The sequence below is a fragment of the Agelaius phoeniceus genome (genome assembly GCF_051311805.1).
Source record: "Agelaius phoeniceus isolate bAgePho1 chromosome W unlocalized genomic scaffold, bAgePho1.hap1 SUPER_W_unloc_2, whole genome shotgun sequence".
Classification (NCBI taxonomy): domain Eukaryota; kingdom Metazoa; phylum Chordata; class Aves; order Passeriformes; family Icteridae; genus Agelaius; species Agelaius phoeniceus.
Genome location: NW_027509867.1, coordinates 8175351 through 8245990, shown reverse-complemented (window position 1 = coordinate 8245990; position 70640 = coordinate 8175351). Strand labels below are relative to the sequence as shown.

At 52.1% G+C, this 70640-nt stretch overlaps 2 protein-coding genes across 2 annotated transcripts; one reads left to right on the top strand and one right to left on the bottom strand.

Moving 5' to 3' along the window:
* Positions 1 to 43580: 43580 nt before the first annotated feature.
* On the bottom strand, positions 43581 to 44566 carry LOC143692738 (olfactory receptor 14A16-like). The gene has a single exon (XM_077172981.1). It carries the CDS (start codon positions 44511 to 44513, stop codon positions 43581 to 43583), a length of 933 nt encoding a protein of 310 aa, XP_077029096.1. The 5' UTR covers positions 44514 to 44566.
* Positions 44567 to 63831: 19265 nt separating this feature from the next.
* Positions 63832 to 64764, top strand: LOC143692757 (olfactory receptor 14J1-like). The gene has a single exon (XM_077172998.1). It carries the CDS (start codon positions 63832 to 63834, stop codon positions 64762 to 64764), a length of 933 nt encoding a protein of 310 aa, XP_077029113.1.
* Positions 64765 to 70640: the final 5876 nt, after the last annotated feature.

Below are 70640 nucleotides of genomic sequence, written 5' to 3'. Positions count from 1 at the left end.
GTATCTTTTATGTCTTTCTTTCCTTCTGTGTGTTCTTCTTCTGTTTCTGTGCTACTGCGAATTTTGATTAACATTAAATTGAACAAGCTTAGAGTTTGTGAAGTTGAATGGGCCAAGTCAATGCTTTGAAAAGTGTTTTATGTTGATTGAATGTCTGTCATTGTTTGACATGAGAAGAATTTTAAAAAGTAATACAAAACTTCTTTTTGTGTTACTGACAATCTGTTAAACCACTGAGATACTGAACACGCCTCTGTTAAACACATATGTTAAAGATGAAAAAACCCAGGAACCTCCTCTTTCTTTACAGTCAACAAAGAAGTAGCGTCCCTGGCCCTGGCCCCATCTCAACCAAACCAAACCAAACCAAACCAAACCAAACCAAACCAAACCAAACCAAACCAAACCAAGCAACCCTGCCATGGGCTGAGCCCCTTCCCCCCTCCCCAGGCTGCCCCCCCACCCCCATCAGCCCCATTCTGACCAAACCAAACCTCAACAACTCCCAAACAGGAAAACAAAAGAGGCTACAAAACCCCAACCAGAACAAAGCCAGCCACAGCTATTAAAATCTTACCATCAAGTCCCCTCTCCCAACACAACTAAAACCAAAAACCCCTACAACCCATACAAAATAACCCTACAACTAAAAACTTAAACATAAAAAAAGCCAAAAACCAACCATAAAACCAATCCTAACACAACCCCACCACAACTTCCACCACAAGTTACCAGCAGGTCAGTTGTTAACCCTTTCAATACTTCAATCCTCCCTCGAGTAAAAGAAAAAAACACAATACAAACATATAAAAGAAACCATAAAACCATCAAAGACAGTAAAGAAGAAGTTAAATCCCAAATTAAAAAAAAACCCCTTAATCTTAAAACTAAAATCCTCTTATAAACTATAAAGAAAAAACTCTTTTTTTATAACATCTAAAACTATTAAAAATTTTAAATATTAAAAATAATATCAAACCAAAAGCTCTATACTAAAATAAACAAATGTTCAAATAACTGCAATTTCATCCAAATTTTAAACAGAAGCAAAAAAAGTAATCCAGTATCCCCAAGAGAAGATATCTATTCCCAGAGATAAAAATAATTCTAAAAGTAAACAATAAAAACTTTTACCTTTAAACAACTCATCTTTAAAACAATACCCCGTAAGTTGACATGGACCATCAACAAAGTTCCTCAGGCATTTGTTATCCATGACAAAATTAAAAACCACAAAAAAATATTATTTCCTATTGTAAAAAATCTCCATAACCTTAACAACAAAAGCAACTTTCCATAAGTAAATTAAAGAAAGACTACACTAGAAATAGTAAACTAACCAGAAATTTTAAGTTTAATTTCTTTACATTGTCAGTAAAAAAAAGGTCGTAAAAGAAAAAAAAGTGTTCTAAAGAGTTTATTTTAATTCTTACTTCATTTTTTCTTTTATTTACTTTTAATAAAATTTTCTTTATACTGTTTTAAAATTTTACACCATCTTTACCTTTCTCCTAAACCTATCTCACAATAAAATAAATACATAAATAATTAACCAATACTAAAACCCACCACATTCATCAATCCATTAATTAAGAAATCTCAAGATTAGAAAAATCTTAAATTAACAAAACAAAACCACTACAATGTCATAAAAAATCTTTTGCCAAAGTTTCTCTGATTTTCTAAAGTTGCAAGTAAAGGCTGTTTGGTTGTTTTGAGCTCCTGAGAATGTCTTGTACTGGTATTTCTCCAGGGAGTCCAATTCCGAGTACACAAACAATTGTAATTCCTTTTAAATGTCTCCTTGAGAGAGTTGTTTCCGGGATGGGAGTCAGGGCTTGTCTGTGCTGCTTGGCCCAGCCCAGGCAGGGCTTTCCCAGCCACATTCCACACTCCATTGCCCAGCTGGAGCCGCTGGTGCCTCTGAGTTGTGCTGCCCCAGCCCCAGGGACGCTCTCCTTGTCTGCCCATTCCCCCACGGTCTCTGGGCAGGGATGGCCTCACTGGGGGCTGCTGACATCCTCAGCAACTTGGAGGCTGCTGCTGAATTTCACTGCTCCAGAGGCTTGTTCAGCCTTCAGCTCTTCAGTGCAGGAATTCAGTGTCCCAGGGCTCATGAACATTCAGAACACCTGAACAAGCCAAGCCTCTGGGAATCATTTGATTTTAATTTTCAAATCTTTTGTGGTTAAGTAGATCTCAGTAGTGCATTGAAACTGAATACATGATATTTAAAAAGACAGCGAGAAAACATTTTTTAGGTCCTATTTAGTTTTGTTTTCCTGTTAATTCATTGATATGTGCAATCTCCAATTGACACTGAATCCAGGTACCTCCTCATGCAGTTTGAATAGATATGGAAATCAAGACCCTTCATGGCTGACAATCAATCAGACTCTGTCCCTACCCCCAGCCCACCATTTCCCCCATCCAAGCCCTGGCACTCAGAGCAGCCTTGTGCAAATCTGAGCTCCCTCCAGCCCAGGCTGCACCTGCAGCTTTCAGCTCCTTGGCTCCAACTCCCACCTGCTTTCCTTGGAGAAGGAGCTGCCCGAGACACAGAGGGATGTTCATTTCTTGTCAGCCAACAAAGCCAAGGGAAGGCACAACTCCATCAAATGCCAAAGTCATTCTTCTCCCTGGCTTTGCTCCTGATCCCCACAGCCTTTCCTGTTTCCATCATCCCTGCATTGCCAGGGACTCTCTGGGACAAGAGAGCTCTGCTCTGGCTATGGAGGGAGGTGCAAGTGCCACCACTGGAGTGGGAACCACAGCTCATCAGGTTTGTGTCCTTTGGGGGTCGGGAACTGGTGAGACTCAGAGGCACAGAAAGTTTCTCTTCATGGCCAACAGACCATGGTTGAACAGGAATTTAATAACAATCTCGCTCTTCCCTGAGCTATGTACAACATCCCAGCAGTGAGTCCACCATCCACAAGGGATTTCCATCCTAAAAGTATTTTTAGACAAGCATGGTTCTGTGATAGATATAAACACAATCAACTTCTTGTATCAGGATGCTCATCCTGGAGTTGGGGCAAAACAGCTCCAACAATTCCTGATTTGCAAAGCTGTCAGTGGTGGATGGAGAAGGGAGGTCAGGCTGCTCTTGGTGTTGAGGAAATGCTGAAACCAGCCTGGCCTGAAACCATCTCCTCCTGTCCTGGCTGATCTCCCCTCTTTCCCCTCCCACCCATTGGCTTTTGTCTCCCACCAGGCCCCCGGTGAAGAGCCTGGCTCTGTGTTCTCCATCCCCTCCTCGCTGGCACTGCCAGGCTGGGATGAGGAGCCCCTCAGCCTTCCCTGCTCTGGGCTGGACAAGCCCAGCTCCCTCAGCCTCTGCTCACAGCCCAAGGGCTCCAGCCCCACCTTGGAGGCCCTTCCCAGACCCTGCTCCAGCTGCCAGACATCTTTCCTGCCCTGGGGCAGCCAACCCAGGCCACAGTGACCTGGAGAATCCCCGTCCTTGATGTCCTGGTCACACAGCCCTGGCCCCTTGTCCCCATGTCAGGCTCTGGGGTGGATCCTGTGGAACATCCTTTGGTGGAGGCTGTGGCTCCAGGTGGGCCGGGGGGATCCCGGGGGACAGGGACCCCGCTGGGCATGGACAGCATTGGACTTGTTGGGAGAAACTGTGAGGGGGAGCTGGGGCAGAGTGACCAACCCAGTGACCTGACACAGCCCTGCTGGGATGTCACACAGCCCCTCTGGGATGTCACACAGCCCCTCTGGGATGGCACAGCCCATTCTCTAATGTCACACAGCTGGCCTCTGATGTCACAGCCAACTCTGTGATGTCATCATCTGCTCTATGATGTCAGAGTTCTGCCGTGTGGCATCACAGATATGGCCTATGATGTCATAGCTTCTCTATGATCTCACATTACCCACTCTGTGATGTCATAGCCCACTCTGTGACCTCATGTTACCAGATGATCAATTGTCTACACCAGGTGAGCTCACACCTGGAGCTTGTTCTCCACATCCCCAGGCCTATGGAAGCCACACAAGGCCCATTGTATGAGAAGGGGAACTGGAAGTTCAGCAGCCTCAGCAGTGTCCTGCCAGCTCAGCCAGGCCCACTGGAACATTGGGGTCCACGACCACCAGGGACCACCAGAGAGACCCCCCAGGACAGAAGAACACATGGGTAAAGGGGCGAGGAAATATGCTAATGATTTTGGGGAAATGATTATCATATGTGTGTTTAGTCCAAGACAATCAATGAATATGTGTGCAAAATACAGAATATAAACAGAAACTTTCCTGTACTCAGCATGCACAGCTTTGGGAGGAGCTCTCCCCCGTGCATCCAGCTGAATAAAGAATGCTGCTTCTTAATGCTACACTGGGGCTAAAAAGAGTTTTCTCTTTCACTGAATTTTTGGTAACACTCCCACTGCCAAGGAAAGCTCTGTCTGCTGCTGTTCACAGACAGAGAAGGGCTGGGGGCAGATGTGGGGCTCAGAGGCTGCCTGGGGCACAGTGACCATGAAATAATCAAGTTTTCAATGTTCTGTGAAAGAAGGAGGGGCAGCAACAAAACTACACGGAATTAGGCAGGGCAGACTTTGGCCTATTTAGGATGCTGATTTGGGGAGTACTGAATCAGGTACTGATTTTTTAAAGAGAAGGAGCCCTTAAAATCAAAGGGGTCCAGGAAGGATGGACACATTTCAAGAAAGTAATTTTAAGGGGAAGGAGCAGCCTGTCCCAGTGTGGCAAAAGATGAGCTGGTGAGGAAAAGGACTGGCCTGGCTCCACATGGAGCTTTTGTGGGAAGTTAAGGGAAAAAAGAGGATGCATCATTTTGAAAAGAGAAACAGGCAACTCAGGAAGTGTTTAAGGATGTTGCTAGGTTATGCACAAAGAAGAGGAAAGAGGTGAAAGCCCAGTTAGAGCTTAATCTGGCCACTTGTGTGAGAAATAATAGGAAATGTTTCTATAAATAAATTAGTAGCAAAACACCAGATAAAGAGAACCTCTACTCTTTATTGGATGCAGTGGAGAATAGAGTAACTAAAGAAACATCTGAACAGTTTAACACGTTGTTTGTCTCCATTTTCAATATTAGGGCAGGTTGTCCTCAGGACAAGTGTTCTCCTGAGCTGGTAGATAGGCACAGGGAGCAGAACAGCCCCCTGGAATCCAGGAGGAAGCAGCTGCTGACCTGCTGAGCCACTCAGATGCTCACAGGTGTATGGGATCAGATGGGATCCATCCCAGGGGGATGAGGGAGCTGTGGATGAGCTCCCCAAGCTGCTCTCCATCATTTACCATCAGTCCTGGCTCAGCAGGGAGGGCCCAGAGCACTGGAGGTGCCAGTGTGAGCCCATGCCCAGGAAGGGCTGGAAGGAGGAGCTGGGGAACTCCAGGCCTGTCAGCCTGACCTGGGTGCCCGGCAAGGTTATGGAACAGATCACCTTGAGTGCCATCACAGGGCAGCCACAGGATGGCCCAGGGATCAGAGCCAGCCTGCGTGGATTTCAATACCTGCACTGATGATCTGCATGAGGGGATTGAGTCCATCATCATCAGCAAATTTGCAGATGACACCAAGCTGGGTGTGAGTGTGGATCTGCTGGAGGGTAGGAGGGCTCTGCACAGGGCCCTGGACAGGCTGGATCCAGGGCCCAAATCCAACAAGATGAGGTTTAACAAGTCCATGTGCCAGGCCCTGCACTTTGGCTACAACAACCCCTGCAGCACTACAGGCTGGGGACAGAGTGGCTGGAGAGCAGCCAGGCAGAAAGGGACCTGCAGGGACTGATGGACAGCAGGCTGGACATGAGGCAGCAGTGTGCCCAGGTGGCCAAGAAGGCCAATGGCTCCTGGCCTGGATCAGGAATGGTGTGGCCAGCAGGAGCAGGGCAGGGATTCTTCTCCTGTGCTTGGCACTGGTTGGCCAGCACCTCGAGTGCTGTGTCCAGTTCTGGGGCCCCCAATTTAGGAAGGACATGGAGGGGCTGGAGCATGTCCAGAGAATGGCAACAAGGCTGGGGAGGGGTCTGGAGCACAAGTCCTGTGAGGAGTGGCTGAGGGAGCTGGGGTTGTTTATCCTGGAGAAGAGGAGGCTCAGGGCAGACAAGGCAGTGTCAGGGCACAGGTTGGACTTGGTGATCTCCAAGGTCTTTTCCAGCCTTGCAGATTTTGGGATTCTCTGAAGCCACCCTTGGAGCAGCTGCAGGATGAGCCCTGGGCCTCCTCTTCAGCAGCTCCAGCAGCCCAGGTCCCTCAGCTTCTCCTGCCAGCCCCAAAGCCCATCCTGTCAGTCCTGCAGAGCCTCTGCAGCTCCTCCTCATTGCCCAGAACAGGGAGCCCCAGATGCAGACACAGCAGCCCAGATGTGCCCCCCTGGCCTGGGGTGCCTCTGGCAAGGGAGCAGCAGCAGGCACTGCAGGAGCCTGCAGACAATTCCTGCAGCACTTGTAGGATGATCCTGCTGCCCAAGGGACGTTCCCATGGGGCCAAGTCAGGAACTGCAATGGGGAGTGGGGCCAGAGAGGAAAGGGCAAACAGGGATGGGCTGTTTGCAGGGGAGGGAAAAGGGGTGGGCAAGAAGAAGAAATTCGAAGCAGGAGGAATGGAGAAAGCAAAGGTGGAGCAGAAGAAATGGTCAGGGCAGTTTGGGGGTGGCTGCCAGGCAGCCCTGGCTCTGAGCAACAGCGTCTGCAGTGGCACAGGAAACTCCCAGCTGATGGGAACAAACTTTCTGGCTGAGTGCAGAGGCCAGGACAAAGCTGAGTGGTTTCCCTGGTGTCCTGCAGGCCTTCCTGGCCCCAGGGGCTGATGGCATTTGTGCTCCCTCAGGTTCATGTCCCCACAGCAACAGCATGGGGGTGCTGGCCCTGCTGTGTGCAATGCAAACAGGGGCTGCTGAGGCAGTGCTGCCGTGTCTGTGCCTGCAAGGATGGGGCACCTGTGTGAGCTGGGGGAGAGGCCAGGGCTGCAGAGGGGGGATGTTGTTGGCAGCTGCATGAGGACGCTCTGGGACGCTGCCCTGGGCTGTGCAGCGCACTGGGCATGGATCAGCCCCTGCTCTGCTGCTCCTTCCCGTCTGCCCCAGGGCCCTTGCAGAGCCCCAGCCATGCTGTTTGCCCCCAGCCTGCCCACGGCCAGCCTGGGGCTGCTGACGGGGGTTTCTGTGCTGAGCATTGGCCTGGCCGTGTTCTTGAGAGAGCCTGGGCAAGGAGCCTGGAGCCCCCAGGGCCTGGCCTGAGGCGTCAGCGCTGCCCCAGCAGTGCCCATGGCCTGTCCCTGCTGCAGCCCCGGCACTGCCACCCCCAGGGCTGTGCCCGGCCCCGAGAGCACTCAGGCCCTGCAGCAACACCAGGGCCACCAGGGCAGCGGGGCAGGGCCACGGCAGCAGCACTGGCAACACCAAGTGCTGCTGCTGCTGCTGCTGCTGGGCACAGCTGCTGGGCCAGCACTGATCTGCCCCAGCTCTGCACACAGACATTGCTGCTGCAGCTCCAGAGAAGGCAACACAAGGGCATCTCTGCAGAAAACTCTGCTGGGACATCCTTTAGTTCATTTAAAGACACCAACAGCATAGACCCTCATTGACACAGTGTGCGGCCACAGGGAAAGTGGAGAGAAACAAAATGAGAAATGAAACAATGACCTTCATTTGTGGACAAGATTAAAAGACTAAAATACAAAGTACTTTCCAAATGAAACAAACAAGAAGTATCGAAGATAACTTTTATTACAAGTGATATGCAGTATTTTTCCAGCAGTTTAATGTTTCCAAAACCATCCAGTCATCAATCTCCACACTGCAGCCTTGAGCTCCTGGTTCCTCAGGCTGTAGATGAGGGGGTTCAGGGCTGGAGGCACCACCGAGTACAGAACTGACAGGGCCAGATCCAGGGATGGGGAGGACATGGAGGGGGGCTTCAGGTGAGCAAAGATAATAGTGCTGACTAACAGAGACAGCACAACCAGGTGAGGGAGGCAGGTGGAAAAGGCTTTGTGCCGTCCCTGCTCAGAGGGGATCCTCAGCACAGCCCTGAAGATCTGCACATAGGAGAAAACAATGAACACAAAACAACACAATGCTAAACACACACTAACAGCAAGAAGCCCAAGTTCCCTGAGGTTTGAGTGTGAGCAGGAAAGGTTGAGGATCTGAGGGATTTCACAGAAGAACTGGCCCAGGGCATTGCCATGGCACAGGGGCAGGGAAAATGTATTGGCCGTGTGCATGAGAGCATTGAGAAAGGCACTGGCCCAGGCAGCTGCTGCCATGTGGGCACAAGCTCTGCTGCCCAGGAGGGTCCCGTAGTGCAGGGGTTTGCAGATGGACACGTAGCGGTCGTAGCACATCACGGTCAGGATGCAAAAGGCTACTGAAAAAAAAAAGACAAAACAAAAGAGCTGAGCAGCACATCCAGTGTAGGAGATGTTGCTGGTGTCCCAGAGGGAATTGTGCATGGCTTTGGGGACAGTGGTGCAGATGGAGCCCAGGTCAGCGAGGGCCAGGTTGAGCAGGAAGAAGAACATGGGCGTGTGCAGGTGGTGGCCGCAGGCTACGGCGCTGATGATGAGGCCGTTGCCCAGGAGGGCAGCCAGGGAGATGCCCAGCAAGAGGCAGAAGTGCAGGAGCTGCAGCTGCCGCGTGTCTGCCAATGCCAGCAGCAGGAAGTGCCTGATGCAGCTGCTGTTGGACATTTGCGGGTGCTTTGGCATGGGGATCTGTAAGAAAAGTAATCATGGAATAGTTGGGATTGGGGAGGACTTGAAATATCCCAGCACAGCCTGGGGGCACTTTCCCCCCACTGCCTGCCCAGGGCTCTGCTGCCTGGAGCTGTCCCTGCCAGCAGCTGCTTCCCTGTGCCCAGGGCTGGGCCCTGCCAGTGCTGCCAGAGCCCAGCCCAGCCCTGGGGGCTCAGCTCTGCCCTGCAGAGCCCTCCCAGCTCAGGCACTGCCCAGGGGCAGCTCTGGCTCTGCAGGCTCTGATGGCAACGTCAGAGGAACCTTGAGGAGGCTGGAAAAGCAACACTGATGCCTCTAAGGGGCCACGTGCTGATTTCTGTCACTGCTTGGTTTATTAAGATCTGAGATAAAAAAAACTTATTTTTCTCGACCTCAACTGAGAGATGAACATCTATGTACATATCCTACCCAGGAAACCCAGAGCAGTACATTAAAAAGCAGAATTTTCACTTTTATGCACCCCCTGCCTTGCTGTGCTCCCTTTATAATCTACTTGGAAATGTTCTGCAGTTAAATGCCATGCTGGGAGCAGTCCTGAACAATGCAGCATCCTCCCCACACAAGGAGAACACTTCCAAGCCTCACCAGCTGTCTCCTGCCACCCAGATCTTGTCCCCCAGTGCTGGGAGCAGCTGCCAGGGCTGGCTGAGAGCTGTCCCTGGCAGGCAGCAGAGTCCCTGCCCCAGCACAGCGCCCTGGGCTGCAGGACCCTGCTCTGCAGGACAGCCCTGGGCACCCCTGGCTGCTCTGCACAAGAGACAAGCAGAGAATGTACTCACAGGCTCTGCAGGCATTGGCATGTTCCAGCTTGAGGAGATGGCTCCAGGAGCTGCAGCTGCATTGTCCTGCAGCCAGAGGTTCCTGTGCCAAGGGCTGGCAGTGATTGTGCCCCAGGCACTTCTCAGCCCCTTCCCAGCCCTGACTGATTGAAGCTCTCTGTGCCTCTGGGCTGTGCCCGCGCTGGCTGCAGGCAGTGCCCCAGCCCTGCTGGGCTGGCACAAGAGCTGCTCATCCAGAGAAATGTGCTTTTGAAGCTCTTCTTGGTCACCAGGAGCTGCCTCTGTGCCAGGAGCCCAGCCCAGCTCAGCAGCACAGACACAGCACCAGGACTTTAATCAGCCTCTGGGGCTTTGTGCTCAGGCCCTGGACATCAGTCCCTGAGAGGGAGCTGAAGAAACCTCTCCAGAACTCCAAGGCAGAATCCAACTCCAAACTTTCTTGGACTTTTAATGGGTCCCAGTGAGGGACACAACTGAGCAAGTGTCCCCAGGCCCCAGGCAGAGCAGAGAACTGCAGGCAGTGATGACAGGTGGGGATAAAGAGAAGCCAAGTCTTGGTGCCCTGGGGCACAGCAGGGTCTGTGCCAGCAAGGGCTGGGAGGAGACACCTTGTCCTGAGGCCCTGGGGCCTCCTGGCACAGCCCCAGCCAGGCTGGGCACTGTCAGCCCCTTGTGCTGCCCTCAGCATCCCCCCCTAGCCCACATCCCAGTGGCCTCAAGGATCTGCTGCAAGGAGTCCCTGGGGAGCCTTGCTCAGCAATGGCCCTGGGGGCTCCTTCATGCTCCCTGCAGGGACTGCAGGTTTTTCAAAGGACTTTGGCTTTGGCTTTTGCCTTGCAGTCTCTGAGAGGTTTGTGCAATCATGGCCTCCAATTATCTGCTCTAATTAGTCCCTGGAGAGGCTTTGTCAGTAACAACACTCAGTGGGGCTCATTAATGCTTCAGGGTACTTCAGATATTTGAAGGTACTTGGTGTTTCCCTTTTTGATACAGACTCTGTGAGAGGTTTGTGCAATCATGGCCCCAATTATCTGCTTTAACGAGTCCCTGGAGAGCTTTGTACTGACACTCAGTGGGGCTCAGTAATGCTTTGAGATACTCAAGGTTTTTAAGGTACTTTGGATTTTCCTTTCCTCTCTGAATCTCTGAGAATTTTTTTGTGCCATCCTGGCCTCCAATTGTCTCCACTTTGCTCTGCCAGTGGGCACACCCAAAAAGCATCTTTTAGGTCTATCATGCTAAACCACTGGTGTGCTGGGGGGATATTACTCAGTAGTGTATAGGGGCTAGGCACTACTGGGTAAGGATTCACTGTTCTTTTGTTCACTTCTCTCAAATCTTGGACAAGCCTGTAAGTCCCATCTGACTTCTTTACTGGTAATATGGGTGTATTATGGGGGGACATACATGGTTCTAAGGTCCCATCCTCAAGTAGGTTCTGGATCAGTGGCTGCAGTCCTCGTCTCCCTTCCAGGGAGAGTGGATATTGCCGTACCCGAACTGGATGGTTCTCATTAACTATTTTTATTACTATAGGTTTCATGTTCAATTTACCTTGGTTTTTTGGTTTTGCCCACACCATCTCATGAATTTTCTCCTCATCTTCTTCCCTTAATTGGAGAAACTTAACTATCATTTTCCCTTACTCTAGAAGCACTCCAATGTCAAACTGCACCTGTAAATCCTGTCCTAATAAATTTCACCCTGCATCTGGAACTAATAGAATGTCCCTCCTTCCTATTTTCTTTGTTCCTTCAAACTTTATTTGCTTTACAACTGAGGCTTTGAACCCTTTCCCTTTAGCACCTACTACTTGCACAGTATCTTGACTCTTTCTGCACCCCTTTGGGATTCTACAAACACAAGTTCTTTCAGTCCCTGTGCCTACTTAGAATTCAAATTCTTCCTCCTGGGGATCTATTTTTAAAGTTATCAAGGGCTCCTGATGGTATTCTGTCCCCAGGAGGTAGAGCCCCTGACACCCCTAGTCTTCCACTTCTCCTTTTTGCTCATTCTCATAGACCCTCAGATCCTTTTCCTTCTGGGGGCAATTCTTTCTTATATGCCCACTCTCTTTACAGGAAAAGCAAACTGGTCCTGGGTTCCCTTGTTTCCTAAACTCTCCTTTTTGTGTGGAGGCCCAGGGGCCTGCATCCTCCCTCCACCTATCTTCCCGCACTTGGAATCTCCCTCCCTTACCTGAGTTGTTCTTTGCATGCTGGTTTCCTTCCCTAATGGCAGTTACCATTACCTTTGATTTTGCCTTGGCCTTCCCTTCATCCCTTTTTACATACACCTTCTGTGCTTCCCTTAAAAGGTCTTCTAACCTCCTTTCTTGCCAACCATCTAACTTTTCTAACTTTCTCTGTATATCTGGCCAGACGTGAGTGACAAAATTTATCTTTAGTAAGATCTGTCCAGCCACCGTGTAATGGTCAACCCCTGAATACTGCCTTATATATTTCCTCAACCTTTCTAAACACTCTGTGGGGGTTTCTTTGCTCTTTTGCTGCTCATTGAAAGCCTCATAGGCATTTTGGTGAAGTGGAGCTGCTTCTTTGATGCCTTTTATAATCAATGTTCTATATTCCTCTATGTCTTGCCTCCCCCCAGTGCTGCTGTGGCCCTGGTGGAGCGCACTATGGGCATTTTCAGATCCCCAGGAGGTCCTTGCACATGCTCCTTTCCCATATTTGTATCCCAGCCGCTCGGATCATGTGTCTTTCTTCTGGTGTGAACAACATAATCATTAATGATTGCATTTCCTCCCATGTATAAATATTGTGCCCCAGAAACTGGTCTAACTGCTCTGTGGCTGTCGTGTGTTTTAAAATGTTTATATGAGTTCAGTTGTAAAGTTGTTTATCCCTTCTATAAGTTAGAAATATGGTTTGGCCCTCGGTTCCCCCCATGTACTTCCCTCATAATGGGTTCTCCCTAAGTTGGTTACCCCTTGTTTTCTTCCAATGACTTTGTCCCTCAAGGTGACTGATCCCTTGATCCTTCCCTTTATTCCCTTATAAGTTTATTTCCTCCCTCCTGGTGCTGCCCACTTCCCCTGCCTATCATTGTAACCACCACTCTTTATTTTGAGAACCTTCCGTGTCAATCATCCCTTCCTCAATGTATGATTTGCCTCCAGAGGCTCTTCCCTCCCTTATGTAATCCTTATTGGTCCCGCTGTGTCCCACGCTCCTCCCCTGGTCTTCGTTTATTGGTCACCTTGAGTCTCCTCCGGTCACGCTCATTCCCTTTATCAGTGCCTCCCTAAGCCGTCCTCCTCTGACACCCATCACTGGTCCTGCCTGGGAAATAAAGCACCTTGGCATCCACACGAGTGTGCACTCTCTCCTTCCTTTATCTCGGGACTTGGTAGCCTGCGCCCCCCATGCCACAGACAGCGCCACTACCCGAGGGTTTTCGAGGAGAACCCAGGAGTGGCAGATCTTGTGCTCTCCTCCAGCCACACATCGGGAACAGCTGGCCAGCATTTGTCCAGCTCCCGTGGCCGCAGAGCAGGCTACAGGGAAAAACCTTTTCCTGAGATCCAAGCTGAGCCTGCCCCGACTCAGCTGCAGCCGCTCCCTCCACTCCTGTCCCTGGGCACCAGAGGGAAGAGGTTCCCACAGCCCCAGCCAGGGACCCGCTCCCAAGGCTGCTGCCATGGCCACCAGGGCTGCCACCAGCTGGGATGCTCGGTTTCCACAGGCCGGGCTTCAGCAATGGGATTCCCCAATTTCCTGCTCCCGCTAAAACCGCGCTGCCCTCGCTGCCCTCCCGCCTCCCATGGAAAGCACAAAAGACAAAGATCCCGGGCTGGGAGAAGAACAATTTACTGGGAACAGCAACGAGATAGGAACAAACAGGAACAGAAACAATATTGATAACAGAAGGGAAAAATAAAACTGTTTACAGGGAAAACTAAAACACAACAGACTCTTCCTGGCCACAATTTCCTCTGTCTGGAAAGGACACACTTCTCAGGCAGAGAGAGAGAGAGTCCCTTTCCTACCCCTGGCAATGACCTGAGGTGGGAGTGAATGTAATGACAGGGCCATGGCCACACCCTCATTTTCTTCAATCCCACATCATGTCATTGGAAGAGGCAGGAAAAGGTACAGGTGTCTTCCCAGCATGGATCACAGGGAACATGGATCTCCAGGGCTTTTCCCAATATAGATCCTCCAATGGGGGATGAAGCTGGAGCAGTACATGAAGCTCCTCCTGCCCTTGGGGCATTTGTAGGACTTCCCTTACTGGTGTCTCTGTTGGTGTTTGGTCAGGTCAGAGCTCTGGGTGAAGCTCTTCCCACACTGGGACACTCGTAGGGCCTCTCCCCAGTGTGGATGCGCCGGTGCCTGATAAGGGTGAAGTTGCTGTTGAAGCCCTTCCCACAGTGAGGGCAGAGGAAGGGCCTCTGCTCCGTGTAAATGCGCTCATGCAGGCGGAGATTTGAGCTGGTCTGAAACCTCTTCCCACACTGGGGACACTATTAGGGTCTGTCCCCAGTGTGGATGCGCTGGTGCCTGATGAGGTGGGACTTGCGCTTGAAGCCCTTCCCGCAATCAGGGCAGCGGAAGGGCCTCTCCTCTGAGTGAATCTCCTGGTGCCTGGCGAGATCAGAGCTGGTCTGAAACCTCTTCTGGCACTCAGGACACTTGTAGGGCCTCTCCCCAGTGTGGATGCGTTGGTGGATGATGAGGGCAGAGCTGCAGCTGAAGCCCTTCCCACACTCCCCACACTCGTAGGGCCCTTCCCCAGTGTGGATCATCTGGTGGCTGATCAGGGTGCTGCTCTGCCTGAAGCTCTTCCCACACTCCAAGCACTTCTGGGGCTTCTCCCCATCATGAAACTGCCCATGGACCACCAGCTCTGAGCTCTGGCTGAAGCTCTGTCCACCTTCCTGGCTCAGGGTGGGTCTTTCCTCCTCAGAGCACACTGGGCTGGGTTTGAAACCACTTCTCCTGTGGGATCTCTGGGTCTTGTCCTCCCTGTTTGAATTCTGCAGCGTGGAGCCACTCAAAATGGCCTCTTCCATGAGGTTCTGCTGTGGGGTTTTGTCTTCCCTGGTCTCCATCCTCAGCTCCTTGTTTGGGGGAGGAAGGAAAAGGAGTGGATGGGATTTGCCTCCGTGCCAGAGGGAAGGGGAAGGAGATCCCCCCAGTGCATCCCCGGCAGGACGGGGTTGGCAGCAGGGTTGTCCTGCAGCCGGGGGCTGTGCTGGGCTGGGAGATGGAGCAGAGGAGAGGGGGAAAGGGGCACTGACTTCCTCCTCACCTGCCTGGGGCTCCTGGGCCATCTTCCTTTTTTGTGCAGCCTCCTCCTCCATCCAATCGAGATTTGGGAATGGGAAATTCTGTTTCGGGGACCAAACAAAGGGTGCACACATTGTCGTCTTTTCTGGTTTGAAGGAAACCTGGGGGAGAGTCTAAACCAGAATTACAATTTCATAAGAAAATGAAGATCAAGGCAATGATACAGAAACACTGCCTTAAACTGACAGAGTCAGGATATAACCTGACACCCTGCTGGTCAGGCTGGTGGCAGCAGTCCCATTAAATGGTGGCTGCAGTCCTGTGGGAGTGATGAACGTGATTCTGTCCAAGCAGTGGTCCTGTAGAAGGGTCTGGTCTTCCTCTGGAGCTCCAGTGGTGGTTCTGGAGCTCTTGTCCTCTGGGAATCCAGTAGGCAAGCTGCTCCTGGTGCTGCAAGGCTCAGTTTATATCCAGGTAGGAATGCTTGGATCCTCCTCCTGGGCGGAGCATCCCACAATGGGATGATGGATTTTGATCAGTCCTGCAGTGACACTCAATGGCCCATTCACAGAAGATATCTCCCCTGGAGGGCATTATCAGGGCTGAGTCATGGAAGAGATCAAGAACACTGCCCCACCTGTTTATAGCAGTTGATGAAGATGGGCATTGAAAACATGCATTTGGTTCCATCTTACACTGCAACCTGAAACAGTGGGGGAATCCCTGCTCAGGGGGTGAACACCACCCCCCTTACCCAAACTGGCTCAGGTGTAAAACCCCCACCCCGGGAAGGCCACACACACAGGGGACAATGTCACACTTGCCCTGCTCCAGGGGAGGTCTCTGTCCCTGTCACTCCCTTGCTGTCCCTCCCTTTTCTCTTTCTTTCCAACTCTCTCTCTACCTCACATTTACTGCTTAATTACTGCTTAAATCCGACCTTGGATTTGGTCTCATTAGCACCTTAATTTGGGCAAAGGAATCTCTCTTATGATTTTCTTAACCAGATTGCAACATTATTCTGGCACAGTGAGTTTAGGAACTGTTCTCTGACCCCAAGTGCCTTTGACAACAGCATGGTTCCCTCCTCTGAGGAGGTTGTGGTTCCCTCTGGAGGAACTCTTGGAAACTTGGACGCAGCTTCCTCTGAGCGATTTATGTGAGAACTGATGAGGAAAATGGCTGTTGTGGGTGGCCAGTGTAAAGAAAATATTTTGTTATCCCTCCTTGAAAAGTCTGAAAATATCATTGGAGGAAAGGGGGCAAATGCTACCAGCGAGACTGACAAGGTTCATTCACTCCAAGTTGAGGAACACAAGGCTGCTAAAAGTCGTACGAGAAGCCCAACTCCAGTAGCTAAATTCCCAAACAACTCCCAAATTTCCAAGCTTGCCTTCTTTGCCAAATGTGAGAATCATTTTTCTCTTCATACCAGTCACTTTTGTGACAGCTACACAGAGCTTTCCCTTCCTTTTAACAATATCCATATGGGGCCAAATTTCCACTTTTCTTTTATTGGAACCTGCCAGCAGCTGAGCTGGAGCTCTGCAGGAACTGATGAAACTTGGAATTTCCACATCTGTGCTTGGATTGTCAGTTTATTCATGTTTGGGAGTTGTTTGTGCTTTCATCACAAGTTACTTGTGGGAAGAGCAAATATTCTTCAAAGTTATTTATGCAGACTTAAGTTTGATTTCTGCCAAGTTTATTTTGTCCAGTGCCCAGGGCATGCTCGGGGCTCTCTGTCCCCTGGCCCTGGGGGATGCTCGGGGGGTCTCCATCCCTCTGGCCTCAGGCAATGCCTGTGCAGGGCTGGGCACCAGGGGCTCTGTGTCCCTCTCACCGCTGAGGCTGCTTGGGGCTGGGGGGGCTCTGCCACCTTCTCACCCCTGGGGAGGCCGGGGGGGTCTCTGTCCCTCTCAGCCCTGCTGGGACCCCACCCAAACATCATCGGGGTCACAGGGACAGAGACACCCCCAAAGCCCCAGAAGGGCTGAGCCTGGGATTTGGTTTGGGGCTGAGGATTTAGGAAGGGGCTGGAATTGGGGCTGGGCTTGGAGGCTTGGAGTTGGGGCTGAGATTTGGATTAGAGCTGGGATTGGGGTTAAGGCTAGACATGGGATTGGCTTTAGGGCTGGGGTTGGGATTGGGTCTGGGGCTAGATGAGTCTGGGACTGGGATGGTATTCAGATCTGTGAGTGTGTCTAAACGTGGAGTGAGATTGAGACCAGGATCAGGGTCAGGTTTGGGACTGAGCTCACCCAGAGCGGGACAGGGTGGATGTCACTGTAGGAAGGTTTGGGGAAAATACTGATTTGGGGAGAAACAAGGTGTGAATGCTTTCTTTAGGGGATTCCTCCCACCCAAGTCCATCTCTAGAAGTCACCTGATGTCCATAAAAACCTCCAAAAATCAAGAGTGAATAAAAAAAAGCCACCAGGAGTGTCCCATTTCCAGTCTCATCCCTCTGGGGTTCTGGTGGTCCCCCGTCTCAGGGCTTTTGGGGATCCCATGGGTCCTGGGGATCCCCCCGTCTACAGGGTCCTTCTTGGGGATGCTGGGGGATTTTGGGGTCCTAGGGTCTCCCTCTCCAGGCTCCCCTCAATCCAGCCACTTGGGCTTCCCCTCTCTTCCCACCACCCTGCCCTGTGGTTTAGGGCAAATTTGGCTGAAAAGCTCCAAAAGGAATTTCCTCTAGAATGCAGATTCAGCAGCCCCACCCTCAGCCAGTTCAGGAAAATATTTCCTTGGAGAAAACTGGAAAAAAACTTTATTTACCAGGCAAAGCATTCACCAGCACAAAAATTGAACAATATTAGGTAATAAACCTCCAGCTGCTCCAAAATAGATGGGAAACTCCAAAAGTCTTTCCTTGGGCTGTAGCTCGGCTCACTCAGTGTCTTATCAGTCTCTTATCAGTCTCTTATCAGTCCCTCCAGCGCTGGAAATGCCACTTCCAGCGGCCCAGGCTTGGCCAGGTGGGCCACAGGTGGGAGCTGCCGGTGGTGTTCTGGGTGTTCAGTCCAGAGCAGGTGTAAACAGCTCCAAAGAAAAAGAAAAACCACAGTCCAGGGAACTTCTCTGCCTCAGAGAGCTAAAAACTAACTAAAAGCAAAGGAGAGCTCTGTCCCGCCCTCTGTCCATCCAGGAGCCGGAATGTGGAGGAGTGAGTGCAGTGTCTGAAAACAAACTGCAGCTTCTTCCTCCTCCCCTTGGCTCTCAGAACCAGCCTTAAAGGTGCAGAACTCATTTCTGGGCTAAACGGACCGATGGGGCACGAGCATCATGAAGTCACCCCAGGACGCGCCCCTGTCAGGGTCAGGGGGCCCCGTCCCCGCCTCATCTCCGGGCTGCCGGGGGTGCCCCAGCTCCGGTATCGCCCCTTCCCCTCTCCCCGCCCCGGGGGTCCCCCGTTCCACAGCCCCGGCTCTCACGGGGATCCCCAAAACCAATGTCCCGCCCCGTCGGTACCGGGCCATCCCCACGTGGACCCCCGGGACCCTCCCGAGGGGCGACCGCGGCTCCTCTGCCCCCGAAAAAGCTCCTCTTAGGGAGCCCGGAGATACCCGGGGCTCGAGTCCGGGATCTGCCGGCTCCGAACACGCTCCAAAAAAATCCTCCCGGACACCCCTGGCTGGAGCCGGGGCGAGCTCGGCCTCGCCCTCACCTGCGGCTCGGGGCTGGGGGCGATGCTGCCGGGGCAGGGGCTGCTGCAGGCTCAGCGTGCGGGCGCTGCGAGCGCCGGGATTCTCCCGCTCCCGCTTCTGCTCCTCCTCTCCCTCCTCTTCCTCCCGCATTTCCTCCGCTGCCAGCCCGGACCCCCCTTTCCCACCCCTCTGCCCCGCGGCCCCGCAGCCCCGGCTGCTGGGTGGGGGAGCCCCCGATCGGCCCCAGGGCTGGGCAGGGGGCTCGGGGACCCCCCCGGGGCGGATCCGTGCCCCCGGCCCGAGCCCCAAACTCCGCTCCGGGGCCGCTGGGCTCTGCGGGTCCGCCTGGCAACCGGTGAGTCATCAGCGAGAAAAGCTCTGGTTGGCTGGAAATTGTTCAGCGCCTCCTCTGATTGGCTGGAATTGTGAAAGGCGCTGCGCCCTGCGGGTGGCCCCGGGAGCTGCGGAGTCCGGGCCGGAGCCTTTTCCTCTTTCTTTCTCCCCCTCTGAGAACTCTTTCCTATTTCTTTCTTTCTCTGAGATCTCTTCCCGATTTCTTTCTCTCCCTCTCTCTTCCCCATATCTTGTTCAGTTCAATCCAAGTTCGAGCAGATCCACAGGTTGCGTTCCCATGGTCTCATTCGCACCTTCCCTGGGGCAGAGGCGTCTCTCCCTCGCGAGGACCCATGGGCAGGGTCCTTTCCCAGCCCAATCCTTCCAAGATTTTGTCGGGGACTCGCTTCCATTTCCTCCCTCCCTCTGCTTCCAGCGGGGAAGGTGCTGGGAAATGTCCATCAAAGCCACCTTTGCTGTGTGCTCTGGGAGCCCACAGAGCTGCTGGACCTTGTCCCCTGGCCCTGCACAGCTCCTTGGGAGGCACGGCAGGAGCAGCACCCCGGCAGCCTCGGGAATGCCCCTCTGGGATCCATGGCACACACTGCCAGGGGCTGGAATTCCAGTTCCCAGACAGGAAAAGATGTTCCTGCCCTGGAAGGCAAAGCTCTCAAGAAGGAGCCAAAAGCCAAGTGGAGCAAGATCTTACAGTGACATTTCACTGCTGGCCTTCATAACTTCACCCATGGTTGTTGTAGCTCCTGGATTGGGAATTAAATCAGGGCAGGGTCTTTGGTGGGAGCTGCCCTGGGTCAAGGGAGACACTGAGAGAGAAACAGAGCAGGCAAAGAGAGGCAGGAGAGAAATGGGGACACAAACACAATCAGCTGAGAAGGTGGCACTCTGAAAAACAGAACTGGAACTGACTGAAAATTAATGGGACAGAAAGAAATAATTTTGTAACTTGTATTTACTATTAAAATACAATTTCATCCCTTTGTCACAAACCTCTTCTTAGTGTCATTCAGCAGGGCTGTCAGAAAGTTTTTCATTCTGGGTGGATGTTCCAGGCTGTATTCACAAGCAAACAGGGAATGGGGATTTTCCTGCTCCTGGTGAGTTTGACATCCTCAGCTGAGGAGAGGAGGAGGCACCAGAAGAAAAGGACAGCTGGGCTTCGTCCTCCCACATGGAAGAGGTGGGGGATAAAAATCTCCCATGCTGCTTGCAGCTGCTCCCACAGGGATGTGAGGGCTGATCCCAGAGCCCCAAGGGTCACAGTCAGGGCTGCCCTCAGGGAATGCTCACCTGGTATTGAGGGGCAGTGTGGGAGCACCTGGATCTTGGGGCACCCAGCTGCCCCCCCTGTTTGGAGGTGCCTGAAGAGGGCTGGGACAATGCCAGGGACATCCCGCAGTGACATCCCCTGTCCTGCTGTCCTGCTCTGGGTGAGCTCAGTCCCAAACCTGACCCTGATCCTGGTCTCAATCTCACTCCATGTTCAGACACACTCACAGTTCTGTATTTAATCTCATCCCAGTGCCGGACTCGTCTAGCCCCAGACCCAATCCCAAGCCCAGCCCTAAAGCCAATCCCATGTCTAGCCTTAACCCCAATCCCAGCTCTAATCCAAATCTCAGCCCCAACTCCAAGCCTCCAAGCCCAGCCCCAATTCCAGCCCCTTCCTAAATCCTCAGCCCCAAACCAAATCCCAGGCTCAGCCCTTCTGGGGCTTTGGGGGTGTCTCTGTCCCTGTGACCCCGATGATGTTTGGGTGGGGTCCCAGCAGGGCTGAGAGGGACAGAGACCCCCCCGGCCTCCCCAGGGGTGAGAAGGTGGCAGAGCCCCCCCAGCCCCGAGCAGCCTCAGCGGTGAGAGGGACACAGAGCCCCTGGTGCCCAGCCCTGCACAGGCATTGCCTGAGGCCAGAGGGATGGAGACCCCCCGAGCATCCCCCAGGGCCAGGGGACAGAGAGCCCCGAGCATGCCCTGGGCTGAGAGGGACAGAGACTGCCCCGAGCACCCCCTGGCACAGGGGAGAGAGGGAGGGAGACCCCCCAGGCATTCCCTGGGTGAGAATGATGGAGACCCCTGGGGAATGGCCTGGGGTGACAGGGACAGGCACACCCCTGGGGAATGGCCTGGGGTGACAGGGACAGGGACAACCCCCCCAAGGCCCTCCCAAGCATCCCCCAGTGTGAGAGGCTCAGTGACCCCTTGAGCATCCCCTGGGCACCGGACAAAGTAAAGTTGTTTCTTGACAAAAATCAAACTTAACCCTACAGAAAATGCCTTGAATTTGCTCTTCCCACAAGTCACTTGTGGTGAAAACCCAAACAAATCCCAAAATTTAATAAACTGACAGTAGAAGCAATTCTGTGGCAATTCCAAAATCCATTGGTCCTGCCCAGCTCCAGCTCAGCTGCTGGCACATTCTGATAAAAGAAAAGTGGAAATTCGGCCCAACACATTGCAATACCTCTGTTATGAAAATGAAGGGAAAGCTCTGTGTAGCTGTCACAAAGGTGACAGGGAAAGAGAAAAAACTTATTCTTAGATTTGGCAAAGCCCCCGGCCTGTGAAAGAGAAAAGGGGGGAGAGCCACAGAGTGACAGGGACAGAGACCTCCCCTGGGGCAGGGCAAGTGTGACATTGTCCCCTGTGTGTGTGGCCTTCCCGGGGTGGGGGTTTTACACCTGAGCCAGTTTGGGTAAGGGGGGTGGTGTTCACCCCCTGAGCAGGGATTCCCCCACTGTTTCAGGCTGCAGTGTAAGATGGAACCAAATGCATGTTTTCAATGCCCATCTTCATCAACTGCTATAAACAGGTGGGGCAGTGTTCTTGATCTCTTCCATGACTCAGTCCTGATAACGCCCTCCAGGGGAGATATCTTCTGGGAATGGGCCATTGAGTGTCACTGCAGGACTGATCAAATTCCATCCTCCCATTGTGGGATGCTCCACCCAGGGGGAGGATCCAAGCATTCCTACCTGGATATAAGCTGAGCCTTGCAACACCAGGAGCAGCTTGCCTACTGGATTCCCAGAGGACAAGAGCTCCAGAACCACCACTGGACCTTCAGAGGAAGACCAGACCCTTCTACAGGATCACTGCTTGGACAGAATCACGTTCATCACTCCAACAGGACTGCAGCCACCATTTAATGGGACTGCTGCCACCACCCTGACAAGCAACAGGGTGTCAGGTTATATCCTGACTCTGTCAGTTTAGGGCAGTGTTTCTGTAGCATTGCCTTGATCTTCATTATCTTATTAAACTCTAATTCTGATTTAGACTCTCCCCCAGGTTTCCCTTAAATCCTGTAAAAAGACGATGTCTGCGCCCTTTGTTTGGTTCCCAGAACAGGATTTCCTATACCCAAACCTTGAGTGGATGGAGGAAAAGGTTGCGAGGAAGAGGAAGGAGCCCTGGGATACCCAGGCAGGTGAGGAGGACGTCAATGCCCCTTTCCCCCTCTCTCCTGCTCCATCTCCCAGCCCAGCACAGCCCCCGGCTGCAGGACAACCCTGCTGCCAACCCCATCCTGCTGGGGATGCACTGGGGGGATCTCCTTCCCCTTCCCTGTGGCACGGAGGCAAATCCCATCCTCTCCTTGGCCTTCCTCGCCCAGGGAAGAAACTGAGGATGGAGACCGGGGAGGATAAATCTCTGTGGCAGAACCTCATGCAAGAGGCCATTTTGAGTGACTCCTGGGCACAGGAATCCAACAGGGAGGAAAATTCATGGAGATCCCACAGAAGGAGGGGCTGCAAACCCAGCCCAGTGTGCTCTGAGGAGGAAAGACCCACCCTGAGCCAGGAAGGTGGACAGAGCTTCAGCCAGAGCTCAGAGCTGGTGGTCCATGAGCAGCTTCATGATGCGGAGAAGCCCCACAAGTGCTTGGAGTGTGGGAAGAGCTTCAGGCAGAGCAGCACCCTGATCAGCCACCAGATGATCCACACTGGGGAATGGCCCTACGAGTGTGGGGAGTGTGGGAAGGGCTTCAGCTGCAGCTCTGCCCTCATCACCCACCAATGCATCCACACTGGGGAGAGGCCCTACGAGTGTCCCCAGTGTGGGAAGAGCTTCACCCAGAGTTCTCACTTGACCAGTCACCAACGGAGCCAGCAGTAAGGGAAGGCCTGCAAATGCCTTGATTGCAGGAACAGCTTCATGCCCACTCCAGTTTCATTCCCCATGGGAGAACCCACATTGGGAAGAGTCCTGGTGATCCATGTTCCCTGTGATCCATGCTGGGAAGACACCTGTCCCTTTTCCTGCCCTAGCAGTGACATGATGTGGTATTGAAAAATATGAGGATCTGGCTGGCATTGAAGAATATGAGGGTCTGGCCATGGCCCTGTCATTACATTCACTCCCACCTCAGGTCATTGCCAGGGGCAGGAAAGGGACTCTCTCTCTCTCTCTCTCCCCTGAGGAGAAGGGTGTCCTTTCCAGGCAGGAGGAAATACATTACCAGGAAGAGCCAGTTGTTGATGTTGTAGTTTTCTCTGTAAATAGTTTTACTTATCCCTTCTGTTATCAATATCGTTTCTGTTCCATTTGTTCCTTATCTCATTGCTGTTCCCAATAAATTGTTCTCATCCCAGCCTGGGATCTTTGCCTTTTGTGCTTTCCATGGGAGGTGGGAGGGCAGCGAGGGCAGCGCGGTTTTAGGGGGAGCAGGGAATTGGGGAATCCCATTCCTGAAGCCCGGCCCGTGGAAAGCGAGCATCCCAGCTGGTGGCAGCCCTGGTGGCCACGGCAGCAGCCTTGGGAGCGGGTCCCTGGCTGGGGCTGTGGGAACCTCTTCCCTCTGGTGCCCAGGGACAGGAGTGGAGGGAGCGGCTGCAGCTGAGTCGGGGCAGGCTCAGGTTGGATGTCAGGAAAAGGTTTTTGCCCAGAGGCTGCTGGGGCCCTGCTGGGTCTGGGAAGGGCCTCCAAGGTGGGGCTGGAGCCCTTGGGCTGTGAGCAGAGGCTGAGGGAGCTGGGCTTGTCCAGCCCAGAGCAGGGAAGGCTGAGGGGCTCCTCATCCCAGCCTGGCAGTGCCAGCGAGGAGGGGATGGAGAACACAGAGCCAGGCTCTTCACCGGGGGCCTGGTGGGAGACAAAAGCCAATGGGTGGAAGGGGAAAGAGGGGAGATCAGCCAGGACAGGAGGAGATGAAATGAGTCAGGCTGGTTTCAGCATTTCCTCAGCACCAAGAGCAGCCTGACCTCCCTTCTCCACCCACCACTGACAGCTTTGCAAATCAGGAATTGTTGGAGCTGTTTTGCCCCCACTCCAGGATGAGCATCCTGATACAATAACTTAATTGTGTTTATATCGATCACAGAACCACATTTGTGTGAAATTAATTTTAGTATGGAAATCACTCGTGGATGGTGGACTCATCAGATGCTGCTGGGACATTGCACATGGCTCAGGGAAGAATGAGATTGTTATTAAATTTTGTCCTGTTCAACTGTGGTCTCTAGGCCATGAGGAGAAACTTTCTGTACCCTTGAGTCTCACCAGTTCCTGACTCCCAAAGGACACAAACCTGATGAGTTGTGGTTCCCACTCCAGTGGTGGCACTTGCACCTCCCTCCATCCCCAGAGCAGAGCTCCCTTGTGCCAGAGAGAGCCGGACAATGCAGGGAAGAAGGAAACAGGACAGGCTGGGGGGATCAGGGGCAGGGCAGAGCCAGGGAAAGAATGACTTTTGCATTTGCTGGAGCTGTGCCTTCCCTTGGCTTTGTTGGCTGACAAGAAATGAACATCCCTCTGTGTCTCGGGCAGCTCCTTCTGCAAGGAAAGCAGGTGGGAGTTGGAGCCAAGGAGCTGAAAGCTGCAGGTGCAGCCTGGGCTGGAGGGAGCTCAGATTTGCACAAGGCTGCTCTGAGTGCCAGGGCTTGGATGGGGGAAATGGTGGGGTGCGGGTAGGGACAGAGTCTGATTGATTGTCAGCCATGAAGGGTCTTGATTTTCATATCTATTCAAACTGCATGAGGCGGTGCCTGGATTCAGTGTGAATCAGAGATTGCACGTCTCAATGAATTAACTGGAAAACAAAACTAAACAGGACCTACAAAATCTTGTCTCGCTGTCTTTTTAAATATCATGTATTCAGTTTAAATACACTACTGAGATCTACTTAACCACAAAGGATTTGAAAATTAAAATCAAATGATTCCCAGAGGCTTGGCTTGTTCAGGTGTTCTGAATGTTCATGAGCCCTGGGACACTGAATTCCTGCACTGAAGAGCTGAAGGCTGAACAAGCCTCTGGAGCAGGAAAATTCAGCAGCAGCCTCCAAGTTGCTGAGGATGTCAGCAGCCCCCAGTGAGGCCATCCCTGCCCAGAGACCGTGGGGGAATGGGCAGACAAGGAGAGCGTCCCTGGGGCTGGGGCAGCACAACTCAGAGGCACCAGCGGCTCCAGCTGGGCAATGGAGTGTGGAATGTGGCTGGGAAAGCCCTGCCTGGGCTGGGCCAAGCAGCACACACAAGCCCTGACTTCCATTCACTAAAAAACTCTCTCAATGAGACATTTAAAAGGAAATACAGTTATTTGTGTCATCTGAGTTGGATGTGCTGGAGAAATAACCACAAGAGATTCCCAGGAGCTCAAAACAACAAAACCGCCTTTACTGGGTACTTTATAAAATCAGAGAATCTTTGGCAAAAGGTTTAAAATTATGCTCAATCAACAAAAAACACTTTTCAAAGCATTCATTCGGCCATTCAAGGTCACAACTCTAAGCCTGTTCAATTTAATGTTAATCAAAATTTGCAAGAGGACAGAATTAGAAGAAGTAGACAGAGAGAGAGGAAGACAAAAAAGATACAGAGAAGCACACACACACAGCTACCAACTCCTGGATTCCAGCATTGTTCAGATGGAAATTCCAAGAGGAGGTAGGGTCAAGATGTGTGCTTGCCTTGTGGTCAGCCTTCAATACCCCTTGGTCTCCCTGGGCCCTTCCCCCAGGTGGGGCTTGGGCTCATTTGGTCCCTCAGGAGCTGGGCTGGGGCTGCAGAGGTGGCTGTGGAGCATTGCCTGTGCTGTGCCAGGGACTGGCAGCCACTGCTGGGCTGGGATAGAGGCTCTGGGGGGATTGGGGTTCCAGGGCAGGGCACAGCTGGACCTTCCTCCCCCAGAGACAAAATCCTTTCAGCCACAATCTCCTTCAGTCTGTCACAACAGAGAATGTTGGAGATGAAATCCCAATTCTGGCCATGGGCACCTGGACAAGAAGGGCAGCTCTTTTCCATAGGAAGGAAAGCACAGAACTCCAGTGCTTGGAAGGCAGGTGAAAGCCTCACTAGGCTAAGGCCATCCAGACTTGTCAGCAATGGCAGATTTTGTCTGGGAGCAGTCTTTGGATTTAAGGAATTTTGGAGGTGGAACCACAATCTCAACCATGGGCAGCTGCAGAAGCAGGACATTTCTTTTCCATAGGAAGCAGAGCATGGAGCCTTCCACAGGGTTTTGGGGACGGGTGAGACCTGACCCTTGTGAAACCATTTCCAGGCAGACTTGTCCTGGCAATATTCCTATTGGAACTATCCTTGGATATAAGGAAATTTGGAGATGAAATCCCAATTCTGGCCATGGGTACCTGGAGGAGAAGGACAGTTCTTTTCCATTGGGAAGGAAAGCACGGAGCCCCAGTGTTTCAGCAGCTGATGAGAAGAGACCCTCAACATGCAATGGTCAGCTGGACCAGTCAGGCAGTCAACGGGAGGCCAGACCAGCCAGATCTGTTCTGTGTTCACTTGCTTTTATGAGGTCCTGCACTATCACCATGGACCCCTTGGTTCCATGGGGCCCTGCAGTGTCCCAGTGGTGCTTTGATTCCATGGGGTCCAGCAGTGTCACAATGGACCCTTGGTTCAATGGGGTCCCAGAGTGTTACAATGGCCCCTAGGTTCCAGAAGGCCCTGCAGTGTCACAATGGTCCCAAGGATTCCATGAGGCCTTGCAGTGTCACAATGGTCTCCATGGTTCCACAGGCCCCACAATGTCACGGGACTCTGTTCCATGAGCCCTGCAATGTCACAATGGACCTTTGGACCCTGGGGTTCTGCAGTGTCACAATGGTCTCCTTTGGCTCCACAGTGTCACAATGGACCATTGATGACTGGAGGCCCCTCTGTGTCACCCTGGAGCTTTGGTTCCATGCAGCCCTGCAGTGTCACAAAGGCCTCTTGGTTTCACCAGGCCCCACAGTATCACAATGGTCCTCTTGATTCTGTGGGGACTCCCAGGGCCACAATGGTCTCACTGGTTCCATGAGGCCCCACAGTGTCACAATGCTTGGCTTATTCCATGGGCCCTCATAGTGTCACAACGGTCTCCATGATCCCATGAGTCCCCTCAGTGTCACAATGGCCCCTTGTTTCCATGAGGCTGTCAAGTGTCTTAGTGGTCTCTCCATTGCTTCATGAGGCCTTGAAATGTCACAATGAACCTTTGGCTCCATGGGGTTTTCACAGTGTCACAATGGCCCCTTGGTTCCATGACACCCCAAAGTGTCACAATGTTCTCCACAGTTCCATGAGGCCCTGTGGTGTCACAATGGACCCTTGGTTCAATGGGGCCTCTCAGTGTCACAATGATTCCTGAATTCCATGGAGCCACCCATTGTCAGTATGGTCCCCTTGATTCCATGAGGCCCCACAGTGTCACAATGGTCCCTTGGTCTCACATGGCCCCACAGTGACACAATGGTCCCTTTGTTCCATGGTGCCCCACAGTGTCACAATGCTCCCTTGGTTCCGTGGGCCCTGTGCTGCTGCATTCCCCCCTCCCCTTCTCAGGCCACCCTGCCAGCTGAGAAATGCTCCTTGGGGCTCGGCCTTGGCCAACAGCCCCTGGGCTCAGCTCCTCTGCAGCTCATCACAAACACTGTCTGCTCCAGGCACTGCTGCTGCCCAACCAGCTCCTGCTTTCTGGAGGAGCAGCCCTGGGAACTGGTTTTGTTCCCTCAGGGGCACAACATCCCTGTTCTCACACTGCCAAAGAAAGCTGTTGGTGCCAAGTGCGGCCAGGATGAACCATTGCTGGGACTGAAGCCCCTCTCTTGGGGCCCTGCAAACAGCGCTCCAAAAGGAGCCCTTGGAGCTCTCCTGGGCCAGCCACTCCCTCTGAGTGGGGCCTCTCCCAGCTGGGAACTCTCCCGTTTGCTGCACTCAGGGATCCCCAACAACGATGGAGCCTGGGCCGATCCCCCCACTCCGCCAGGCTCAACCCTTCACCCGCTGGGGAGATGCCAAAGGATCCACAGGGAGCATTTCCTGCCCTCAGGGGAATTTCTCCCAGGTGCCTTGCACTGACTCTTTGTGTCTGTGTGCACACAGGAGTGCCTGTGCTGGGGAAATGTGGCAGAAATGCTGCTCTCTGAGGGGTTTGAGTGCCTTGGATAGCTGAGTCAGTCAGATATCCAAACATCAGTAAGTAAGGATAAAACACAAGGTCTAAACTAAGTTAAATGCTCCTAAGAGTTGTTCTTTTTCTAAGTTGTTAAGTTTAATTTAAATTATTATTTAAGTTTATTAGGTTTTTTTAATTGCAATGTGATAGGTTATAAGTTAGGTTAAATACTCTTAAGTGCTGTTCTTTTGCTAAATTATGAAGTAGATGGTATCAGTTAGGGTTAAGGTTTAACTTAAGTCCTGTTAAGATTGAGCTCTGTTTAAGCTTGTGGGCTGTATTCCTTTTATCCTTGCTCTCACTGTCCTTGTGTCACACACACACACACAGGGACAGTTCTCAGTTCATTTCTGGTTTCCTTGCCTGGATTTGGTTTGGTTTTGTTGTTGCTTTGTTTCCCTGCTGTGCCTGAAGTGTCCAGTCAGGAGCAGAGTGACTCCTGCCAAGGAACTTTGTGCTGCTGTCCCTTAATATTAGATCTGTTTTTTGCTGATCCCTTGCTGGGGATTTTTTCAGCGCTCTCAAGGCCTCGTTGGTAGCAGGGTGAAGGAGCCCTGGCCCAGGCTCTGGCCCTGGGGGACACAGGGACGCTGCCGGGAGGTCCCTGTCCCCCTGTGCCACCCCCAGGGCCCCGGCCCCCGGTCCCCGTGTCAGGCTCTGGGGTCGATCTCGTGGAACATCCTCTGGGGGAGGCTGCGGCGCCGGGGGCGGGGGGACCCGGGGGGACAGGGGACCCCGCTGTGCACGAGCAGTGTTGGACTGCTCTGGGGGGAACTGTGAGGGGGCCGGGGCAGAGTGACCTCCCCAGTGACCTCACACAGCCCCTGTGATGTAACACAGCCCCTGTGATGTTACACAGCTGTTTTGTGATGTCACAGATGACTCTAATGTCAAAGAGTCACACTGCGATGTCACAGTTTTTTTCTGTGGTATCACAGGCTGCTCTATGATGTTACACAGCCACCCAGTGATGTCACAACCCACTCCCTCATGTCACAGAGCCACCCTCTATGATGGCAAGATCTGCTCTATGGCCTCATACTATGATGTCACAGACAGCTGTGTGATGTCTCAACCCCCTCAGTGATGCCACAAAGCCCTCTCTGTGATGTCATACTGCCACTCTGTAATGTCACAGCACACACTTTGACCTCACAGCCTGCTCCATGATGTCATACAGCCAAGCCATGATGTCACAGCCTGCTCTGTGATATCACACAGTTCCATGTATGATGCTGTAGCTGCTCAGTGACCTCACACAAAAAACTCTGTGATGTCATTGCCCAGTTTGTGACCTCACACAGCCCACTCTGTGCTGTCACACAGTCCCTTGCTGCAGCACAGACACAGAACAAGGGCTTTAATGACCCTCTGGGACTTTGGTGCACTTTGCATCAGACTCAGTCCCTCAGAGTGGCTCCATGGGGACATTCCAAGAGTCTCCAGGCTGTTCCAGAGCTGGAATGTCACAGGCAGGGACAGGGGCTCCATGGAGACCTCCCAGGGCTTTCTGGGGATGGTGAAGAGCCCTGTGGTCAGAGGCAGTCACAGCCATTCCATGGTGACATCCCAGGGCACCTTGGGCTGCAAAGGCACCGATCTGTCACAGGCACTCACGAGGGCTCCACCGTGTCATCCCAAGAGTGCCCAGGCTGCCAAAGAGCCGGGATGTCCCAGACACTCACAGGGGTTCCTGTCATGGGCACACTGGGAGCTTCAGGCAAAAGCTTTATTACTTTATTGGAGAAACTCCTGCTGGGTCATGAGGTGGAGAAATGACACCCAACAGACACCATGGATCCTCAAACCCCTGCAGGGCCCTTAGACTCTTAAAATTCCTTCTAAGAGAGGAGACTGGGAGCGGCTGGATCCAATCCCAGCCCCTGAATTAGTCAAAGGTGTAAAAGATTTGACAGGTGGAATTCAACTTCAATACAATTTGTCCCGCATTATTAATGATGGAATACCAGATAAATTAGTATAAATACAGCTCTGACTGATTCTGATCATGATCATACAGAAAGATCTCTAAGCAGAGTTATTTACTCCACAGTTCATGAGCTATAACACCAATTAGAATATCATGCTCTAGACATCAATTTTGAAGTCATCAGGGCCTTGCTGGAGTTGCTGGAGCCCACTGCAGGCAGAGCCTCCTGCTCCAGCAGGAACTGCCTTTCCTGTGCCATCAGCAGGGCAGGTCCCGCTGCAGAAAAAGCCCCAGGCCAGCCCCAGCACAGGGAAGGTCTCGGGCACAAGGGCAGAGTGCCGTGCTGGGAGCTGTGCCAGGGAGAGCCTGAGGCACCAAAGGCACCTTGGCAGCAGCAGCTGCCCACAGGCCATGGCCAGAAGCCTCCCTTGGCAGCCCGGCCTGGTGGCCACCACTCCAGAGCTGCTGCCTCAGGGCTCATTCCTGGCTGGCCTCTGAAAAGCCACTTCTGCTCCAGGAGCCTGACTGGGAAGCCATTGGCCCCAGCACCTCGGGGACAAGATATCAATGACAAAACTCTTCATGCCAGCAGAGCCAAGGCAGGGGCAGAGGAAAGGGCAGAGCCAGGCCCAGGGGACAGGGCTGCCATGGTGATGGCTGTGAGGGCACTGCCCCTGCAGCAGCCTGGCTGCCCTCAGCAGACATTGTGTCCAGAAGCCTTGTGAGAGCACCCAGCAGAGCAGAGAACCCACACTGCAGGAATTCTGTCCTTGGGGAGGGCAGGGGGTTTCACTGGGTCAGGTCGGACAAAGCTCCTGCTCTTGGACAATTCCTGGGATGGGGCGTCCAATTCTATGGAAAAACAGCTGCAGTTTCATGTCACTTCCATAATTGAAAAATATTTCCTGTTCTAACAAATGTTAATCTGCCCTCATTCAGTTTAGAGATATTGACCCTTGTTTTGTCACTGCAAGATTTGGGAGAAAATAACTTTGATCGCTATTTTTCCATTTTCACAGACCTTGGAGAGGACCCAAAAATCTCCCAAGATGGGGTTTGGAGGCCTCATCATAAAACCAGCAGGGAGAGTCTGCAGGCTCTGTGCTCAGTGGGGTGGAGACTGAGGACAGAACAGGAGTAGCCTGGGAGGGAATGAAGGGTGGTTTCAGAGGGGCTGGAGCTTTTCTTGCTTGTGGGAATGAGGCTGAAGAAGACATAATAGCACCAAGGGCAGCTGGGGAGGCCCAGAGTGGACACCAGGAGAAAGGAATTTCCCTGCCAGGGCAGGGCTGTGGTGCAGCACGTCCCCCAGCAAGAGCCTGGAGCAGTCCCAGGCTTTGTGTGGGCAGGCAGGGGCAGGCAGGAGGCAGAGCTGTCAGCAAAGGAAGGGCCCAGCCAGGTGGGGCAGCCGGGGGATGCCAACAGCCTGCAGGGACAGAGGCGCAGGTTTGCTCAGCACCAGAGACACCTTTGCCTTGCTTGTCCCCAGCTGTCATCACTGCCACCAGTGTTCTGCTCTACCTGGAACCTGGGGATGCTTTTTCAGTCCTATCCTTCAGATGGATCTCTTTTTAAAGTATGAGAAACTTCATTGTTTCACCCTCTTTTTGAATCCCTGAGAAGTTCTTTGAGCCAACTTTGAGGGGCTGAGTCTGATGCAAAGAGCACCAAAGCCCCAGAGGGTCATTAAAGCCCTTGTGCTGTGTCTGTGCTGCTGAGCTGGGCCGGGCTCCTGGCCCAGAGGCAGCTCCTGGCAAGGGCAGCAGAGCTGCAGAGAGACAGCTCTGGCCAGGAGCAGCTCCTGTGCACAGCCCAGCAGGGCTGGGCCACTGCCAGGGCCCCTCAGGGACACCAGCAGGGCACAGACAGAGCTCCCAGGGGCTCAGCACTGGCAGGGGCTGTGGCATGTCCCAGAGGGGTCTGTGTCACAGCATCTCCTCTGGGGCTGTGTCATGGAGGCACAGAGCAGCTGTGATGTCAGCAAGGGGCTGTGTGACAGCACAGACCAGGCTGTGTGAGGTCACAGATTGGGCTATTGTGGGAACTCAGCACATTCCTCTGGATGTCCAGAGTTGCCGAAAACCCTCTCGGGGGGCTCGGAGACCCTGGCATGCTCCCAGGAACACCTGGTGGCTTGATTTTGATCCTTCCAGCAAATTGCCACCTGTGTATGAGGACAGAAGAGTCACTTTTGAATGGTGCAAGAATGATGTATTTACAGGGTGGAAATATAGATTTTGGGGGTTTTTGGTATAGGGGTTTTGGAGACAAGATGGAGGAATCAGGGTGTGTCTCGTCCTTCTTCTTTCGTCTTTGTGTTCTCCATTTTCTGCTGTGCTGTTGGCACTTGGGGATTAGTTCAGAGTAGAAGTGCACTGTCTAACATAGGTGATAGGTATTGGGACTTAAAAGTAAATATGATATACGTAGTTTGTAGTATATAAAAACAACACCACCTCGGGGCCAGTTAGAGTGCGTGTGGCTGCCTTGCTGTGCAGATGTCGGCTGGGCAGAAAGGAAATTTTGTAGATAAGAAATAATAAACAACCTGAAAAGCAAAAAGTGAAGAGTCCAGACTCATCGTTTGGAGCACGGGCTGCCTCAGAACCATCCCACGTGTCTCGGGGCAAAGACAAACAGCCGACCCGAGAGGCTATGACATCACAGAGTTTATGTGAGGTCACTGAGCAGCTACAACATCATAGAGGGGATTATGTGACATCACAGAGCAGGCTTTGACATCATGGCATGGCTGTATGACATCACAGAGCTGGTTGTGAGGTCAAAGTATGTGCTGTGACTTTATAGAGTGGCAGTATGACATCACAGAGAGGGTTTTGTGACATCAGAGAGTGGGTTGTGACATCAAAGATCTGGCTGTGACATCATAGAGTAGGATGGAAGGCCATAAAGCAGATCCTGCCATCATAGAGGGGTGCTCTGTGACATCAGAGTAGGTTGTGACATCACAGGGGCTGTGTGACATCCCAGGGGCTGTGTGAGGTCACTGGGGAGGTCACTCTGCCCCGGCCCCCTCACAGTTCCCCCCAGAGCAGTCCAACCCTGCTCGTGCACAGTGGGGTCCCCTGTCCCCCTGGGTCCCCCCACCCCCGGCGCCGCAGCCTCCCCCAGAGGATGTTCCACGAGATCGACCCCAGAGCCTGACATGGGGACAGGGGGCCAGGGCCCTGGGGGTGGCACAGGGGGACAGGGACCTCCCGGCAGCATCCCCATGTCCCCCAGGGCCAGAGCCTGGGCCAGGGCTCCTTCACCCTGGTATGAACGAGGCCTTGAGAGCGCTGAAAAAATCCCCAGCAAGGGAGCAGCAAAAACCAGATTTAATATTAAGGGTCAGCAGCACAAAGTTCCTTGGCAGGAGTCACTCTGCTCCTGACTGGACACTTCAGGCACAGCAGGGAAACAAAGCAACAACAAAACCAAACCAAATCCAGGCAAGGAAACCAGAAATGAACTGAGAACTGTCCCTGTGTGTGTGTGTGACACAAGGACAGTGAGGGCAAGGATAAAAGGAGTACAGCCCAAAAGCTTAAACAGAGCTCAATCTTAACAGGACTTAAGTTAAACCTTAACCCTAACTAATACCTTAAAACAAAAGCACTTAAGAGTATTTAACCTAACTTATAAACCATGACTTACTTATTTGACAGAGGATAACACCTAACAGTATTTAATTTACCTAATAACTTCTATTAAAAGTAACAACATCACAAAAGAACAACTCTTAGAAACATTTACTTGGCTTAGACCTTGTGACTCAACCTTCCTTACGAGGCCCAACCGATTCAGCTGTCCAAGGCTCTCAAACCCCTCAGAGAGCAGCATTTCTGCCACATTTCCCCAGCACAGGCACTCCTGTGTGCACACAGACACAAAGAGTCAGTGCAAGGCACCTGGGAGAAATTCCCCTGAGGGCAGGAAATGCTCCCTGTGGATCCTTTGGCATCTCCCCAGAGGGTGAAGGCCTGAGCCTGGAGGAGTGGGGGGACTGGCCCAGGCTCCGTCATTGTTGGGGATCCCCGAGTGCAGCAAACGGGAGAGTTCCCGGCTGGGAGAGGCCCCACTCAGAGGGAGTCGCTGGCCCAGGAGAGCTCCAAGGGCTCCTTTTGGAGCGCTGTTTGCAGGGCCCCAAGAGAGGGGCTTCAGTGCCAGCAATGGTTCATCCTGGCCGCACTTGGCACCAACAGCTTTCTTTGGCAGTGTGAGAACAGGGATGTTGTGCCCCTGAGGGAACAAAACCAGTTCCCAGGGCTGCTCCTCCAGAAAGCAGGAGCTGGTTGGGCGGCAGCAGTGCCTGGAGCAGACAGTGTTTGTGATGAGCTGCAGAGGAGCTGAGCCCAGGGGCTGTTGGCCAAGGCCGAGCCCCAAGGAGCATTTCTCAGCTGGCAGGGTGGCCTGAGAAGGGGAGGGGGGAATGCAGCAGCACAGGGCCCATGGAACCAAGGGACCATTGTGATACTGTGGGGCCCTGTGAGACCAAGGGACCATTGTCACACTGAGGGGCCTTGTGAAACCAAAATGCCTTTGTGACACTGCAGGGCTGCGTGGAACCAGAGGTCCATTGTGATATTGTGAAACCTCGTGTCATCAGGGGTCCATTGTGACACTGGATACCAAAGGAGACCATTGTGACACTGCAAGGATGCATGGAAACTTGGGACCATGGTGACATTGTGGAACCCCATTGAACCAAGGGTTCATTGTGACACTGCAGGGCTGCATGGAACCAAAGCTTCAGGGTGACACAGAGGGGACTCCTGTCATCATTGGTCCATTGTGACACTGTGGAGCCAAAGGAGACCATTGTGACACTGCAAACCCCCAGGGTCCAAAGTTCCATTGTGACATTGCAGGGCTCATGGAACAGAGGAGTCACGTGACACTGTGGGGCCTGTGGAACTGTGGAGACCATTGTGACACTGCAGGGCCTTCTGGAATAAGTGGGACCATTGTGAAACTGCAGGGCCTTCTGGAACCTTGGGGCCACTGTGACATTGTTTGACCAAGGGTCCATTGTGATATTGCTGGACTTTGCCATTGTAACACTGCTGGACCCCATAGAAACAAGTCACCATTACGGCACTGTGGGGCCTCACGGATCCAAGGCACCATTGTGACACTATGGGGCCCACAAAACCAATGGAACACAGAACACGTGTGGCTGCTTTGGCCTCCCATGGGCTGCCTGACTGGACCAGCTGACCTTGGCATGTTTAGGGTCTTTTCTCATCTGCTGTTGAAGCACTGAGGCTCTGTGCTCTCCTTCCTATGGAAAAGAACTGTCCTGCTTCTCCAGGTGCCCACAGCGGAGACTGGGTTTCCACCTTCAAAATTCCCTTAATTGAAAGACTACTCCCAGACAAAATCTGCAATTCTTGAGAAGTCTGCCTGGCCGTGGCCTACTGAGGCTCTCACCTGCCTTCCAAACACTGGGGCTCTGTGCTTTCCTTCCTATGGAAAAGAACTGTCCTTCTTGTCCAGTGCCCATGGCCAGAATGGAATTCCACCTCCAACATTCCCTTACTGTGAGAGACTGGAGGAGATTGTTGGCTCAAAACAATTTATGTGTGGGGGAGGAAGGGGCAGGTGCAGCCTTGCCCTGCCCTGGAAGCCCAGCCCTGCCCTGCCCTGGAACCCCAATCCCCCCAGAGCCTCTATCCCAGCCCAGCAGTGGCTGCCAGTCCCTGGCACAGCACAGGCAATGCCCCACAGCCACCTCTGCAGCCCCCAGCCCAGCTCCTGAGGGACCAAATGAGCCCAAGCCCCACCTGGGGGAAGGGCCCAGGGAGACCAAGGGGTATTGAAGGCTGACCAAAAGGCAAGCACACATCTTGACCCTGCATCCTCTTGGAATTTCCATCTGAACAGTGCTGGAATCCAGGGCTTTGTAGCTGTGTGTGTGCTTCTCTGTTTCTTTTTTTGTTTCTCTCTTTCTGTGTCTTATTCTTCTGTTTCTCTTCCAAATTTTGATTAACATTTCATTGAACAGTCTTAGAGTTTCTGAAGTTAAATGGGCCAAGTCATTGCTTTGACAAGTGTTGTTTTGTTGATTGAATGTCTGTCATAGTTTGACATGAGAAGATTTTTTAAAAGTAATATAAAAGTTTTTGTGTAACTTACAATCTGTTAAACCACTGAGATACTGAACATGCCTCTGTGAAACACAAATGTAAAAGACAAAAAACCCCAGGAACCTCCTCTTTCTTTTCCAGACAACAAAGAAGCAGCGGGCCCCGGCCCTGGCCCCCATCTCAACCAAACCAAACCAAACCAAACCAAACCAAACCAAACCAAACCAAGCAACCCTGCCCCAGGCTGAGCCCATTCCCCCCTCCCCAGGCCACCCCCTCCCCTCATCGGCCCCATTCTGACCAAACCAAACCCCAACAACTCCCAAACAGGAAAACAAAAGAGGCTACAAAACCCCAACCAGAACAAAGCCAGCCACAGCTATTAAAACCTCACCATCAAGTGCCCTCCCTCTACACAACTAAAACCAGAAACCCCTACAGCCTACAACCCATACAAAATAACCCTACAACTAAAATTAAAACCCCACAAAAATTAACCATAAAACCAATTCTAACTCAACCCAACCACAACTTCCACCACAAGTTACTGGCAGGTCAGGTGCCAACCCTTTCAATACTTCAATCCTCCCTCAAGTAAAAGGGAAAAACAAAATACAAACATAAAAATATTATAAAACCATCAAAGACAGTGAAGAAGACATGAAATTCCAAATTAAAAAAAAGAAAAAGTACATTAATCTTAAAAATAAAACCCTCTTATAAACTATAGAGAAAAAACTCTTTTTTTATAGCACATAAAATTATAAAAAAATAAAAATATTCAAATTATTGTCAAACAAAAAACTTGCATACTAAAAAAAACCAAATGTTAAAATAACTGTAATTTCATAAAAAGTTTAAACAGGAGAAGATAAAAACATAATCCAGTACCCCCAAGAGAAGATCTCTATTCCCAGAGATAAAAATAATTTCAAAAGTAAATAATAAAAGTTTTTACCTTTAAATAACTCATCATTAAAACAATATCCCATAAGTTGACATGGCCCATCAACAAGCTGTAGAAAAGCTTTTGGCAATAAAAACAACTTAACAATACCAAAGTTCCACAGAACAGATATCCATGACAAAATTATGAACCACAAAAACCCTATTTTTTCCTTTTGAAAAAAAATCTCCATAACCTTAACAAGAAAAACTTCTCTCCCTAAGGAAACTAAAAAAGGACTATTCTAGAAATAGTAACCTAACTAGAAATTGAATTTTTACTTTCTTTATATTGTCAGTATAAAAGAAAAAGTTATAAAGAAAAATAAAGTGTTCCAAGAATTTAATTCTTACTCCTTTTTTCTTTCTTAATTTACTGTTAATAAAAATTTCTTTATACTTTTAAAATTTTGAACCCACTTTACCTTTTTTGTAATCCAATCTCACAACAAAATAAAGACATAAATAATTAACCAACAGTAAAACCCACCATACTCATGAAATGATTAATTAAGAAATCTCAAGATAATAAAAATCCTAAATTAACAAACCAAAACCACTACAATGTCATAATAAACCATTTCCAAAAGTTTCTCTGATTTTCTAAAGCTCCCAGTAAAGGCTGATTTATAGTTTGGAGCTCCCGAGAATCTCTTGTTGGCATTTCTCCAGGGAGTCCAACTCAGGGTACAGAAACAAATGTAATTCCTTTAAATGTCTCCTTGAGAGAGTTGTTTGGGGGATGGGGGTCAGAGCTTGTGTGTCCTGCTTGGCCCAGCCCAGGAAGGGCTTTCCCAGCCACATTCCACACTCCATTGCCCAGCTGGAGCCGCTGGTGCCTCTGAGTTGTGCTGCCCCAGCCCCAGGGACGCTCTCCTTGTCTGCCCATTCCCCCACGGTCTCTGGGCAGGGATGGCCTCACTGGGGGCTGCTGACATCCTCAGCAACTTGGAGGCTGCTGCTGAATTTCACTGCTCCAGAGGCTTGTTCAGCCTTCAGCTCTTCAGTGCAGGAATTCAGTGTCCCAGGGCTCATGAACATTCAGAACACCTGAACAAGCCAAGCCTCTGGGAATCATTTGATTTTAATTTTCAAATCCTTTGTGGTTAAGTAGATCTCAGTAGTGTATTCAAACTGAATACATGACATTTAAAAAGACAGCGAGGAAAGATTTTGTAGGTCCTGTTTAGTTTTCTTTTCCTGTTAATTCATTGATATGTGCAATCTCCAATTGACACTGAATCAAAGTATCTCCTCATGCAGTTGGAATAGATATGAAAATCAAGACCCTTCATGGCTGACAATCAATCAGACTCGGTCCCTACCCGCACCCCACCATTTCCCCCATCCAAGCCCTGGCACTCAGAGCAGCCTTGTGCAAATCTGAGCTCCCTCCAGCCCAGGCTGCACCTGCAGCTTTCAGCTCCTTGGCTCCAACTCCCACCTGCTTTCCTTGCAGAAGGAGCTGCCCGAGACACAGAGGGATGTTTATTTCTTGTCAGCCAGCAAAGCCAAGGGGAGGCACAGCTCCATCAAATGCAAAAGTCATTCTTCTCCCTGGCTGTGCCCTGCCCCTGATCCCCCCAGCTTGTCCTGTTTCCTTCATCCCTGCATTGCCAGGGACTCTCTGGGACAAGGGAGCTCAGCTCTGGGGATGGAGGGAGGTCCAAGTGCAGCCCCTGTAGTGGGAACCACAACTCACCAGGTTTCTGTCCTTTGGGGGTCAGGAACTGGTGAGAATCAGAGGCACAGAAAGTTTCTCTTCATGGCCAACAGACCACAGTTGAACAGGACACAATTTAATAACAATCTCACTCTTCCCTGAGCCATGTGCAACGTCCCAGCAGTGTCTGATGAGTCCACCACCCAAAAGTGATTTCCATCCTAAAAGTAATTTTAGACAAATGTGTCTCTGTGATAGATATAAAAACAATGAAGTTCTTGTATCAGGATGCTCATCCTGGGGTGGGGGCAAAACAGCTCCAACAATTCCTGATTTGCAAAGCTGTCAGTGGTGGAAGGAGAAGGGAGGTCAGGCTGCTCTTGGTGTTGAGGAAATGCTGAAACCAGCCTGACTCATTTCATCTCCTCCTGTCCTGGCTGATCTCCCCTCTTTCCCCTCCCACCCATTGGCTTTTGTCTCCCACCAGGCCCCCGGTGAAGAGCCTGGCTCTGTGTTCTCCATCCCCTCCTCGCTGGCACTGCCAGGCTGGGATGAGGAGCCCCTCAGCCTTCCCTGCTCTGGGCTGGACAAGCCCAGCTCCCTCAGCCTCTGCTCACAGCCCAGGGGCTCCAGCCCCACCTTGAAGGCCCTTCCCAGACCCTGCTCCAGCTGCCAGACATCTTTCCTGCCCTGGGCAACCCAACCCAGGCCACAGTGACCTGGATAATCCCCGTCCTTGATGTCCTGGTCACACAGCCCTGGCCCCTTGTCCCCATGTCAGGCTCTGGGGTGGATCCTGTGGAACATCCTTTGGTGGAGGCTGTGGCTCCAGGTGGGCTGGGGGGATCCTGTGGGACAGGGACCCCGCTGGGCATGGACAGCATTGGACTTGTTGGGAGAAACTGTGAGGGGGAGCTGGGGCAGAGTGACCAACCCAGTGACCTGACACAGCCCTGCTGGGATGTCACACAGCCCCTCTGGGATGTCACACAGCCCCTCTGGGATGTCACAGCCTGCTCTGGGATGTCACAGCCCATTCTCTAATGTCACACAGCTGGTCTCTGATGTCACAGGCAACTCTGTGAGGTCATAGTCTGCTCTGTGATGGCACAGCTTGCTCTGTGATGGCACAGTTGGCTCTGTGATGTCACAGAGGCAGTCTGTGATGCTTCTCCATGACCTCGCATAACCCACTCTGTGATGTCATAGCCCACTCTGTGACCTCATGTTACCAGATGATCAATTGCCTACACCAGGTGAGCTCACACCTGGAGCTTGTTCTCCATATCCCCAGGCCTGTGGAAACCACACAAGGCCCATTGTGTGAGAAGGGGAACTGGAAGTTCAGCAGCCTCAGGGTCCTGCCAGCTCAGCCAGGCCCACCGGAACCTTGGGGTCCACGACCACCAGGGACCACCAGAGAGACCCCCAGGACAGAAGAACACATGGGTAAAGGGGAGGGGAAATGTGTTAATGATTTTGGGGAAATGATTATCATATGTATGTTTAGTCCAAGACAATCAATGAATATGTGTGCAAAATACAGAAAATAAACAGAAACTTTCCTGTGCTCAGCATGCACAGCTTTGGGAGGAGCTCTCCCCCGTGCATCCAGCTGAATAAAGAATGCTGCTTCTTAATGCTGCACTGGGGTAAAGGAGTTTTCTCTTTCACTGAATTTTTGGTAACACTCCCACTGCCAAGGAAAGCTCTGTCTGCTGCTGTTCACAAGCAGAGAAGGGCTGGGGGCAGATGTGGGGCTCAGAGGCTGCCTGGGGCACAGTGACCATGAAATAATCAAGTTTTCAATGTTCTGTGAAAGGAGGAGGGGCAGTAACAAAACTTCCGCACTGGAATTAGGAAGGGCAGACTTTGGCCTGTTTAGGACGCTGATTTGGGGAGTACTGAATCAGGTACTGATTTTTTAAAGAGAAAGAGCCCTTAAAATCAAAGGGGTCCAGGAAGGATGGACACTTTTCAAGAAAGTAATCTCAAGGGGGAAGGAGCAGCCTGTCCCAGTGTGGTAAAAGATGAGCTGGTGAGGAAAAGGACTGGCCTGGCTGCCCATGGAGCTTTTGTGGGAACTTAAGGGAAAAAAGAGGATGCATCATTTTGAAAAGAGAAACAGGCAACTCAGGAAGTGTTTAAGGATGTTGCTAGGTTATGCAGAAAGAAGAGGAAAGAGGTGAAAGCCCAATTAGAGCTTAATCTGGCCACTTGTGTGAGAACTAATAGGAAATGTTTCTATAAATAAATTAGTAGCAAAACACCGGATAAAGAGAACCTCTACTCTTTATTGGATGCAGTGGAGAATAGAGTAACTAAAGAAACGTCTGAACAGTTTAACACCTTGTTTCCCTCAATTTTCAATATAGGACAGGTTGTCCTCAGGACAAGTGTTCTCCTGAGCTGGTAGATGGGCACAGGGAGCAGAACAGCCCCCTGGAATCCAGGAGGAAGCAGCTGCTGACCTGCTGAGCCACTCAGATGCTCACAGGTCTATGGGAGCAGATGAGATCCATCCCAGGGGGATGAGGGAGCTGTGGATGAGCTCCCCAAGCTGCTCTCCATCATTTACCATCAGTCCTGGCTCAGCAGGGAGGGCCCAGAGCACTGGAGGTGCCAGTGTGAGCCCATGCCCAGGAAGGGCTGGAAGGAGGAGCTGGGGAACTCCAGGCCTGTCAGCCTGACCTGGGTGCCCAGCAAGGTTATGGAACAGATCACCTTGAGTGCCATCACAGGGCACCCACAGGATGGCCCAGGGATCAGAGCCAGCCAGCGTGGATTTAGGGCTGGCAGGTCCTGCCTGACCAACCTGGTCTCCTTTTATGCCCAGGTGACCCACCTGTGGATGGGGGAAAGGCTGTGGATGTTGTGTGCCTGGACTCCAGCAGAGCCTTTGACTCTGTCTCTGACAGCATTCCCTGGAAAAGCTGCAGCCCACGGCTTGGGCAGGTTCCCTCCTGGCTGGGAGATTTAAGAGCTGGCTGGAGGCTGGGCCCAGAGAGGGGTGGGGATGGTGCTGCACCCAGCTGGTGTCCAGGCACTGGTGCTGTCCCCAGGGATCTGTGCTGGGCCCAGTCCTGTTTAATATCTTCACTGATGGTCTGGGTGAGGGGATCGAGTGCAGCATTCACAAAGTGCAGATGGCACCAAGCTGGGTGTGAGTGTGGATCTGCTGGAGGGCAGGACAAGAAGACCCAGCCTTAAGCTGCACCAGGGGAGGCTCAGGCTGGACAATAGGAAGGAGTTCTTCACAGAAAGGGTGAGTGGGAACTGGAATGGGCTGGCCAGGGGGGAGGTGGCAGAGTCACTGTCCCTCTCCAGTGGCACTCAGTGGCATGATCTGGGTGACAAGGCAGCATCAGGGCATTGCTTGGACTTGATGATCCCAAAGGTCTTTTCCAGCCTATTTGATTCTGTCATTCTGTGATGACTGGGACACTCTGGGGCCATTGTGACACTGCAGGGCCTCATGGAACTAAGAGGACCATGGTGACACCGTGCAGCCCCACAGAACCAGGTGTCCACGGTGGTGCTCTGGGGCCAAATGGAACCAGGGAGTGCCCCGTGACACTCTGGGCCCTCGTGGAACCACAGAGGCCATTGTGACACTGCAGGGCCTCGTGTAACCAAGGGGTTTCACCATTTTGACACTGCAAAACCAAGGGGACCATTGAGAGACTGCAGGGCCCAGTGGAACCAAGGGGCCGTTCTGACACTGCGGGGCCTCATGGAACCAAGGGGACATTGTGACACTGCAGGATCCTGTGTAACCAAGGGCCCACTGTGACACGATGGGGCCTCAAGGGATCTGGAATAATGCTGTGACACTGTGTGGCCTTGTGGAAACAAGGAGTCCATTGTGACACTGAGGGGACTTGTGGAACCCCAGAGACCATGGTGACAGTGTGGGACCTCATGTGGCCATGGGGCCATTGTGACACCCTGGGGCCCCATGGAACCAAGGGGCCACTGTGAAACTGCAGCACCAATGAGAACATTGTGACACTGTGAAGCCGCATGGAACCAAGGAGTCCATTGTCATATTTTGTGGCCCCATGGAACCAAGGAGACCAGTGTGACAGTGCAGGGCCTGGTGTAACCAAGAGGCCATTGTGACACTGAGGGGCCCCTTTGAACCAAGGACTTCTTTGCAGATGTCACCAAGCTGGATGTGAGTTTTGATCTGAGAGAACATAGGAGTGGTCTGCACAGGGACCTTGGTAGGCTGGATCCAGAGGATGAATCGAACAAGGTGAGGTTTAACAAATCCAAGTGCCAGGCCCTGCTATTTGGCCCCAGTGCTACAGGCTGGGGACAGAGTGGCTGGAGAGCAGCCGGGCAGAAAGGGACCTGCAGGGACTGATGGACAGCAGGCTGGACATGAGGCAGCAGTGTGCCCAGGTGGCCAAGAAGGCCAATGGCTCCTGGCCTGGATCAGGAATGGTGCGGTCAGCAGGAGCAGAGCTGCTCTGCCAGCACTGATCTGCCCCAGCTCTGCACACAGACATTGCTGCTGAAGCTCCAGAGAAGGCAACAAAAGGGCATCTCTGCAGAAAACTCTGCTGGGAGATCCTTTAGTTCCTTTAAAGCCAACAAGAGCACAGCCCCTCATTGACACAGTCTGTGGCCACAGGGAAGGTGGAGAGAAACAAAATTAGAAATGGTAGAAACAATGAAATTACTTTACGGAAAATATGAAAAAAGTAAAACAAAGAAAAAGAACTTCCAAAATGAAACCAATAAAAGTATCAAAGATGAATTTTATTACAAGCAATTTGCACAAACTGGCAAGCAGTTTTCAATGTTTCTGAAAGCATCCAGTCATCAGTCTCCACACTGCAGCCTTGAGCTCCTGGTTCCTCAGGCTGTAGATGAGGGGGTTCAGGGCTGGAGGCATCACCGAGTACAGAACTGACAGGGCCAGATCCAGGGATGGGGAGGACATGGAGGGGGGCTTAAGGTAGGCAAATGTTCCAGTGCTGATAAACAGGGAGACCACGGCCAGGTGAGGGAGGCAGGTGGAAAAGGCTTTGTGCCGTCCCTGCTCAGAGGGGATCCTCAGCACGGCTCTGAAAATCTGCACATAGGAGAAAACAATGAACACAAAGCCGCCAAAAGCTAAACAGATGGAAAACACAAGAAGTCCGAGTTCCCTAAGGTAGGATTGTGAGCAGGAGAGCTTGAGGATCTGTGGGATTTCACAGAAGAACTGGCCCAGGGCATTGCCATGGCACAGGGGCAGGGAAAATGTATTGGCCGTGTGCATGAGAGCATTGAGAAAGGCACTGGCCCAGGCAGCTGCTGCCATGTGAGCACAAGCTCTGCTGCCCAGGAGGGTCCCGTAGTGCAGGGGTTTGCAGATGGACACGTAGCGGTCGTAGCACATGATGGTCAGCAGATAAAACTCTGTTGAAATGAAGAACAGAAAGAAAAAGAGCTGTGCAGCACATCCAGTGTAGGAGATGTTGCTGGTGTCCCAGAGGGAATTGTGCATGGCTTTGGGGACAGTGGTGCAGATGAATCCCAGGTCAGTGAGGGCCAGGTTGAGGAGGAAGAAGAACATGGGCGTGTGCAGGTGGTGGCCGCAGGCTACGGCGCTGATGATGAGGCCGTTGCCCAGGAGGGCAGCCAGGGAGATGCCCAGCAAGAGGCAGAAGTGCAGGAGCTGCAGCTGCCGCGTGTCTGCCAATGCCAGCAGGAGGAAGTGCCTGATGCAGCTGCTGTTGGACATTTGCTGGGGCTGCACATGTGCACCTGTTCATGGAGAAAGGACAGTGACAAATCAGGAGAGGCTGCTTGGAGTCAAACCTGGGCCATTCCCTGTAGACTGTCCCTACTTTTGGGACACACCGCCCTTCTAGCTTCTGTGGGAAAGCCTTTGGCTGCAATCAGAGCACAGTCACACTCCCCAGGTACCCTGGGATAAACCAGACCCTGCCCAGAGCAGAGGGATCCCTGAATGTCTCACCCTCTCTCAAGGTCTCTGGGCAAGGTCTCAGCACCCCCTTGTGCCAAGGACACTCACGGCTCCCTGGGCAAACCCAGCATCATTTCCTCAGCTGTGGCAGCTCTGCCCTTCCCCGTGGGACATTCAGGGAACTCCCAGAGGCTCTGGCACAGATTTGCACCCAGGAGGGCAGCTCAGAGCCTGGCAGGGCACAGCAAGGAGATCCCTCGCTGTGCCCATGATGGGATCTCAGGGAGGGGGCTCAGCTCATTCCCCTTTGCCATGGACTGCTTTGCCCACAGCCCCACAGGTGCCAGGGAAGCTTGGACACCCCATTGCCATGGACAGCCCTGCCTGGCAGGAATGCCAAGGGCAGAGCCTGACTCAGCTGCTGCAGATGCCAGAGCCTCCCTGAGAGCAGCAGATAACAGTGCCAATGTCAGGGCAGGGCAGAAGCAAGAGCAGATGTTGTGGTGCTGTGCCTGAGAGGGCAGGGCAGAGACAGCCGGGCACTCAGGACAGTGTTCCCGTGCCCAGCTGTGCCCGGCACCTCCCACACACCAACAGTGCCCTCCTGCCCCAGCCCTGCTCTCTTCAGCCCCCTCTCCTTCCCTGAGCATCTCCCTGGGCCTGGACATTCCCTCCTGAGAGGAGCCTTGTCCCTGCCAGCGCTCACAGAGCCCATCCCAGCCTGTGTGCCCTGGCTGGGGCCCTACAGAAACCTGCCTGTGTGCAGGGCCCTGGCTGGGGCAGGCTCTGTGTGCAGCTGGGCAAGGGCAGCTCAGGAGAGCCCTGCTGGGCCCTGCAAAGGTGATGCTGCTGCTGTGCAGGGCTGAGGAGTGGCTGAGGGCCCTTTGGGAGGCTCCCAGCAGAGACTGATCAACTTAATTTACAGTTCTGCAGTCCCTGTAAAAGATCAAACATTAGTTTGATGATTCTGCTGTGTCCCTTTCAACTCAGAATGTCCTGGGATTCTTGGATTACAATTCCTGTTCTGCTTCTCTCATCCCCTTGTTTTTTATAATCAAAAGAGAAAAAAATCCCCTTGCAACAGTGTTAGAACAGTAAAGTAAAAACCAGACCTTTATTGGAAGCTTCCAGGTGTCCCAGTGGGGATGGGGCACACCCGGCCCCTGATTTCAGCAATTTATTAAGGTTGATTAATTAGGATATTGAACAGGAACATCCTATAGGAGATTCACTTACCCCAGTTACACATTCCTGGCTCAATCCATTGGAGTAGGTCCAAGGGCTTCTTTGCATTCACTTTTTGTTATGACTGCTCACATTCTGGTCAAAAAACAAAATGTTCTTCTTGTAGGTCCTCTTCCTGATAATAAAACTATACAGGATACTATATGTTTTGTATACTATATGTATTTCAGGAATGCATTTAGACAATCAGTTTATTTTTCTAAAATCAAAGAAAAAGGCTAGGGAAAATAATAATGTTAATAAAGGATTATAGTTATAGATTTATATAATAGTAATAGAGTTCATTAAAAGTTTAATAGACTTAAAAAAGGAATATATATTTAAAATTATGTAATAGTAATTTATAGAGCTACAAATATATGAAAATTGTATAAAGTAAAAAAAAATCTTTTTGTAATCAGCCCCGTGTTCCCATCCTTCTTCAAGCAGGAAATTGAAAACACTCTCAGGAAAGCTCCTGATCTTTCCAGCAATCCCAGGCTTACCTTCTTTGGGAAGTGCCCTCCGGAGATGTGCCCAGGCTGGTCTGGAGCTGGGAGCAGCCCTGCCCCACCCAGCCCCTCTCAGCAGCAGCCCCTGCCCTGCTCAGGGTGGCTCCTTCCCCCCAGAGCTTCTCCCCAGCGCTGGGAGCAGCTGCCAGGGCTGGCTGAGAGCTGTCCCTGGCAGGCAGCAGAGTCCCTGCCCCAGCACAGCGCCCTGGGCTGCAGGACCCTGCTCTGCAGGACAGCCCTGGGCACCCCTGGCTGCTCTGCACGAGAGACAAGCAGAGAATGTACTCACAGGCTCTGCAGGCATTGGCATGTTCCAGCTTGAGGAGATGGCTCCAGGAGCTGCAGCTGCATTGTCCTGCAGCCAGAGGTTCCTGTGCCAAGGGCTGGCAGTGATTGTGCCCCAGGCACTTCTCAGCCCCTTCCCAGCGCTGACTGATTGAAGCTCTCTGTGCCTCTGGGCTGTGCCCGGGCTGGCTGCAGGCAGTGCCCCAGCCCTGCTGGGCTGGCACAAGAGCTGCTCATCCAGAGAAATGTGCTTTTGAAGCTCTTCTTGGTGACCAGGAGCTGCCTCTGTGCCAGGAGCCCAGCCCAGCTCAGCAGCACAGACACAGCACAAGGACTTTAATCAGCCTCTGGGGCTTTGTGCTCAGGCCCTGGACATCAGTCCCTGAGAGGGAGCTGAAGAAACCTCTCCAGAGCTCCAAGGCAGAATCCAACTCCACAGTTTCTTGGACTTTTAATGGGTCCCAGAGAGGGACACGACTGAGCAAGTGTCCCCAGGCCCCAGGCAGAGCAGAGAACTGCAGGCAGTGCTGACAGGTGGGGACAAAGAGAAGCCAAGTCTTGGTGCCCTGGGGCACAGCAGGGTCTGTGCCAGCAAGGGCTGGGAGGAGACACCTTGTCCTGAGGCCCTGGGGCCTCCTGGCACAGCCCCAGCCAGGCTGGGCACTGTCAGCCCCTTGTGCTGCCCTCAGCATCCCCCCCTAGCCCACATCCCAGTGGCCTCAAGGATCTGCTGTAAGGAGTCCCTGGGGAGCCTTGCTCAGCAATGGCCCTGGGGGCTCCTTCATGCTCCCTGCAGGGACTGCAGGTTTTTCAAAGGACTTTGGCTTTGGCTTTTGCCTTGGAGTCTCTGAGAGCTTTGTGCAATCATGGCCTCCAATTATCTGCTGTAATTAGTCCCTGGAGATTCTCTGCCTGTTGCAGCATTGATTGGGACTCATTAATAATTCAGGGTACTTAAGTTTTTTAAGCTACTTCCCCTTTCCCTTTTGATACAGACTCTATGAGAAAGATTGTGCATTTACAGGCTCCAATTATCTGCTGTAATTAGTCCCTGGAGAGCCGTTATCAGTAACAACATTCAGTGGGCTCATTAATGCTTCAAGGTACTTTAGTTATTTTAAGGTACTTGGTGTTTCCCTTTTGATACAGACTCTGTGAGAGGTTTGTGCAGTCATGGCTCCAATTATCTGCTTTAATGAGTCCCTGGAGAGCTTTGTACTGACACTCAGTGGTGCTCAGTAATGCTTTGAGCTTCTCAAAATTTTTAAGGTAGTTTGGAATTTCCTTTCCACTCTGAGACTCTGAGAGGTTTTTGGTCAATCCTGGCCTCCAGTTCTCTCCTCCAAGGAGTCCATGAGGAGCCTGTGTTGGGGATGGACCTCACTGAGACCCATTCATGCTTTGAGACACTTTGGGGTTTTCTTCTGACTTTGACTCCTGGAAAGGTTTGTGCAATCTCCTCTTAGGCCCTGAGGTTCAAGGGCTCAGCTCCAAATGCACCACAGGGCTCATCAGGATGCAGCAAGTCCTGACAAACCATGGCTCTGCCTTGATTTCCCTCTGCTCTTATGCAGTTTATCAGGAATGTATCTGGAGTAATTTTTGGTTTGCTAATTTGAGATTTCTCAGCCAATGCATCTATTAGTGCAGTGGGATCAGTGTTGGCTAATTACCATTACACTCACTGGAATATATTTACTCATTTCCTGCTGTGAGATAGGATTAGGAGAAAGGCAAAGTAGGCTCAGAATTTTAAAAGGGTATATAGAAAAGTTTATTACCAGTAAATAGAAGAAAGAATAATAAGAATCTGAACACTTCTCCTCTCCTGACAACCTTTTCTTTCTTACTGACAATGCAAGGAGACAAAACCTGAAAGTTTCAGTCAGTTTACACCATCTAGAACAGTCTTTCTTCAGTTCACTTAGGGAGAGGAGTCTCTCTTTCATGCTATGGAGACTTCTCCATAAGAAAAACATTTGCTCGTGGCTCTCAATTCCCACGAAGAGCAGCTGCCCAGAAAATCTGGAATAGTGAAGTCACTCCCATTTTTCACAGCTTTTCCCACAGCTGTTTTTATGGGCCATGTCAGCTTATGGGGTATGAGTTTAAAGATGAGCTGTTCAAGAGCAAAGAATCTCTTCATCTATTTCTGAAATCATCTTCATCTCCGAGAACAGAGATCTTCTTCTTCTCTCCATGAGGGCGCAGGATCTTGTTACTCTTCTCTCTTTCTCTGTTGAAACTTTTCATGGGATCACAGCTACTTCAACATTTACCTACTTTAGCATGGAGGTTTTTGCTGAACAGGTCATCTACCCATATTTTCAATTAGTTATAGGGAAAAGAGACTCTGATGTATCAATTACATCCTTCCCCATAGCTTTACAAGAGGATTTCAGCCCCAAGATCAAGGCATCTCCTCATTCCTCCCATCTGGGACTCAACTTCCCCTTCAGTGACCTTGGTGTCTTCATGTTGCTCTTCTCTGTGCCTGCACTTTGTCCTTTTCTCTCACTGGAGGGAGGATGGAAGCACTGAAAGAGTTCATATCTCACCCGGGGCCTGCAGATGGTTCCGTGCCCCCGGCCGGGCTCGGTGCTTGCGGCCGGAGCTGTTTTACGATGGAGGTTTCTGCAGCGGCTGCGCTGGGGCTGTGTCAGGATGGGCCGCGCTGGGGCAGGGCCAGGATCTCAGCAGCCAGGCCAGAGCACAGCAGCAGCACAGCCGGGGGCCGATGGCTTCTCCTGCCCCTGCCCGGGGCTTGCGGCTGAAGCCCAAGGGTGGCAGAATCTTGGCCGAGCCGCCCCGGCCCGGTTCTGCTCATGGGGCCCGGCGGATCCTGGCTGGGCCCGGGCTGGCGGCGGGGCAGGGCTCAGCAGGGCCCAGATGTTCCCAACTGCAGCCATGGCCCGGCCCAGCCTCGGCCCCGCGGCCTCCCCTGCCCTGCCCGGCAGCCGATGGGGCCTGGCGGGGTCCCTGGGAAGGGGCCCGGCCCCACGGCAGGAGCCGCCCGGCCCGGCCTGGCTGAGACGGGGCCGGGTCAGCCTTGTTACCTCTGTGCCAGCCAGAAGGGAAAGAGACTCTCCCAGGCTTTCCCATCTTTAACATGTGTCTTCACAGAGCCTTGTACAGTTTCCTTAGTGGTTTAACAGATTGTCAGTTCTCAAAGCTGATTACTGATTGGTTTTTTTGTCAGACACAGATGAAACTGCTAGCAGCTTCTCTTAGAACATCACTTCCATGATGCAAAATCACCACAACAGCACAGAGCCCAGAGCTCCTTTGTCCATATGTATCGGTCATGTGCCCAAGTCCTCAAAAACCCTTCTTGGGAGATCTCTGGCCCCTTTCCAAGTTTTTTCAACTGAAAGCATTCAACTCAGAGTCTAAGAAAATCACCAGCAGACATGGGCAGCCTGACCTGTCTGTCCTTACTACTTTTGTCTGGGAGCAATCTTTGGATATATGGAATTTGGGAAGCCAAATTCTAATTTTGGCCATGGACCATGGACATGAAGGTTGGTTCTTTTCCGTAGGAAGGAAGGAACAGAGCCCCAGTGTTTGCCAGGCAGAAGAGAGGTGACCACCAGAGGACAAGGCCAGCCAGAAGCGGCAGGTTTTTTTCTGAGAGAAACCCTTGCATATAGGAAAATTTTTAGAGAGAATACCAATTTTGGCAATGGACATTTAAAAAAAGGGATGGTTCCTTTCTATAGCAAGGAAAGCACGGAGCCCCAGTGTTCCAGGAGCTGATGAGAGGCATTCCTTGACATTGCAACGTCAGCCAGAGCTGTCAGGTGGCCCCTGGGAGGCCAAGCCAGCCAGGCCTGTTCCATGTTCCCTCAGTTCTATCAGGCCCCACAGTGTCCCAATGGTCCTTTGCTTCCCTGAGGCCCTGAGGTGTCATAATGCCCCCTTGGTGACACCAGGCCCTGAAGGGTCCCAATGGTCTCCATGGTTCCATCAGGCCCCACAGAGCCATAATGGTCTCTGGGTTCCATGAAGCCCCACTGTGTCACCATGGCCCCTTGGTTCCGTGGGCTCCAGTGGTGCCACAATGATCCCCTTGGTTCCATGGGGTCTCCACAGTGTCCCAGTGTTCTCCATGGGAAGGAAAGAACCCAGCCCCAGTGTTGCAGGGGCAGTTACCAGAGGTCAAGGCCAGCCAGGCTTGATGGTACTGGCAGATTGTGCCTGGGAGCAACCCTTGGATATCCAGAATTTTGGAGGTGGAATCCCAATTTCAGACATGGACACCTGGAGGATAAGGACGGTTGTTTTCCATTGGAAAGAAAGCATGGAACACTGATACAGTGACATTTGGGGATCTATGGGGAGCACTGGGGATCGTTTCTGCACCTCGTGACCCAACAGGAGCTTTTCTAATAAATGTTGCCTGAAGCTCCCACTGTGCCCATCACAGGAACCCCTGTGAGTGTCTGGGACATGCCAGCTCTTTGGCAGCCTGGGGACTCCTGGGATGTCACCATGGAATGGCTGTGACTGCTCTGACCACAGGGTTCTTTACCATCCCCAGAAAGCCCTGGGAGGTCTCCATGGAGCCCCTGTCTCTGCGTGTGATATTCCAGCTCTGGAACAGCCTGGAGATTCTTGGAATGTCCCCATGGAACCCTTCTGAGGGCCTGTGACAAATCTGATCCTTAGTAGGCAACCATCACCAGCCCCCTGTTGCTATGGTCAGTCCTTTGGCAGCTCCATGGAGACCCCATGCCAGGGGTGGTTGCCATGGCCACCAAGGCTGGCACCAGCTGGGATGCTCAGTTTCCACGGGCCGGGCTTCAGGAATGGGATTCCCCAATTTCCTGCTCCCGCTAAAACCGCGCTGCCCTCGCTGCCCTCCCGCCTCCCGTGGAAAGCACAAAAGGCAAAGATCCCGGGCTGGGATAAGAACAATTTATTGGGAACAGCAAGGAGATAAGGAGCAAAAGGAACCGAAACAATATTGATAAAAGAAGGGATAAGTAAAACTATTTACAGAGAAAACTACAACATCAACAACTAGTTCTTCCTGGCAATGTATTTCCTCCTGTCTGGAAAGGAGACCCTTTTCCTCAGGGAGAGAGAGAGAGAGAGTCCCTTTCCTGCCCCTGGCAATGACCTGAGGTGGGAGTGAATGTAATGACAGGGCCATGGCCAGCCCCTCAATTCTCCAATCCCACATAAAGTCATTGGCGGGGCAACAAAAGGTACAGGTGTCTTCCCAGCATTGATTACAGGGAACATGGATCACCAGGGCTCTGACCAACGTGGTGTCTCCAATGGGGGATTAAGCTGGAGCAGTGCATGAAGCTCTTCCTGCAGTTGGGGCATGTGCAGGGCTTCATTTACTGGTGGCTCCGTTGGTGTCTGGTCAAGTGAGAGCTGCTGGTGAAGCTCTTCCCACACTGGGGACACTCGTAGGGCCTCTCCCCAGTGTGGATGCGCCGGTGGGTGACAAGGGTGGAGTTGTGCTTGAAGCCCTTCCCGCAGTCGGGGCAGTGGAAGGGCCTCTCATCCGTGTGAATCTGCTCATGCAGGCGGAAATTTGAGCTGGTGTGAAACCTCTTCCCACACTCGGGGCACTTGTAGGGCTGCTCCCCTGTGTGGATCATTTGGTGGATGATCATTTGGGTCTTCCTACTAAAGGTCATCCCACATTCCCCACAGTTGTATGGCCTTTCCCCAGTGTGGATCCTCTGGTGGCAGATCAAGAGAGACTTCAGCCTAAAGCTCTTCCCACATTCCCCACATTCATAGGGTCGTTCCCTGGTGTGGGTCTTCTGGTGGGAGATCAGGTTAGAGTTCTGGCTGAAGCTCATCCCACATTCCCCACACTCGTAGGGCTTCTCCCTGGTGTGGATCCGCCGGTGCCTGATGAGGTGGGAGTTGCACTTGAAGCCCATCCCACAGTCAGGGCAGTGGAAGGGCCTCTCATCCGTGTGAATCCGCTCATGCAGGAGGAGATCAGAGCTGGTGTAAAACCTCTTCTGACACTGGGGACACTCGTAGGGCCTCTCCCTCTCCCCAGTGTTGATGCGCTGGTGGGTGATGAGGGTGGAGTTGCGCTTGAAGCCCCTCCCACAGTCAGGGCAGTGGAAGGGCCTCTCATCCGTGTGAATCTGCTGGTGCTGGAGGAGACTGGAGCTCGTCTGAAACCTCTTCTGACACTCAGGACACTCGTAGGGCCTCTCCCAGGTGTGGATGCGTTGGTGGATGATGAGGGCAGAGCTGCAGCTGAAGCCCTTCCCACACTCCCCACACTCATAGGGCCATTCCCCAGTGTGGATCATCTGGTGGCTGATCAGGGTGCTGCTCTGCCTGAAGCTCTTCCCACACTCCAAGCACTTGTGGGCCTTCTCCCCATTGTGAAGCTGCCCATGGACCACCAGCTCTGAGCTCTGGCTGAAGCTCTGTCCACCTTCCTGGCTCAGGGTGGGTCTTTCCTCCTCAGAGCACCCTGGGCTGGGTTTGGAGCCCCTCCTCTTGTGGAATCTCTGGGGATTTTCCTCCCCATTGGATTCCTGTGCCCTGGAGTCACTCAAAATGGCCTCTTCCATGAGGTTCTGCCACAGGGATTTGCCCTCCCTGGTCTCCATCCTCAGCTTCTTCCCTGGGGGAGGAAGGACAAGGAGAGGATGGGATTTGCCTCCGTGCCACAGGGAAGGGGAAGGAGATCCCCCCAGTGCATCCCCAGCAGGACGGGGTTGGCAGCAGGGTTGTCCTGCAGCCGGGGGCTGTGCTGGGCTGGGAGATGAAGCAGGAAAGAGGGGGAAAGGGGCACTGACTTCATCCTCACCTGCCTGGCTGTCCCAGGGCATTGTGTCAGTTTGAAAAGACAGGTGTCTGCTAAGGAAGGCAGGAGACTCCCTTGAAATGGAAAATGTTAATCCCTTCACTTGGAACTATAATTTTCAAAACAAGGGGCTGTCAAGCAAAGTCTATGGGAATAGGAATAACAGTTCTTCAGAAGGAAAATTAAGAATACAAATGCAGTAGTACTAAAAACTTCTTACAGAGTAAGAATACAACCTGACACCCTGTGGGTCAGAGTGTTGGTAGCACTCCTGTTAAATGGTGGCTGCAGTGCTCCTGCAGGGACAGGTGTGGTTTTGTTGGAGCAGGGATCCTGTAGAAGGGTGGAGTTTTCCTCTGAAGGTCCAGTTGTGGCGTCGATCGGCCTGGTCTTCCTCTGGGATCCAGTGGAGCTGAAAGCTGCTCTTCTGGGAATCTTGTGGGAGAAGGCTGACTCTGTTGTTCACATTCTCAGATTATATCCAGGTAGGAATGCTTGGCTCCTCCCTCTGGGCAGAGCTTCTGACAATGGGATGATGGAATTTTTATCAGTGACACTCAATGGCCCATTAACAGAAGATATCTCCCTGGAGGGAGGATTCCTTGTGGAAGAGATAAAGTAAACTGCTCAATTAACAGATGATAATTGCCCCAGCTTTAACAGAGGGTAATTGAATACACACCCAGCTAAACCTGAGACACTGTTCCAGCCTTGGAAAGCAGGATTTGGTACCAGGATTCTTTAGGGAATGCAACCCTGATTGAAGGCAGAGATAGAATCTCCAGAGCCTGCAGCCAGAAATGGACAGTTGTGTGATACTCATTTCAACATCTTCTCTTTCGGAATTATTGACTAATGATTATTTGCTTTGCCTACCTAATATTTTTGTAATTTTTTGCAAATTTGCATTATCTAATTACACTTTTCCTTAAGTTAAGTTGGTGTCTGTGTCTTTGGTGCGGGCCCTGCCCACTGGCGAAACAGGGCCCAATCCTGCCTAAGTGTTACCTGGGGAGACAAAACCCTCACTGCAACTGTGCCCCCTTCCACCTTGTTCCCCACACTTCATGCACTGATCATGATGTCCTATGCTCTGGGCTATCCCTGGGGTCAGCTGGGATCTCCTGTCCTGGCTGTGTCCCCTCCCAAGCTCCCCCACACCCTGAGCCCCTCCCCAGCGTGGCCGAATGAGGGGCAGGACAGGCCTTGGCTCAGTGCGAGCTCAGCAAGAACAAAACCATCTCTGCGTGCTCAGCCCTGTGCTCAGCCCCCGGGCCCGGCATTTCCTCCACTGCCACCCCGGAGCCCCCTTTCCCACCCCTCTGCCCCACGGCCGCCGCAGCACCGGCTGACAATAGAAGCAATTCTGGGGCAATTCCAAGTTTCCTTGGTTCCTGCACAGCTCCAGCTCAGCTGCTGGCAGGTTACAATTAAAGAAAAGTGCAAATTTGGCCCATTAAAGATATTATTAAAAGGAAGGGAAAGCTCTGTGTAGCTGTCACAAAGGTGACAGGGATGAAGAGAATAATGATTCTCACATATGGAAAAAACCCAAGCCTGGGAATTCAGTAGTTATTTGGGAATTTAGCTACTTGAGCTGGGCTTCTTGTGGGACTTTTAGCAGCCTTGTGTTCCTCACCATGTGGTGAATGAACCTTGTCAGTCTTGCTGGTATCATTTGCTCCATTTCCTCCAGCGATTTTAACAAACTTTTCAAGGAGGGACAACAAAATATTTTCTTTACACTCCAGTCCCACAACAGCCATTTTCCTCATCAGTTCTCCCATAGGTCGCTCAGACGAAGCTGCATCCAAGTTTCCAAGAGTTCCTCCAGGGAGACCCACAACCTCCTCAGAGGAAGGAACCATGCTGTTGTCAAAGGCAACTGGGGTCAAACAACAGTGCCCTGAACTCACTGTGCCAAAATAATTTTGCAATCTGGTTAAGAAAATATTAGAGAGATGCCATTTGCCCTGGAGCAGGGCAAGTGTGACATTGTCCCCTGTGTGTGTGTGGCCTTCCCAGGGTGGGGGTTTTACACCTGAGCCAGTTTGGGTAAGGGGGGTGGTGTTCACCCCCTGAGCAGGGATTCCCCCACTGTTTCAGGCTGCAATGTAAGATGGAACCAAATGCATGTTTTCAATGCCCATCCCCATCAACTGTTGTAAACAGGCGGGGCAGTGTTCTTGATCTCTTCCATGCTTCAGCCCTGATAACGCCCTCCAGGGGAGATATCTTCTGGGAATGGGCCATTGAGTGTCACTGCAGGACTGATCAAATTCCATCATCCCATTGTGGGATGCTCCGCCCAGGGGCAAGATCCAAGCATTCCTACCTGCATATAAGCTGAGCCTTGCAACACCAGGAGCAGCTTGCCTACTGGATTCCCAGAGGACAAGAGCTCCAGAACCACCACTGGACCTGCAGAGGAAGACCAGACCCTTCTACAGGATCACTGCTTGGACAGAATCACCTTCATCCCTCCAACAGGACTGCAGCCACCATTTAATGGGACTGCAGCCACCAGCCTGAGCAGCAACAGAGTGTCAGGTTATATCCTGACTCTGTCAGTTTAGGGCAGTGTTTCTGTATCATTGCCTTGATCTTCTTTTCTTATTAAATTGTAATTCTGGTTTAGACTCTCCCCCAGGTTTGTCTTCAAACCAGTAAAAATTCAATGCGCTCATCCCTTGCTTTCCTCCCAGAACAGGATTTCACATCCCCAAACCTTTGCCAGATGGAGGAGGAGGCTGCAAGGAAGAGGAAGGAGGCCCGGGACACGCAGGCAGGTGAGGAGGAAGTCAGTGCCCCTTTCCCCCTCTCTCCTGCTCCATCTCCCAGCCCAGCACAGCCCCCGGCTGCAGGACAACCCTGCTGCCAACCCCGTCCTGCTGGGGATGCACTGGGGGGATCTCCTTCCCCTTCCCTCTGGCACGGAGGCAAATCCCATCCTCCCCTTGTCCTTCCTCCCCCCGGGAAGGATCTGAGCATGGAGACCAGAGAGGAGAAATCCCCACAGCAGAAACTCATGGAAGAGGCCATTTTGAGTGACTCCAGGGCACAGGAATCCAATGGGGAGGAAAATCCCCAGAGATCCCACAGGAGGAGGGGCTCCAAACCCAGCCCAGGGTGCTCTGAGGAGGAAAGACCCACCCTGAGCCAGGAAGGTGGACAGAGCTTCAGCCAGAGCTCAGAGCTGGTGGTCCATGGGCAGCTTCACAATGGGGAGAAGGCACAGAAGTGCTTGGAGTGTGGGAAGAGCTTCAGGCAGAGCAGCACCCTGATCAGCCACCAGATGATCCACACTGGGGAATGGCCCTATGAGTGTGGGGAGTGTGGGAAAGGCTTCAGCTGCAGCTCTGCCCTCATCATCCACCAACGCATCCACACTGGGGAGAGGCCCTATGAGTGTCCCCAGTGTCAGAAGAGGTTTCAGACCAGCTCCAGTTTCCTCCAGCACCAGCAGATTCACACTGAGGAGAGGCCCTTCCGCTGCCCCAACTGTGGGAAGGGCTTCAAGCGCAACTCCACCCTCATAACCCACCAGCGCATCCACACTGGGGAGAGGGAGAGGCCCTACGAGTGTCCCCAGTGTCAGAAGAGGTTTTACACCAGCTCTGATCTCCTCCTGCATGAGCGGATTCACACGGATGAGAGGCCCTTCTGCTGCCCTGACTGTGGGATGGGCTTCAAGCGCAACTCCCACCTCATCAGGCACCAGCGGATCCACACCGGGGAGAAGCCCTATGAGTGTGGGGAATGTGGGATGAGCTTCAGCCAGAACTCTAACCTGATCTCCCACCAGAAGACCCACACCAGGGAACGACCCTATGAATGTGGGGAATGTGGGAAGAGCTTTAGGCTGAAGTCTCTCTTGATCTGCCACCAGAGGATCCACACTGGGGAAAGGCCATACAACTGTGGGGAATGTGGGATGACCTTTAGTAGGAAGACCCAAATGATCATCCACCAAATGATCCACACAGGGGAGAGGCCCTACCAGTGCCCCGAGTGTGGGAAGAGGTTTCACACCAGCTCTCAGCTCCTCCAGCACCAGCGGATTCACACGGATGAGAGGCCCTTCCTCTGCCCCGACTGCAGGAAGGGCTTCAAGCACAACTCCACCCTCGTCACCCACCGGCGCATCCACACTGGGGAGAGGCCCTACGAGTGTCCCCAGTGTGGGAAGAGCTTCACCAGCAGCTCTCACTTGAGCAGACACCAACGGAGGCACCAGTAAAAGAAGCCCTGCACATGCCCCAACTGCAGGAAGAGTTTAATGCACTGCTCCAGCTTTATCCCCCATTGGAGACCCCACGTTGGTCAGAGTCCTGGTGATCCATGTTCCCTGTGATCCATGCTGGGAAGACACCTGTCCCTTTTCCTGCCCCTGGCAATGACATGATGTGGGATTGGAGAACATGAGGGTCTGGCCATGGCCCTGTCATTACATTCACTCCCACCTGAGGTCATTGCCAGGGGCAGGAAAGGGACTCTCTCTCTCTCTCTCCCTGAGGAAAAGGGTCTCCTTTCCAGACAGGAGGAAATACATTGCCAGGAAGAACTAGTTTTTGATGTTGTAGTTTTCTCTGTAAATAGTTTTACTTATCCCTTCTGTTATCAATATTGATTCTGTTCCTTTTGCTCCTTATCTTGTTGCTGTTCCCAATAAATTGTTCTTATCCCAGCCCGGGATCTTTGCCTTTTGTGCTTTTCATGGGAGGCGGGAGGGCAGCGAGGGCAGCGCGGTTTTAGCGGGAGCAGGAAATTGGGGAATCCCATTCCTGAAGCCCGGCCCGTGGAAACCGAGCATCCCAGCTGGTGCCAGCCCTGGTGGCCATGGCAACCACCCTTGGCATGGGGTCTCCATGGAGCTGCCAAGGGACTGACCATAGCAACAGGGGGCTGGTGATGGTTGCCTGCTAAGGATCAGATTTGTCACAGGCCCTCAGAGGGGTTCCGTGGGGACTTTCCAAGAGTCTCCAGGCTGTTCCAGAGCTGGAATGTCACACACAGAGACAGGGGCTCCATGGAGACCTCCCAGGGCTTTCTGGGGATGGTAAAGAGCCCTGTGGTCAGAGGCAGTCACAGCCATTCCATGGTGACATCCCAGGAGTCCCCAGGCTGCCAAAGAGCTGGGATGTCCCAGACACTCACAGGGGTTCCTGTGATGGGCACAGTGGGAGCTTCAGGCAACATTTATTGGAAAAGCTCCTGTTGGGTCACGAGGTGCAGAAACAATCCCCAATGCTCCCCATAAATCCCCAAATGTCACTGTTGTATCAGTGTTCCATGGTTTCTTTCCAATGGAAAACAACCATCCTTATCCTCCAGGTGTCCATGTCTGAAATTGGGATTCCACCTCCAAAATTCTGTATATCCAAGGGTTACTCCCAGGCACAATCTGCCAGTACCATCAAGCCTGGCTGGCCTTGGCCTCTGGTGGCTGCCCCTGCAACACTGGGGCTGGGTCCTTCCCTTCCCATGGAGATCACTGGGACACTGTGGGAACCTCATGGAACCAAGGGGATCATTGTGGCACCACTGGACCCATGGAACCAAGGAGCCATGGTGATACAGTGGGGCTTCATGGAACCCAGAGACCATTATGGCTCTGTGGGGCCTGATGGAACCATGGAGACCATGGGGACCCTTCAGGGCCTTGTGTCACCAAGGGGGCATTATGGCACCTCAGGGCCTCAGGGAAGCAAGGGACCATTGGGACGCTGTGGGGCCCCATGGAACCGAGGGAACATGGAACAGGCCTGGCTGGTTTGGCCTCCTAGGGGCCACCTGAAAGCTCTGGCTGATGTTGTGATGTCAAGGAATGCCTCTCATCAGCTCCTGGAAAACTGGGGCTCCGTGCTTTCCTTGCTATAGAAAAGAACCATCCCTCTTTTTAAATGTCCATTGCCAAAATTGGTATTCTCTCAAAAAAATTTTTCTATATGCAAGGGTTTCTCTCAGAAAAAAACCTGCCACTTCTGGCTGGCCTTGTCCTCTGGTGGTCACCTCTCTTCTGCCTGGCAAACACTGGGGCTCTGTTCCTTCCTTCCTATGGAAAAGAACCAACCTTCATGTCCAGGATCCATGGCCAAAATTAGAATTTGGCCTCCCAAATTCCATATTTCCAAAGATTGCTCCCAGAAAAAAGTAGCAAGGACAGACAGGTCAGGCTGGCCATGGCCTCTGGTGATTTTCTTAGACTCTGAGCTGAATGTTTTCAGTTGAAAAAACCTTGGAAAGGGCCCAGAGATCTCCCAAGAAATGTTTTTGAGGACTTGGGCACATGACCGATACATATGGACAAAGGAGCTCTGTGCTCTGTGCTGTTGTGAGGGTTTGGCATCATGGAAGTGATGTTCTAAGAGAAGCTGCTAGCAGTTTCCTCCGTGTCTGACTAAAAATCCAATCAATATTTAGCTTTGAGAATTGACAATCTGTTAAACCACTAGAGAAACTGTACATGCCTCTGTGAAGACACATGTTAAAGATGGGAAAGCCTGGGAGGGTCTCTTTCCCTTCTGGCTGGCACAGAGGTAACAAGGCTGACCCGGCCCCGTCTCAGCCAGGCTGGGCCAGGCGGCTCCTGCCGTGGGGCCGGGCCCCTTCCCAGGGACCCCCCCAGGCCCCATCGGCTGCCGGGCAGGGCAGGGGAGGCCGCGGGGCCGAGGCCGGGCCGGGCCATGGCTGCAGTTGGGAACATCTGGGCCCTGCTGAGCCCTGCCCCGCCGCCAGCCCGGGCCCAGCCAGGATCCGCCGGGCCCCAGGAGCAGCCCTGGGCCGGGCCGGCTCGGCCAAGATTCTGCCACCCTTGGGCTTCAGCCGCAAGCCCCGGGCAGGGGCAGGAGAAGCCATCGGCCCCGGCCGTGCTGCTGCTGTGCTCTGGCCTGGCTGCTGAGATCCTGGCCCTGCCCCAGCGCGGCCCATCCTGACACAGCCCCAGCGCAGCCGCTGCAGAAACCTCCATCATAAAACAGCTCCGGCCGCAAGCACCGAGCCCGGCCGGGGGCACGGAACCATCTGCAGGCCCCGGGTGAGATATGAACTCTTTCAGTGCTTCCATCCTCCCTCCAGTGAGAGAAAAGGACAAAGTGCAGGCACACAGAGGAACATGAAGACCCCCAGGTCACTGAAGGGGAAGTTGAGTCCCAGATGGGAGGGATGAGAAGATGCCTTGATCTTGGGGCTGAAATCCTCCTGTAAAGCAATGGAGAAGGATGTAATTAATATATCAGACTCTCTTTTTCCCTATAACTAATTTAAAATATGGGGAGATGACTTGTTCAGCAAAGGCCTCCATGCTAAAGTAAGCAAATGTTGATGTAGCTGTGATCCTATGAGAAGTTTAAACAGAGAAAGAGAGAAGAGTGGTGAGATCCTGTGCCCTCAGGGAGAGAAGAAGAAGATCTCTGTTCTCAGAGATGAAGATGATTTCAGAAATAGATGAAGAGAATCTTTGCTCTTGAACAGCTCATCTTTAAACTCATACCCCATAAGCTGACATGGCCCATAAACACAGCTGTGGGGAAAGCTGTGAAAAATGGGAGGGACTTCACAATTGCAGATTTTCTGGGCAGCTGCTATTCATGGGAATTGAGAGCCACGGGAGAACTTTTTTCTTATGGAGGAGTCTCCATAGCATGAAAGAGAGACTCCTCTCCCTAAGTGAACTGAAGAAAGACTGTTCTAGATGGTGTAAACTGACTGAAACTTTCAGGTTTTGTCTCCTTGCATTGTCAGTAAGAAAGAAAAGGTTGTAGGGAGAGGAGAAGTGTTCAGATTCTTATTACTCTTTCTTCTATTTACTGGTAATAAACTTTTCTATATACACTTCTAAAATTTTGAGCCTACTTTGCCTTTCTCCTAATCCCATCTCACAGCAGGAAATGAGTAAATATATTCCAGGGAGTGCAATGGTAATTAGCCAACACTGATCCCACTGCACTAAGAGATGCATTGGCTGAGAAATCTCATATTAGCAAACCAAAATCACTCCAGATACATTCCTGATAAACTGCATAAGAGCAGAGGGAAATCAAGGCAGAGCCATGGTTTGTCAGGACTTGCTTGATCCTGATGAGCCCTGAGGTACATTTGGAGCTGAGCACTGGAACCTCAGGGCCTGAGAGGAGATTGCACAAACCTTTCCAGGAGTCAAAGTCAGAAGAAAACCCCAAAGTGTCTCAAAGCATGAATGGGTCTCAGTGAGGTCCATCCCAACGGAGGCTCCTCATGGACTCCTTAGAGGAGAGTATTGGAGGCCAGGATTGACCAAAAACCTCTCAGAGTCTCAGTGTGGAAAGAAAATTCCAAACTATCTTAAAAAATGTGAGAAGCTCAAAGCATTACTGAGCACCACTGAGTGTCAGTACAAAGCTCTCAAGGGACTCATTAAAGCAGATAATTGGGGCCATGATTGCACAAACCTCTCACAGAGTCGGTATCAAAAGGGAAACACCAAGTACCTTAAAAGAATGGAAGTACCCTGAAGTATTAATGAGCCCCACTGAGTGTTGTTACTGACAAAGCCTCTCCAGGGACTAATTACAGCAGATAATTGGAGGCCATGATTGCACAAAGCTCTCAGAGACTGCAAGGCAAAAGCCAAACCCAAAGCCCTTTGAAAAACCTGCAGTCCTGCAGGGAGCATGAAGGAGCCCCCAGGGCCATTGCTGAGCAAGGCTCCCCAGGGACTCCTTGCAGCAGATCCTTGAGGCCACTGGGATGTGGGCTAGGGGGGGATGCTGAGGGCAGCACAAGGGGCTGACAGTGCCCAGCCTGGCTGGGGCTGTGCCAGGAGGCCCCAGGGCCTCAGGACAAGGTGTCTCCTCCCAGCCCTTGCTGGCACAGACCCTGCTGTGCCCCAGGGCACCAAGACTTGGCTTCTCTTTGTCCCCACCTGTCATCACTGCCTGCAGCTCTCTGCTCTGCCTGGGGCCTGGGGACACTTGTTCAGTCGTGTCCCTCAGTGGGACCCATTAAAAGTCCAAGAAACTTTGGAGTTGGATTCTGCCTTGGAGTTCTGCGGAGGTTTCTTCATCTCCCTCTCAGGGACTGATGTTCAGGGCCTGAGCACAAAGCCCCAGAGGCTGATTAAAGTCCTTGTGCTGTGTCTGTGCTGCTGAGCTGGGCTGGGCTCCTGGCCCAGAGGCAGCTCCTGGTCACCAAGAAGAGCTTCAAAAGCACATTTCTCTGGATGAGCAGCTCTTCTGCCAGCCCAGCAGGGCTGGGGCACTGCCTGCAGCCAGCGCGGGCACAGCCCAGAGGCACAGAGAGCTTCAATCAGTCAGGGCTGGGAAGGGGCTGAGAAGTGCCTGGGGCACAATCACTGCCAGCCCTTGGCACAGGAACCTCTGGCTGCAGGACAATGCAGCTGCAGCTCCTGGAGCCATCTGCTCAAGCTGGAACATGCCAATGCCTGCAGAGCCTGTGAGTACAACTCTGGGTATTTCTGGTGCAGGGGAGGTGAAATGCTCATGAAGCTCTGACATGCTGAGGGGTTCTGGTCAGTCATAGACTATTTCCAAGAAAAGGATTTCAACAAAAATTAGAAAATTTTCAAAGACTTTTCCTTTAGTTTCCTGCTATTGGAGAATGGCTGGGAGGGGGGATAAATATTAAAGGTTGATTATGAATTATAATTATGAATTTTGACAAGTGCCTGAGGCAACCGAACTGTGCTTTTAGTGACCAATAGGTTCACAGGAGATCCCTAATGTGCTTTCAGCCACTCTGCCCATGGACAGCAGCAGCATCACCTTTGCTGGAGCTATCAGGCTCAGTCTGAGCTGTCCTTTCTCCAAGCTGCAAACAGAACCTGCCCCCAGCCAGTGCCCTGCAAACAGGCAGGGTTCTTGAGGGCCAAGGAGAGTGCACAGAGATTTGGGGGCTGTGAGTGCTGGCAGGGAGAGATCAGGCACAGGGAAACACCTGCAGGAGGAAAATCTGCAGGAAGCAGAGAGAAGATCAGGCAATGAGAGAAAACAAAGCCCAGCAATGCTGTGGCAGGGAGAGTTTAGAGATGCCCACAGGAGCCCCTGCAGTGCAGCCCCTCCCTCTGAACAAGCCCCCTCCCTCCTGTGCCCCAGCCAAGCCTCTGCCCTCGGCCTGCGAGTTCCTGATATCTAAGAATAGAAGGAAAGACATAGGGGGAGCTTAAAAAGAAAACCCTAGAACTCTTAAACACCAAAGGCTGTCTTTGTGTTCCAGGGCAGGGTGTATGGGAAAAGGCTTTGATTTTGGTTACAGGAATCTCCTCTAACTCTTCACTGTCCTTTCTCCATGAACAGGTCGCCATGTGCAGCCCCAGCAAATGTCCAACAGCAGCTCCACCAGGCACTTCCTCCTGCTGGCATTGGCAGACACGCGGCAGCTGCAGCTCCTGCACTTCTGCCTCTTGCTGGGCATCTCCCTGGCTGCCCTCCTGGGCAACGGCCTCATCATCAGCGCCGTAGCCTGCGGCCACCACCTGCACACGCCCATGTTCTTCTTCCTGCTCAACCTGGCCCTCGCTGACCTGGGCTCCATCTGCACCACTGTCCCCAAAGCCATGCACAATTCCCTCTGGGACACCAGCAACATCTCCTACACTGGATGTGCCGCCCAAGTCTTTTTCTTTCTGTTCTTCCTTGGATCAGAGTATTCCCTCCTGACCGTGATGTGCTACGACCGCTACGTGTCCATCTGCAAACCCCTGCACTACGGGACCCTCCTGGGCAGCAGAGCTTGTGTCCACATGGCAGCAGCTGCCTGGGCCAGTGCCTTTCTCAATGCTCTCATGCACACGGCCAATACATTTTCCCTGCCCCTGTGCCATGGCAATGTCCTGGGCCAGTTCTTCTGTGAAATCCCACAGATCCTCAAACTCTCCTGCTTCAAATCCTACCTCAGGGAACTTGGGCTCATTGCTTTTAGTGTCTGCTTGGTATTTGGTTGTTTTGTGTTCATTGTTTTCTCCTATGTGCAGATCTTCAGGGCCGTGCTGAGGATCCCCTCTGAGCAGGGACGGCACAAAGCCTTTTCCACCTGCCTCCCTCACCTGGCTGTGGTCTCTCTATTTGTCAGCACTGTTATCTTTGCTCACCTGAAGCCCCCCTCCATCTCTTCCCCATCCCTGGATCTGGCAGTCTCTGTTCTGTACTCGGTGGTGACTCCAGCCCTCAACCCTCTCATCTACAGCCTGAGGAACCAGGAGCTCAAGGATGCTCTGAGAAAAATGATGACTTTATCTTTTAAGAAACAGTAAACTCTCTTTTTCTGCTCTATAACCTTAAGAATGTAACTCTTTACAATCTCAGCTTTTTTTTCCTAGTTCTGCAGTTTTTCATTGAGACCTTTTTTTATTATTATACTAGTGTTATAATGTTTTTTATAAAATACTGTAGTCCTCTGCTGAGCATGTCTACATGGACATCTACTTTTCTTGTGTAGCACAAAGACTTTCAGGGGTCTTGTTCCCTGTTCATTTCAATAATATCCAGTGTCTGCCCTGCCTTGTGTGTCCAAGGCATTTCCTCAGCCCTTCTCTGGCTCTGCAGGGGCAGTGCCTGTGAGCAGAGGCTGAGGGAAGGGGCTCCCAGCACAGCAGCACGGCCAGGGACAATGGCCCTGCCTCTTTGCACATCTGCTCCCCCCAGCTCCACACTCCCCTCCCCAGCCCTGCTGTGGGTGCAAGGCCAGAGTGCTCTGGCAGCTTGGTCCCTGTCCTGCTGCGTGTCCCTGCTGTGACCCCAGGCAGGGACAGGCCATGGGCACTGCTGGGACACAGCTGGGCTCCAGCACAGCAGCTCCATCAGCAAAGGGCATCTCCTGAGGGCAGGGCAGGGAGGCTTTGCTCCCCTCCAGAGTCACTCTCAGGACTCTCAAGAGGCTCCTTCCTTGTGTTCCTTGCTCTCCCAGGGCTCAGTGGGATGAGATCAGGGTCTCACTGGGGCCTTCAGGGGACTCAGGTCTGGGTCAGGTTTTGCTGGTTGGTGGACAGTGCCCATCAGATGCTGAATGGTCTGTGCTGAACCTTCCTCTGCAGCTTGTGCCAGGGATGATGACAGGGGAATGTTTGTCTGGAGGGCCTTGGGAGCTGCAGGAGAGCACAGGGGACCTGCAGGGACAGAGTGTGCCAGGGACCAGCAGGGAGTGGAGCTCACTGGGCACAGGCCTGGCCAGGGTGGGGTCACCCTGAGATCAAGGCCTGAATGTCTGCTGTGAGCCAGGAGAGCTCTGCAGCCCAGGGACACAGCAGGCACAGGGAAAGGAGTCTGGGCACTGACTCCTCTGCCCCTCAGGGATCTCCCCCAGGAGGATCCAGGGCAGCCCCGAGCCCCTCTGGCAGCCCTGGAACAAGGCAGGCACCTCTGAGCCCCTCCATGGCCCCGCAGAGCCCATGTGGGAGGGGGTCAGGGCAGGAGCACCCTCAGCTGCCTCTGTGTCCCAGGCTGAGCAGCAGAGCCCAGCAGAGGCAGCCCAGGGCCCCGGGCAGCACAGCCCCCGTGCTCTGCAGAGCAGCAGCCCCAGCTCGGGGCTCTGGGCAGCAGGGCAGGGCTGCAGCAATGGCTGCTCGGGCCAGCACAGACGTGTTCCCCTGGGAAAGGCTCTGGGGGCAGCTGGCATGGGCCAGGAGCAGGGCAGGAGCCCGTGGGGGTGCAGAGGAGCCCTGGCAAGAGGCTGCCCTGTCCCTGGGCCAGCAGGAGCTGCCTGAGGAGCCCCGGGGCCAACTCTGCTGCTGGGCTGGGCAGCGGGGCTGGCCCTGGGGCTGCAGGAGCTGCCCGAGCTGAGCATCTGCTGAACATCCCAGACACAGAGTGGCTGTCCCTGACCTCCAGGGCCTCCAGTTCCTGCTGCAGGGCCTGACCTGACTCTGCTGCTCTGCTGGGCTGGGGCAGGGGCAGGGAGGGGAAAACAATGGAGCCTTGTCCCCATGAGTCCCCACAGAGTCAGAATGGTATCTGTGGTTCCATGAGCCCCACAGTGTCACAATGGCCCCATGGTTCCATTAGGCCCCACAGGATCACCATGGTCCCCTGGTTACAGGAGGTCCTTCAGTGTCACAAGGGCCCCCTTGGTTCTATGGAGCCCACAGGGTCAGTTTTGCCAGTGGGCAGGGTCAGCACCAAACACACAGACACCAACTGAAGGAATTGTGTAATTTATCTAATGTATGTCTGCAAAAAATTACAATAGGAGAGGCTCAGCAAAGCACATAATCGTTAGAAAATAATTACAAAAGGAGCAGCTCAGCAATGCACCCAACCATCCCCACCAAAGATTGCCTGCAGTGATTGAGAAAGATCCAGCCCCAGTTACCCTCAGCCTTTACCATCCCCCAGACCCACACAGCAGCTGGGGAAGCTGTCACAGCCAAGGGCTGCAGAGCCACTCCTGGGCACTGGCACTTCCTGCAGGTACCTCCAGCCACAGGTGAGGCTCCAACCCCGCTGGGAGAGGGCCCAGCTCTGACAGTGCTGAATGGACAAACTGACAGCACTGCTAGTGTGGCAACATCTGGTTTCATCCTCCTCTTGGCTCCCTCCCAAAGCCTGGCCAGGGCCCCAGGAGGAGCCAAGGGAGGTGACTTTGACCATTCAGCCCCAAACAAAGTCAGATGGGGCCTTTCCTGGTTTCCAAATACAGAAAAATAAGTCCATATTTCACCAATGAACACGTACTGAGATTAAATTGCTGATAATGATTCATTAATGAGCAGATACAAATACAACCTTTGGTTGGAAGGTTCATCTGGAGCTCAGATTTCCCTCAGGACCTGTTGTTCAGGCCTCAGGACTTCAATCAGTGCTTTGACCTACAGATGAACTGCAACTTTCATAATAATTCTCTGGATAACACAGTTTTGATTTAGGTATTAGGCATAAAGGCATCACCTCTTGTTCTTCAATTAAGTGCTGTTCAAGTTCATAACCGAGAGCTTTCACATTCATTTTAAAATAGCCCTAATAAGTTGCTATTCACTGTTCTTTATCAAAGTCCCTTTTTTCTTGAGACTGTGTCTCATTTTAGACAAGTCTCAATACTCCATTTCCAGCACAAAGTGTCACAGCAACTCTAACATGGAATCATAACACACCAAGTGCTCACACTACAATGATGACAGACACTGCCATGAATGCATTTCACAGCAGCTCCAATTTGGCAGCCATGAAGCCAATCCCACCAAGAATTTTTTTCTTGCTGCCACTCTTGTACTGCTTTTTCTGTCAAGGTGATTCCTGACTGTTGGACCTCTAACCCAGCACTGATCGACATTCCTGCAACATTCCTGTCCTGGAATAGCCCAGGTTCCTCCCTGGCCAGCAAGCAGACAATCCAAGGCCATGTGGGTCTGTGGAGTCCCCATTCCATCCCATTGGAGCTCCTGGCATGTGCTATTGGATATTGTAACAGGATCATTTGCTATTTCTTCTAATAATCAATTTATCTCATTACTGTAAACTCCACAGGACCAGGCAGTGCACATGGGGCACAGGGTGAACCAGAATCTTTGGCTTTCTGAAACCCGAGGCAGTCCTTGAGGGGAAAATGTTCTCTGGGCCCCAACTCTTCCTTGTGGCTGTTGCTGAAGGACCCAAATGGTGGCCCTGCAGCCAAGAGTGGTGTGACACTGACACTGACCAGCTCCAGCACCCCAAGTTCTACTGACATTGGCAGTGATGGTGAAGCACAGAAATCCTCGCACACTGTGGCCTCTGGAACTAGAACAGGGTTTGGTTTCTCCTGAAGGGAAATCCTAGTGACTCCTGTCCAACTGATCATTGCATTCCTGTGTTCCACAGCACAGTTTTCTATAACTGTCCCTTCACTGACTCTGTTACGAGGCAGAGCCCATGGACAGAGTTCTGGCCACCCCACAGGGTGGGCCCTCCAAGGGAGCCCCATTCCTCCCAACTCCAGCTGAGAACACACCCAGCAATTGGTGACATGCAGTACTTTGGCTACTTTGACCTTTAAATCTTCAAAACAATTTTGATGACCAATCCCTTAGTGAAACACTAGAGGTGTTTCTACAAACAAAGATTCTGGCTGACTTTCAAGATACAACTTAGAGACATCAGCAGTACTTCAGTGACAAGGTTAATGATGCTTTTTCCTCAATCTCATTTGGGATAAGAACAAGAATTCTGTTGTCCATGGAGCTGGCACCATGTTAATTCCAGAATAATGCCCCCAGCCCTTTGCTGTTCAGCTTTACCATGCTGTCTGTGGCTAACAAGGCCTGGGGGGGCCCTTTCCCCTCTGGCTGGAAGGGGCTGGGTCCCAGTCCCTGAGGGGCACCCGGGCTCCTGGATGCAATTCCTGTGCAAGTCCCTCAGTGTCACAGCAGCCTTCCCATGGAGCCCCGTGGATCAGAGCATTTCCCAAAGGGGCCCTTGGGGCAAACAGGGAGATTTGGTCTGGCAGGATGTGTAAAACAATATCCTGTCACATCTACTTGTTCTCACACAGAACACTTGGCTGCAGGGACACATTCCCATTGTTCCTGCCCAGGTTTCAGGACTCAGAGTTGTCTTTCCCAGGAGCTGCTCCTTCAGCTGCCTCGGGAGGGCCATTTGGCCTCTGGACCCACACTTGGGCTCCATTATTAGGGCTGCTGCATCCAAACCCTTTATCTCCACAAACGGTGGTGATTGAAGGTGGATCTCCTTTTTTCACAATCGTTCTTAAAATTTCAACATTGAAAATTGTGCTACCCTGTTATGGGGTTGACTAATCCAATCCTGGTCACTATTGTTTAACACAATTCCTTTAATTTCTCCTTGATTATCTGCAACAATAATTCCTCCTGCCATGACATGAACACTTTGCAAGGCCAAGCTCCAAGGGAGCAGTTACCAAACCAAAGTGTCCTGGAGGAATCTGAATTCCTGTTTCAGTATTGATAGCTCTCATTTGCTTTGAGTTTCTCCTCAGTAATTCCAATGCATGAAGGCCCAGCCCTGCAGCCTCTGGGCTGGCCCTGCCAGGGGCCATCACAGCCAGAACAATTTCCCAGGCAGCCCAAGTCTCACTGCCCATGGTTGGATTTGCAAATTGGGGGCAGCCATGCACAGCCAGGGGGTTTCCATTTCCCCATGGGCCATTGTTAAGGGCATGGAGCACATCTAGGAGATGGGTTCTCCATGGGCAAAGGTTCCCATCTCCTCATTTTTTCAACTGCTCTTTTAACAACCCCTTCACCCGTGCAACAAAACCTGCAGCTTGTGCATAGTCTGGCACATGAAAAACCCTGCAGGCTTCATCACTGAATTTTTCGCAGGAACAGACAAAGCACTCTGCATCACAGTATCAGCAAACCCTGGGAAAATAGCCAATTTCCTCCCTTCCTCCTTTTTTCACTGTATACAATCTCACATAGTTGGCCACTAACAGTAGGGTCCTGGTCAATCCTGTTCTGTAGGGTATTTAGTGTTACATCCCTGAGCAGCCAAAGCTACCAAATTAGTATTGTCAGCACTACTTCACATTATTATTATTTCATATGTAGATATACATATTGATATACATATAGACAGATAGATACAGACATATATATAATATATATAAATATACAAATATATATATATATATATATATATATATATATATATATTAAGGTCTTATTATACAATAAATACATATAGTTATTTATTATATTGATATTTCACTGGAACAAATGCAGCTGAGCTCAAGATTAAAACCTTCTTCTCTTGCTCCATGTGGGAGCATTCCAACAATAATTGTTCCTTCTGAAGCTGCTGTTTCCAATGGACTCTTAACAAATTCATCTTTGTCTGACCAAACCCACAAGTTCTTTTCCTTTTCCATGTGCAATTTTTGGATGCATTTGAAGCCATCCAGGGGTGCAGCCTCTTTTACCCGACTGCCCCACTGCTCCCACGGGGCTCCGACCTCAGCCCACTCCAGAGCCAGGGAACTCCAGGGAAGGGCTTCCCATCTGGGAATTTCTGATGGCACTGATTCCTAACATTTACACTGAACAAGTGACATTTTGTTGGGATCTGGCCAGACTGGGCCAGTTTTGTTTTACCAGTGGGCAGGGTCAGCACCAAAGACACAGACTCCAACTGAAGGAATCAGTGTCATTTCCTGCAGCTCAAAGCGGCAAAGAATCAC

What these genes read in the sequence shown, in the direction of transcription:
- LOC143692757 (XM_077172998.1), top strand. Translation starts at nt 63,832, where the DNA reads ATGTCCAACAGCAGCTCCACCAGGCACTTCCTCCTGCTGGCATTGGCA.
- LOC143692738 (XM_077172981.1), bottom strand. Translation starts at nt 44,513, where the DNA reads ATGTCCAACAGCAGCTGCATCAGGCACTTCCTCCTGCTGGCATTGGCA.